This window comes from Diceros bicornis, chromosome X, assembly GCF_020826845.1.
Source record: "Diceros bicornis minor isolate mBicDic1 chromosome X, mDicBic1.mat.cur, whole genome shotgun sequence".
Lineage (NCBI taxonomy): Eukaryota > Metazoa > Chordata > Mammalia > Perissodactyla > Rhinocerotidae > Diceros > Diceros bicornis.
In genome coordinates this window covers 59,516,622-59,588,710 of record NC_080781.1, presented here as the reverse complement: position 1 = coordinate 59,588,710, position 72,089 = coordinate 59,516,622, and the positions used below count along the sequence as shown (strand labels likewise).

The following is a 72,089-nucleotide window of genomic DNA, read 5'->3' as shown; positions in this document are numbered from 1 at the left end:
AAGCCATCCACATATTGGGAAAGAAAGTCTACCTTTGCTTTTGTGATTGAAGTGCTGTTAACCTTCATGTTCTTTCCTTTTTTGTGCCCTCCAAAACTCATTTATTCCTTTAAATATTTGTTTATATTTCTTCAACACTGCAGTAATGATCTGTAAAAATTAAGGTTCAATCTGAATTCTTCCAGAAAGTTCCTATTCTAAATTTTTTTATTGGGGTCATATTAATTTATAATATTATATAAATGTACATCATTATATTTCAACTTCTGTACAGGCTGCATTGTGTTCCCCATCAAAAGTCGAGTTGCCATCTGTCACCATACATATCTGCCCCTTTACCTATTTCATTCTCCCCATGCCCCCTTCCCCTGTGGTAACCACTAATCCGTTCTCCATATCTATGTGTTTGTTTGCTTATCTTCCACATGTGAGTGAAGTACTACAGTAATTTTCTTTCTCTGTCTGACTTATTTCACTTAGCATAATACCATAATATCAAAAGGTTCATCCATGTCACAGATGGCAAGATTTCATCTTTTTTTATGGCTAAGTAGTATTCCATTGTATAGATACAACACATTTTCTTTATCCAGTCATCCACTAATGGGCACTTAGGTTGCTTCCAAATCTTGGTTATTGTGAATAATGCTGCAATGAGCATAGGGGTGCATATATCTTTTTAAATTAGTGTTTTTCAGTTCTTTGGATAAATATCCAGAGGTGGACTAGCTGGATCATACTGTAGCTCTATTTTTAATTTTTTGAGAAATCTCCATACTGTTTTCCATAGGGCTGCACCAATTTACATTCCCACCAGCAGTGTACAAAGGTACGTTTTTCTCCACATCCTCTCCAACACGTATTATTTCTTTTCTTTTTAATAATAAATTTTCTTTTTAATTTATTCTTTTCTTTTTAATAAAAATTAATAATAATTTTTCTTTTCTGACAGGTGTGAGGTAATATCTCATTGTAGTTTTGATTTGCATTTCCCTAATAATTAGTGATATTGACCATCTTCTAATGTGCCTGTTGACCATCTGCATATCTTCTTTGGAAAAATGTCTATTCATATCCTCTACCCATTTTTTAAATCACATTGTTTGTTTTTTGTTGTTGAGCTGTACGAGTTCTTTATATATTTTGGAAATTAACCCCTTGTCAGATAAATGATGTGCAAATATCTTCTCCCAATTGGTAGGTTGTCTTTTTGTTTTGTTGGTGGTTTTCTTTGCCATACAGAAGATTTTTAGTTTGATGTGGTCTCATTTGTTTATTTTTTCTTTTGTTTCGCTTGCCTGAGGAGACATAGTATTCAAAAAGATGCTACTAAGACCAATATCAAAGAGTGTACTGCCTATATTTTCTTCCAGGTGTTTTACGGTTTCAGGTCTTACATTCAAGTCTTTAATCCATTTTGAGCTAATTTTTGTGTATGATGTAAGATAATGGTCTACTTTCATTCTTTTGCATGTGGCTGTCCAGTTTTCCCAACACCATTTATTGAAGAAACTTTCTTTTCTCCATTGTGTGCTCTTGGCTCCTTTGTCAAAAATTAGCTGTCCATAGATGTGTGGTTTTATTTCTGGACTCTCAATTCTGTTCCATTGAGCTGTGTGTCTGTTTTTGTGCCAGTACCATGCTATTTTGATTACTATAGCTTTGTAGTATATTTTGAAATGATGGAGTGTGATACTTCTGGCTATAGTCTTTTTTCTCAAGATTGCTTTGGCTATTCAGGGTCTTTTGCTGTTCCATGTAAATTCTAGGATTCTTTGTTCTATTTCCATGAAAAATGTTAGGATTCTGATTGGGATTGCATTGAATCTATAGATCGCTTTAGGTAACATGGACATTTTAACTATGTCAATTCTTCCAATCCATGGGCACATAATGTATTTTCATTTTTTATGTCTTCTTCAATTTCTTTCGACACTGTCTTACAGTTTTCAGTGCACAGGTCCTTCATCTCCTTGGTTAACTTTATTCCTAGGTATTTTATTTTTTTAGTTGCCATTGTCAATGGGGTTCTATTATGGATTTTTCTCGCTGCTATTTCATTGCTAGTGGATAGTAATGCAACTTATTTTTGTATGTTGATTTTTTACCATGCAACTTTACTGTATTCGTTAATTATTTCTAATAGGTTTTGGGGCAGATTCTTTAGGGTTTTCTATGTATAGAATCATGTCCTCTGCAAATAGTGACAATTTTACTTCTTCCTTTCCATTTTGGATCCCTTTTATTTCTTTTTCTTGCCTATTTGCTCTGACTAGGACTTCCAATACTACATTGAATAAGAGTGGCGAGAGTGGGCATCCTTGTCTTGTTCCTGATCTTAGAGGAATAGCTTTCAGTTTTTTACCATTGAGTATGATGGTAGCTTGGGTTTGTCATACATGGCCTTTATTATGTTGAGATACTTTCCATCTATACTCATTTTATTGAGGTTTTTAATCATTAATGGATGTTGAATATTGTAAAATGTTTTCTCTGTATCTGTTGAGATGATCTTGTGATTTTTATTCTTAATTGTTAATGTGGTGTATCACATTGATTGATTTGCAGATGTTGAACCATCTTTATGTCCCTAGAATAAATCCCACTTGATCATGGTGTATGACCCTTTTAATGTGTTGTTATATTTGATTTTCTAATATTTTGTTGAGGATTTTTGCATCCGTGTTCATCAGTGACATTGGCCTGTAATTTTCCTTTTTTGAGTTGTCCTTGTCTGACTTTGGTATCAGGGTAATGTTGGCCTCGTAAAATGAGTTGAGAAGTGTCCATCCTCTTCAATTTTTTAGAAGAGTTCAAGAAGTATAGATACTAAATTTTCTTTTAATCTTTGGTAGAATTCACCAAAGAAGCTGTTTATTCTTGGACTTTTGTTTTTGGGGAGGTTTTTGATTACTATTTCAACTTCTTTACTTGTGATTGGTCTATTCAGATTCTATATTTCTTCTTGATTCAGTTTTGGGATGTTGTGTGAGTCTAAGAATTTATCTATTTCTTCTAGGTTATCCAATTTGTTCGTGTATAGTTTTTCATAGTATTCTCTTACAATCCTTTGTATTTCTGTGGTATCCATTATAATTTCTCCTCTTTCCTTTCTGATTTTATTTATTTGAGCCTTCTCTCTTTTTTCCTTAGAGAGTTTATCTAAGGGTATGTCAATTTTGTTTATCTTTTCAATAACCAGCTCTTAGTTTCATTGATCCTTTCTATTGTCATTTTAGTTTCTAAATCACTTATTTCCACCCTGATTTTTATTAAGTCCTTCCTTCTACAGACTTTGGGTTTTATTTGTTCTTCTTTTTCTAATTCTTTTAGATGTAGTGTTAGATTATTTATTTGACTTTTTTTGTTTCTTTTTTTGAGGTAGACTTTTATTGCTATATATTTCCCTCTTAGTACCACTTTTGCTGCATCCCATATCCATGCATCCCAACATGGTATGTTGTGTTTTCATTTTCATTTGCCTCCAGGTTTAATGGTTTTGGTCTTATCCTGAGAAGCATACTTGTTGCTTGTTTTATGACATATATATTCCAACAAAGTTGACTAGGAAATGAAATTCTTAGAAAAAAATTTAAGTAACATTGATTTCCATTAAAGAAATAAACTACAGAAGGAAATAATAGAGTAGGAAACTTACCAAAAATTGATTAATATGGTTGTATCCCTTTACATAAAGGGTAGTATTACATAACAGTAATACTAGGGCCTGCTGGAGTGGGATGGCATTTGGCATGTGTTATCTAATTCAAGGATATCCCTTTAACCTTTATTCTATTTATGAACTTTCCCAAATCATAAGAATTCCTTCCATACCTGGTGAAACCCTGAATCTACACTTTGATCACATGCTCAACAAGGGTAATATTTAGTTTGATATCCCAGGATAGTATTTCTTATGTGTGCCCATACCAAAAAAGAGGAAGAAAGAAAAAACGGTAATCCCTGGAAGTCTTACTAGTTATGTCTATCACAGTAACTCAAATGACATTCGGATTTACACAATGATTATTGTAATGCAGTGGTTCTTAACCTTGGCTGCACATTGGAATCAACTGGGGAACTTTACAAAATACTGATGTCTGATACCCACTCCTAAAGATTCCAATTTAATGTGTCTGAGGTAATATCTGGGTATTGTGACATTTAAAAGTCGTCCAGATGATTATAAAGTGTAATCAAGTTCGAGAAACACTGCTTTATATATCTGATTAATTGGACACCATTCATCAGAGTTGATAACAGTGGCTTTCTGGATCCATAAAGTTGAGAACTTACCCTAAAGTAATTTCAACCAAATCAACCCTTGAAGCTCCTCCAACCAGCAACAACAGGGATATGTGCCCCAAGACAGGCTGAGAAGTACACATTTCTTCCTAGTATCTAAAAGATATAAAATGTTTATCAAGCCTTTGGAAAAACAAAGTACTCTTGAAAATACATTTTAAAAATATTTCAGTGGTGTATAACTCTCACTTTTAGAGATTATAACAATTAAAGGGAAACAGACAGATGGAAGTATCATTAACTGCAAGGTTCTGAGATATTTCCTTGCAATGGGATTCCAAAGTGGAGATGGGCAACAGCTGTGTTTGAGTTGTTATGTGGTTCATGTATATTTCAGAAAGCAGCATCTACTATTGGACACTTTGTACCCCCTCATATGACACAGCACTGGTACAATTTCATTGAGCCAGTTTTGCCACAGGTACATAAGCCTTTGGATTTATCTGTTCATGACTCATCATCAGTAGAGCCAGTCTTATAGAGTAGCATAGTAATAAGTTAAATATCACCCCTCTTCATCTGACTGACAGTGACAAATCCAATCAAAGAAGTGCAAATGGTGGTGACCTCTGCAACTCTGGGCATTCTGGTGACTTCTTTTAACTCTGTCTTGGTTATTTCTTTTACCTGTTCTCTCTGTCCCCCAACTTCACCCTATTGTTATGTCATCCTACTTGCTCCATGTTCTATGGAAGTGGAGGGCTGATTTCACTATTAGGTCATCAAGAGCATTTCTCCAGCTCAGTCAGCAACCTTCTGAGAGTGCTTTAATTTCCCAACTTCCCAGTCATGGGGTTGACTATCATAGCTTACTAGAATAGTGATTAGGAAGAAAACATAATAAGGACTCTCAAAAAGTGCTTAAGGTCATGAGACTATGACTTGTAAAGCAAGGCTAATGGAACTGGGATTATATATTTTAGAGAAGAAAGGGCTGGAAGAAGAAGTATTAAGAGAAGGAGGGACATCTTTTCTAACAGTCATAGAAGCTATGATAAATGGCACCTAACTATTTTCTGCTAATACTTTAATGGGCTGAAGCTGCCAGAGGAAAGATATTCTGTATTGGGATTTAAAGCTGACATTAAAGGTGATCTTTCCTCTTTCCACTCCTGTAATATTTAGTATATATAACATGGCACTTATTATATGCGGCCTAGAAGTCCAGTTAGTTGTTTTGTGTCTATGTTCCACTCTGGATTCTGGATTTCCTGAAAGCAAGAATATTTTGTACTCATTTTTGTACTTCTGACATCAGCTCAGAGTCAGCCACACAGCAGACACTCAACAACTGAATGAATGAGTACATGAACATAAGAACAAAGTTTAGCATTGGGTAGTTTTAGAAACCAGAAAGTTTTTTTGAGAAATATTATAGAGTCTTATTCCTTAGAATATATGACCTATAAGCTTTAGGGGTGGGTTCGATTCCTATTTGAGCACTAGAAAGGAAGAGAATGAACTACATGATCCTAGAATGTTCATTAATTCAACAAATATTTATTGAGGTCCCAATAGCTTCCAAGCACTGTTCTAGACACTTATGACATATCCCTTGCAGGACATTTGGTCTTGTCCAAAACATCCATAAGACATTTGGTCCATACCAAAAAGTCCTTGATATTTGGTCCTATCCAAAACCATTTGACATGGACCAAATATACTTATGGATGTTTTGGACAGGACCAAATGTCTTATGGACATTTTGGGTAAAATCAAATGTCTGCCAATTGACATATCGGTAAATATAATGCACAAAATCCCTCCTTCATGGAGGTCACATTCTAGCACACAATAAAAATTAGGAAAAAGCTATATTGGTTTCCCCCACTCCTGCCAACTCTCTGCTGGAATATCTGGGATATTTAAGTCCACATTTAAGGACTTGGACAATAAGGCCCGATGAGGAGAAGGAGTTGATGAAGAATTTTGAGGACTGAGAAAAGATGGTCAACATAGAGTGCTTGGTATAAATTTAAAGATAAATTTGAGATGGCTAGGTCCATGAGGAGAAGCTTTTAATAGTGCAGCAATGAATTACACAAACTTCAACAAGAAATTTGACTATAAGGATAAAGAGGAGAGAGCAATGCAATGAGGCAACTGAAAGAGGGGAGAAAAGAGAAAGGAAGAGTACCCAGTAGCTCTAAGATTAGGGATAAGATAAGAGAAAGTATAAGCATAGGAACATAATTAAGTTTAGAACATTTATATTGGGCATGTTTATTAGGGCATGTTATTTGTGTCCATTTCAACATCCCTCTCCAGATGGGCTTTGTCAGCTTTTGCACTTCTGCTTTGCTTCCAAACCAGTGAGATAGAAGAATTTGATTTGCTCATGGGTTCTCAACATTTGTGGTTAGTGAAAGCCCATGACCCAGCAGGACACATAGCTACTCTTGGCTCAGTCCGGAAATGTCTCAAAACAGAACATATGGGGTTCCACTTCCACTTTCCAGTCCCTAAAGCAAAGAAACAGTCTGGGTGTGTGAAGGTGATAACTGTGCAAGAGACTAAAGGGATGCACCAGGGAACGTTTTCTCACTCTCCACTTGAATTAATCTGGACAGTCTTGTGCAATATAAAAGAGCACAAACTTGAAGTCACACAGAACAAGGTAAGATTTCTGGTTCCACTATATGTGACCTGGAGCAAGTTAACTTCAGAGCCTCTGTTTCATCTACAGAGTGATAATAACAATGGACAGAGTTGGGATAATGCATGTAAAAAATACTTCAGTTTCCATTAAACTGAGAACAGAGATCTACGGCTTTCCCCATCCAGGGAGCTCCTTTGAAGGTTACCAGATATCCTGCCCCCTACAAGGAAGTTTCAGACAATTTCTGCTGACCTTGCTTGCTGCTCTGGCAAAATCATCAAACCATTATCAGAATGTGGATTGTCTATTTTTTTTATCATTTTTTCTGATTTCAGAAACCATGCATGAAAATTATTAAAAAAAATAGAACAAGGGGTGACGTCAGCATCATGGCAGAGTGAGCTTTCCCATAAACTCTTCCCCTGATAAAATACAACAAAAGGGACATTCACAGACCAACAACTTACTCTCACAGAGCAAAAAGGGACATCAGAAAGAGCCACATTGCCGCACATCTGAAAGCGGATGTGCTGGGGCCCCCAGAGGAAGTGGGGAGAGGTAAGGAGAAATCGTCTCCCTCCCCATCAGATTGGTGATTCGGGTCCATGCAGCTCCCAGAGAGTGGGGAGAGATGGCCCTCTGTGGGGAAATCATAGCTCTTTGGGCTCTCTCAGCCAGTGGGAATCTCCCACACAGAGGACTCAGGACTGCTGTGGGGTGCCATCAACATTTGAGCACCACAGGAGAGTGGATAATGAGGGGCAAGTGAGAAGCCCCACCACCAGGGACCCAGTGGGCAAAAGAGAGAGACCCTTCCCCCTGCATGCTCACCACTGAAACTCAGCAGACCAGTCAGAGCAGCTGCAGCAGAATGCAGGCAGCCAGGTCAGAGCATAGGGGGCTCATATTACATAGTCCTTGACCCCTCCATGGTGGCAGCAGGTGGAAACTGCAACCAGATATTTCCAGGATGAGGAAAAACAAAGCGAATACAGCAACCACAATGCAAAAGTACATTAAATCACCAGACCAGAAGGAAAATGAAAAGCACCCTGAAATCACCACGGAAGGCACAGAAATCCATAACCTAAACAACAGAGAATTCAAAATAGCTATCATAAAAGTGATCAATGAAATACAAGAAAACACAGATAAACAATTCAATGAGATAAGGAGTTTCTTCACAAAAGAGATTGAAATCATAAAGAAAAACCAATCAGTACTGATGGAGATGAAGAACACAATGGAGAAGATAAAAGGGAATCTGGAATATTTAAAGAACAGAGCTGACAATATGGAGGAAAGAATTAGCATTATAGAGGATAGGAATACAGATATGCTCCAGATGGAGGAGGAGAGAGAACTAAGACCAAAAAGAAATGAAGAATGTATACAAGAAATATCCAACTCAATTAGGAAATGTAACATAAGAATTATAGGTATTCGTGAGGGAGAAGAGAGGGAAAGAGGAACAGAGAGCCTATTCAAGGAAATAATAGCTGAGAAATTCCCAAACCTGGGGAAGGAGCAGGAAACACCAGTAAATGAAGCCAATAGGTTACCTAAATATGTCAACAGTCAAAGGCCCACTCCACAGCATATAGTAGTAAAGCTGGCAAAAGTCAATGACAAAGAAACAATATTAAGGGCAGCTAGACAAAAAAAAAAAAAAATAACGTAGAAAGGATCTTCCATCAGGCTGTCAGCAGATTTCTCAACAGAAACTTTACAGGCTAGGAGACACTGGAATGATGTATTCAAAATACTGAAAGACAAAAACTTTCAGCCAAGAATACTCTATCCATCGAAAATAACCTTCAAATATGATGGAGAAATAGTAACTTTCCCAGATAAACAAAAGCTAAGGGAGTTCATGGCCACAAGACTCCCACTATAAGAAATGCTCAAGAAGACCCTCAGGTCTGAAAAAAGAAGAGAAAGGGAATACAAAGCTTAGAGCAAGGAGAAAGTTAGGTAGACAAAATCAGAAAAATAGTAGATCTTTACCAGAACAGGTTAGCAACCACTTAAATACCAAAATCAAAGTTCAAAGGAAAGAAAACACCAAAAATAAATATAACCTCATCACTTTAAACACACACTCACAATACAAGATGGAATAAGTTGTGACAAGAATAACAGACATGAGGAAGAGGAAAGAGATCAAATTACTTAGTATAAGGAAATAAGAGGCCATTAGTTAATGGACTATCTCATACACAAGATTTTTATTTATTTATTTATTTGTTTTAAATTTTTTGTTTATTGTTGTAACATTGGTTTATAGCATTGTATAAATTTCAGCTGTTTACACAAGATTTTTTATACAAACCTCAAGGTAACCACTAAACAAATAGTCAGAACAAAATCACACATGATAAATAGAAAACTAAAAGAGTCATAAGACGGAACAACCAAACTGAATTGGCAGTCTGAATCATATGGTACAAGAAACAAAGGAAATACAAAACAACTGGAAAATAAGTGATAAAACAGCAACATTAAGCCCTCATATATAAATAATTACTCTAAATATAAATGGATTAAACTCTCCAATCAAAAGACACCGAGTGTCACATGGATTAGAAAACAAGACCAAGCAATATGTTGTCTCCAGGAAACACATCTCAGCCCTAAAGACAAGCACAGGCTCAGAGTGAAAGGATGGAAGACAATACTCCAAGCTACTGGCAAACAAAAGAAAGCAGGTATCGCCATACTCATATCAGAAAAGTAAACTTCGAGATAAAACAGGTTAAGAGAGACAAATATTGGCAATATATCATAATAAAAGAGACACTCCACCAAGAAGACATACCAATTATAAATATATATGCACCCAACATAGGAGCACCAAAGTGCATAAAGATACTATTAACAAACCAAAAGGAGATATTAACAGCAGCAAAATAATAGTAGGGAATCTTAATACCCCACTTCAATCAATGGATAGATCATCCAGACAAAACGTCAATAAAGTCACAGTGGACTTAAATGAAAAACTGGATGAGATGGACGTATACAGACATATACAGAGCACTCCTTCCAAAAACAGCTGACTACACATTCTTCTCAAGTGCCCATGGAACATTCTCAAGTATAGACCATATGTTGGGAAACAAAGCGAGCCTCAATAAATTTAAGAAGATTGAAATCATAACAAGCATCTTTTCAGACCATAATGCTATGAAACTGAAAATCACTACAAGAAAAAACTGGGAAAGTGACAAAGATGTGGAGATTAAGCAACATGCTACTGGACAACCAATGGATCATTGATGAAATTAAAGGATAAAAAAAATCTGGAAATAAACGAAAATGATATTACACCATACCAACTCATATGGGATGCAGCAAAAGCAGTCCTGAGAGGGAAATTCATAGCCATATAGGCCCACCTTAACAAACAAGAAAAAGCCAAAATAAGCAACCTTAAATTATAACTAACAGAACTAGAAAAAGAAGAACAAACAAAGCCCAAAGACAGCAGAAGGAGAGAAATAATAATAATTAGAGCAGAAATAAATGAATTTGAGACCAAAAAAACAGTAAAAAGGATTAATGAAACAAAGAGTTAGTTCTTGGAGAAGATAAACAAAATTGACAAACCCTTAGCCAGACTTACTAACAAAAAAAGAGGAAAGGCTCAAATAAATAAAATTAGAAATGAAAGAGGAGAAATTAGAACAGATACCCTGGAAATACAAAGGATTATAAGAGAATACTGTGAGAAAATATATGAAAACAAATTGGACAATCTGGAAGAAATGTATAAATTCTTAGACTCATACAACCTCCCAAAACTGAACCAAGAAAAAATAGAGAACCTGAATAGACCAATAACAAGTAAAGAGATTAAAACAGTAAACAAAAACCTCCCAAAAAATAGAAGTCCAGGACCAGATGGCTTCTCGGGTGAATTTTACCAAACATTCAAAGAAGATTTAATACCTATCCTCCTCAAACTATTCCCCAAATTATAAGAAGATGGAACACTTCCTAACTCATTCTACAAGGCCAACATCACCCTGATACCAAAGCCAGACAAAGACTGGAACAGACAAAGAAGGAAAATTATAGACCAATATCGCTGATGAACGTAGATGCAAAAATCCTCAGCAAAATATTGGCAAACTGAATACAGCCATACACTAAAAATATCATACACCATGAGCAAATGGGATTTATACTAAGAACACAGAGATGGTTCAACATCCACAAATCAATCAACATGATAAACCACATCAAGAAACTGAAGAATAAAAACCACATGGTCATCTCAAAGGATGCAGAGAAGGCATTTGACAAGATCCAACATCCATTTATGATAAAAACTCTCAACAAAATGGATATAGAAGGAAAGTACCTCAACATAATAAAAGCTATTGATGACAAGCCCACAGCCAACATCATACTCAACAGAGAAAGTGTGAAAGCCATTCCTCTGAGAACAGGAATGAGACAAGGCTGCCCACTATTGCCACTCTAATTCAACATAGTACTGGAAGTTCTGGCCAGAGCAATTAGGCAAGAAAAAGGAATAAAAGGAATCCAAATAGACAACAAAGAAGTCAAACTCTCACTATTCGCAGACAACATGATTTTATATATTAAAAACTCTAAAGAATCCATTGGAAAACTATTAGAAATAATCAACAACTACAACAAAGTCACAGGGTACAAAGTCAACCTACAAAAATCAGTTACATTTCTGTATGCTAATAATGAACTAACAGAAAGAAAGCTCAAAAAGATGACACCATTTACAATTGCATCTAAAAGAATAAAATATCTAGGTATAAATCTTACCAGAGAGGTGAAAGACCTATGCAATGAAAACTACAAGACATTATGGAAAGAAACCTATGATGAGATAAAGACATGGAAAGACATCCCATGCACATGGATTGGAAGAATAAACATAGTTAAAATGTCTATATTATCTAAAGCTATATACAGATTCAATTCAATCCCAATCAGAATCCCAATGACATTCTTCACGGAAACAGAACAAAGAATCCTAAAATTCATATGGGGCAAGAAAAGACCCTGAATATCTAAAGCTATCCTAAGCAAAAAGAACAAAGCTGGAGGCATCACAATCCCTGACCTCAAAACATACTATAAAGCAATAGTAATCAAAACAGCATCGTACTGGTACAAAATCAGATACACAGATCAATGGAACAGAATTGAAAGCCCAGAAATAAAACACATATACAGACAGCTAATTTTTGACAAAGGAGCTAAGAACATACAATGGAGAAAGGAAAGTCTCTTCAATAAATGGTGTTGGGAAAACTGGACAGCCACATGCAAAAGAATGAAAGTGGACCATCTGCTATCGGCATTCACAAAAATTAACTCAAAATGGATCTAAGACCTGAAGGTGACACCTGAAACTATAAAATTCATAGAAGAAAATATAAGCAATACACTATTTGACATTCGTCATAAAGGAATTTTTCTAATGCCATGCCTACTCAGACTAGGGAAACTAAAGAAAAATTATGCAAGTGGGTCTTCATCAGATTAAAGAGCTTCTCCAAGACAAATGAAACCAGGATCAAAATGAATAGACAACCCACCAGGAGAAAATATTTGCAAAATGTATATCTAACAAGAGGTTAATCTCCATAATATATAAAGAAGTCACACAGCTGAACAACAAGAAAACAAACAACCCGATCAAAAAATGAGCAAAGGAAGTGAACAGATACTTCTCCAAAGAAGATATACAGATGGCCAATAGGCACATGAAAAGATGTTCAACATCACTAATCATCAGGGAAATGCAAATCAAAACAAGATTAGATATCACCTCACACCCGTTAGAATGGCTATAATCACCAAGACAAAAAAACAACAAATGTTGGAGAGGATGTGAAGAAATGAGAACCCTCGTGCACAGCTGGTAGGAATGCAAACTGGTGCAGCCTCTATAGCAAACGGTATGGAGATTCCTCAAAATATTATAAATAGAAATACCCTATGATCCAGCTATCCCACCACTGGGAATCTCTCCAATGAATCTGAAATCAACAATCCAAGGAGGCTTATGCACCCCTATGTTCATTGCAGAATTATTCACTATAGCCAAGAAGTGGAAGCAACCCGAGTCCCTCTACTGATGATTGGATCAAGAAGATGTGGTATATATTTATAATGGAATACTACTCAGCCCTAAAAAAGATAAAATCGTCCCATTTGCAACAAGATGGATGGACCTGGAGGGTATTAAAGCAAATAAGCCAGAAAGAGAAAGACAATCCACCGTATTATCTCACTCATACGTAGAATATAAACCAACACATGGACAGAGAAAACTGTATTGTGGTTACCAGGGGCAAAGAGGGTTTGGAGTGGGCACAAGGGGTGAAGGGAGATATGTATATGGTGATTGACAAACAAAAATGTACAACCAAAATTTCACAATGTTATAAACTATTAAGACCAATAAAAAAATAGAACAATACGAAGCAGAATAACAGATATTTATTGAACACTTACATGCATTTTCGTCTTTAAGACAGCCTTATGAAATACGTACAATTTTTAGCTCTCTGTTACATATGAGAAAACTGAGCTTAGAGAGATGAAGTAACTTATATAAGGTCCCATGCCTTAGTAAGTAGCAGATATAGCATTAAAACGCAATCCTCTTCCTTTGTAGAAAGTGAAAGTCCCCCATAAATCCCTCATGATTTATTTTGTCGTTTGCCCTGCACAGTATTGTCCTATGCATATATTAACCTACATTTTTAAAAAAAATAGACTCATATTATACATTCTCTTTTAAAATTTGCTTTCTTCAATTAAGAATATTTTGTAGGCATCTTTCTGTATCTGTACATATAGATTTACCCCATTCTTTTTAATAACTTCATAGTATTCCTTATTATATTGATAAAGTATAATTTATTTAAATAATTCTAAATTATAGTTCATATCGATCAACATATTTGCTTCCATATTGACAGACATTTAAGTTGTTTCTATCTTTTCCCTGTTATAATCAATGATGTAATAGACACCTTCTTTTGTATTTCATTGTACACTCGTCTAAATATTTCTGTAGAATAATATCCTAAAACATCAATAGCTCAGTAAATTTTTTTACTCTGAAGGTAATTTTGGCAAATTACCTTCCAAAGTGGTGGCACCAGTCTACCCTCTGGTCATCTCCATGAGAGAGTGCTTCTTTCACCATACCTCCTCCAACAATGGGCAGTATGAACTGTTTTCATCTTTTATCTGTTGTAAGTGAGGTTTAGTGTTTCCCATCTGTTTACTAGCCAAATATATTACTTCTTGTGAAAGTTGTCTCCTAATTATTGCTCATTTTTTCATTGGTTCATTTAAATTATTTTTATTTATTTGTAGATCCTATACTATACAATGGGTATTTTATGATATTTTCAAATGCTTTAGTTTTGTCTGATTATTAAAATAATACATTTTAATTATAAAAAAATTGGAAAATGATGAAAAGTAACAAGGACAAAAGAAAATTTATTTTAATCCCGCCAATTAAAAACAAGTATTAACATGTGATGTGTATTTTCCACATATATAATTAAAGAAACAAATGATTAAAGAAAATATATGATCATTGGGAAAATACAGAAAACTTGAAAAATATTAAACACTATGCAAGTCTATCATATTTTTAACCTAACTGAAATTATGACATGTACAGTTTCATATTCTGCTTTATAGCTTAACATTGTATTGTAAACTTGTCCCCAGGCCATTAAAAATTCTTCCAAAACTGTAATGAGCTTTTTAACAGCTTTATCGTTAAATAATTAGCAGAGTACAAAGTTCACCTATTTAAAGTGTACAATTCAAGATTTTTAGTATATTTACAGAGTAGTGTGACCATCATCATAATCAATTTTAGAATATTTTCATAAACCCCCAAAAAACCTTGTACCCACTAGCAGTCACTCCTCATTCTCTCCCCTCAACCTCACATCTCCCAGCCCTAGGCAACAACTGATCTATATTCTGACTATAAATTTGCCTGTTTTTAATGAACTTTTAATGCTGGCTTATTTGTTCCTACCTACCACTATGAGCACAGATACCTTCTGGAAATCCTCCAGATGGTATGTGCTCAGGGAGTATAAACTTATGCTTAATACAGTAGAAATTTTATTACATGGTATGCAATTACATAGCTTTGAGTATGCCATAAGTCAAATCCTGTCCTGAGCCAAAACAGCTGCTCACATCTGAGGGCTCAAGTCTGGCATATTAGTCAAAGCTGGAGGTGATGAAAAGGAAGTCATCCACCCACACAAAAGTGGTCCTGATTTACCCTGAAGTTCACCTTGAAGTAACTCCCTCGTTTGCCCCCAATTCTTTCTATAAAAGACCTACCAAGTCTTCAAAGTCCATTTCAAATGCTATCACTTCCTCCTTAAAGCCTTTCCTGACTCTTTGGGGGTTTACTCCTTCATTTTCCTATGGTTTTATATATTTTAACTCCTAGTTATGGCACCTTCCACATACCAGGCCCTTGGCTGGGCCCAGAATCACAGAGATGAAACCCATAGTACAAGACACAGTATTTGGATAGTGGCATCCAGAATGTCGACTCTGGCTACAGACTGCATAGGTTCGATACCCAGCTCTGCTTCAAATTAGCTATGAAGCCTCATGAAAGTTATCTACATTCCCTGAGCCTTACCCTTGGCATCTGTAAAATGTGAATAAAATTACCTTCCTCATAGCCTTCTTATAAGGGTTAAATAAAGGGGACAATCCCCGTAAGGAACCATACACAAGCCTGGCATAAGTCAGTAATTAAACCTTTTGGTGAAATGAATTGGAATTAAATTGAAAGTCCATTCAGGAGAAGGGTAGGGGGAAAATTTTCAGGCCCACTCTGCCAAGGATCTTCCTAGGCTTTGGCATATCAGTGTCTCTTGCTCAACTCTCCAAGCCGTGGGTAGAGAGGGTGGGAGTAGGAAACTCATGAAATTTGGACAGTGTGCGTGTGTGTGTGTGTATGTATATATATATCACTTCCACCCACTCACAGTAACCACAACTGTTTCACTTACTTTTTGTTTTTTCCTGTCATCTTAAGAACCAGAGCTCAAGAAACTTTGTTTTTTATTGTTCAGTCAAAACAAGAGCTGGTACACTTATTTCATTTTTTGTTTGTTTCCTATTCTGTGTACATGCATGTAACCAATGGCTCCAGTCTTGATTTTCAAGTACATTCTTGGTTGTTCCAGTAGACTGATCATTTCTATTGGCTTAACATTTTAGAGAGAGAAACTGGGGACCAGTAAGGACAAAGCAGTTCTACTCTGCCCAGTCTAGAAGGTACCTCTTCCAAATACATTTCTGAGGGTAATTGAGCAGAACCTACAGAATTCGGAGATATAGCAGCATCAATGGCAGTGTGATGTACAGAATAGGAGTCCCATTGCTTCTATTCCCATGTGGCTGGTCCCAAACTATCTTCTGCTAAAAATAGCCTCTCCCATTCAGCATTTCTTGAGTTCTATTTGTGGCCTTATCACTGTCCTGGCCATCCACATCTACCACATGAGCAGCGTCTCTGCTTTCCACTTAGCCATGATTCACTATGACATGAAGCCAAGTCTTAGTCACTCTTTTACTCTTTCTACTCTGATTTCACTGCCACCATCCTACATTTATTCATTTGTTGCAAAAGCATCCAAACTGGTTTCCCAGCTTCTACCCTTGCTCCTCTATAGTCTACCATGGAGAAGCCAGGGACATCCTTTTATTTATTTTGTTGTTGTTGTTGTTGTTTATTGAAATATAACATACATACAGAAAAGTACACAAATCATACATGTACCAATCATTGAATTTCACAGAATTAACACATCCATGCAACAGCACTCAGATCAAGAGACAGACCATTACCAGCACCCTGAAAGGAGCCCCCATGCTCCCTTAAAGTAACTCCACCCCCTTCCAATGGAAACTATTATCCCTCACTTCTAACACCATAAATTAATTTTGCCTGTTTTTGTAATTTATATAAATGGAATCATACTCTATCTACTCTTTTGTCTCCAGCTTCTTTTGCTCAATGTTATGTTTGTGATATTCAACCATATTGTTCTAACAGTTGTAGTTGGTTCACAAATCAGATCATGTTAATCCCATGTTCAGATACCTTCAATCATTCCTTATCTCAGAGTAAAAACTAAAATATTTTAAATGATCTATAAGACTCTACCTCATAATATACTCTCCCCCAACCATCCCCTTTCCCATCACATCCTCTACCAATTCTCCCCTTCACTCACTCTGCTCCAACTATACCTACTTAAATATGCCAGGCATGATCCCTCCTCAGGACCTTTCCACTTGCAGCCCTCCATTCCTGGAATTATTTTTCCACAGATATCTGCCAAGCCTGCTCCCTCACTTTATTCAAGTTTCTGTTCAAATGTTACTTCCTCAGAGAGTACATGTCACCTTATTACTCTCTGTATTAGTTTTACATCACTGCCATAACAAATTACCACAAACTTAGTGGCTTAAAACAACACAAATCTACAATCTCACAGTTCTAGAGGTCAAAAGTCTGCCATAGATCTTACTGAGCTAAAATCAAGATGTCAGAAAGGGCTACATTCCTTTCTGGAGTCTCTAGAGGATAATCCATATCCTTGCATGTCTCAGCTTCTAGAGGCCACCCACATTCCTTGGTTCATGGCTCCCTTCCTCCATCTTCACAGCCAGCAATGTTGTACCTCTCTGTGCTTTTTTTCCATAGTTCCATTTTCTTCTAACTCTGAGTCTTCTGCCTCCCTCTTCCACTTTTAAGGACCCTTGTGATTACATTGACACCACCTGGATAATCCAAAATAATCTCTATGTTAAGGTCAGTTCATTAGCAACCTTAACTCCATCTATACATTTAATTCTCCTTTGTGATGTAAACTAACATATTCATAGATTCTGGGAATTAGCATGCAGACATTTTTTGGGGTACAGTATTATTTCTACCACGCTCTCCATCCCATAGTGCTACCTTATTTTAACTTCATGGTACTCATCACCACCTGACATATTATATACAATATACATATTTTCTAGTTAAACATGCATGTAATCAAAAAAATCAAATAGTTCTATGATGCTTGTTAAAACATTTCTCTTTCCTCAGAGACAATCATTTTCAACTGATTTTTTGAAGGTTTTGACTCAATAACTTTTATTTTATCATATAACATGCTTATATTATAACATGCTTATATCACTAATCCTTCTTCTATCTTCTACAGAAGATGAGAATCTAGCTCTCATTTGCCCCCCACCTCCATTCATCCCAATCCTGCAGATACACACTCATGCATATTTCTCATATTCACATTCTCCCAATAAATTCATAGATAATTTTGATGGTAAGAGAAAGATTCATTGTTTATGTTGCTGAGGCTTCATGACTGAGCTATATAATATATAATTTTACTTTCCTTTTCCATATTTATTTGTTTGATTCTTCATTTAATATCTATCTCTTTCCACTAGAAAGTAAGCTCCTTGTCTGTTTAGTTCACTACTATATCCCCAGTACCTGGAACAGTGTCAGAAACATTGAAGGTACATAATATGCATTTGTTTAGTACCTACTATGTGCCTAGTCTCATGCTTGAGCTCTTTTATCAGAACCTTGTAAAGCCAAACCTAGCAGGGCCTTTAATGATGAATTAAGACTGTGATTTTCAAATCATTCAAGTCATAGACCCCTTTCAGGCAAATGACATGTTAGAATCCCAATAGATCTAGCAGACAAAGTCAGAGTTGTTCTGGTTAATTTGGGTTTGGAGAGTTGAAACCAGTAGTATGTGGGTAAATATTTAAATATTTAAAATATTTAAATATTTTCTCTGAAAGAAAAAAGAAGTCCTGGCTTATGGCATTTGCTGATTTTCATGGTGTAAATATTCCCACCATGGCTAATTCCAAACTACTAATATGATGTCACAAAACACGGATTTTGGAAGAAATGTACACAATCAGCTCTCAGGATTCAAGTTGGCTCCAGCGTCCCATTGGTTGGAACAGTCACCTAAACCTCACTCTCCCCATCCCCTCCTGATTTCCCCCTACGATGACACCCTTACAGGACACCTAGGGATCCCAAGAATATAGCTTAAAGGTCCATGGGTGAACATGACATCTTTAGGGTACAGATGCTAAAACTGAGGCCCAGACAAGGGGATGAACCCAGGCCTCCTAATGCCCTCCCCAATGCTTTTTCAATTGCATTGTGCTGCCGATAGCTTAATTAGTCTCCCCTTCCGCTGCCTCCAATTTTCCCACCATACTCCATTGGTATTCCATCAATGGATTTGGCCTTAAAATAATTCTTTCAGCAGCAGCAAGTCCCAGCTCCATTCTAAAACTTTCTATGGTTCCCATAGAAGGCTATAAGGTCAAGTTTAGGCATCTAAGCTTGGTTTTCAAGACCCTCCACAATCTGGCCAAGCTTTTCCTCTCCCTACCTTTCTATGTATACCCCAAGCTAAAGTCTAACTGATTTTCTTCCTCTTCACTAGAATTCTTCTTGCCCTTGCTACCTCTAGGCTTTGGTTCTCTCTCTCTCTCTATCTCTCTCTCTCTCTACCTCTTACCTGGAATTCCTTCCCCATTCTCTTTGCCTAGCCAATGCTAACAAAATCTTAGGTCCCAGCCCACTCTCCAGCTCCTCTGGGAAACCTTCTTAGACCACTGAAGTCCATGTGGTTTGTTACCACCTATGTACTCCCATTGTACAAATGAATTTCTGTCATTTCCCTGCCAATTAGTATGTGAGGCCTGTTATTGTTAGTTTACTTTTAAAAAAATCGGACTATCTTTCTATGTATCTTTGGGTTAATGTTTATATGTGTGTTTGTGTGTTTATACGTGTTTATATGCTTATATGCATGTATTGTGTGCTTATGTTCTTCTTGGGTGTATCAATCTGTGTTTCAATGCTTGTTTTTGTGTGTCCATGTACATGTGTGTGTATATTTGTGTGTCTATGTGACTGTATTGTGTGTCTATGTGCTGTGTACTGTGTATCTATACATGTATATTTTGTGTGTCAATGTGTTAATATTTTATGCCTATCACTATGTTATACACATATGTATATCTATAAGTGTGTTTATATGTGTCTAGATGTATCTATGCATCTATGTTTATATGTGGTATTTGTGTATTTGTGAGTGTGTTCTTGAGTAGGACCTCTATAGATTTCCTCTTTGCATCACCACTTCCCTCCAGCCCAGCCAAGCCCAAGGTACGCATGCATACAGGAGGGTCTCAAATAATGTTTACATACTGATGAATTGCTCTAATCTTCCCTTTAAACCTTTTTCTAGGAAGGTGGGCTATGGAGGTGGAAAGAGGTAAAGTGTTACAGCAACCTCTGGATATTTGGCCCCAAAGATACGGGTCATTTACTCTACTGTTCAACTAAAATCTATGAGCTCTTATGACATATACCATCATCTCAGGAAGCATTGGGTTTGAAGATAAGGAAAAGGTGAACTCCCTGGATTAAGTCAATTATGCATCTCTCTCTCCTCTCCTCTTCAATGATCTCATCTTCTTGGCTTAGCTCAAGTATAGCCCTAGGGAATGGAGGAGAAAAGCTCAGGCTTTGGAAATAGATCAACTTGAATTGGAAATCTCTCTTGTGACATTTACCATCTGTGTGACTGTGGATAGGTCCTTTGGTGTCTCTAGACTTGAGCTTCCTCAAGCAGAGAAAGGGATTCATAATCTCTTCCTTGCAAGCTAAGGCCTAGGGCTAATGTGCCCAGTCCAGAACAGGAGTTCTACAAATGTTAGTTTTTGCATCACTTCCTCTGTAAAGTCTTTACGCATTATTCACCCAGATGTTGTCTGAACCACAAGGTTTAAAGCTCAATTGATAATTAACCTTGTATCAGTCAGTACATGTGTGTGTGCCCATTGGTGTGTCCATATGTGTGTATCTTAACTATCTATACTAAAATCTCACTAAGCAAGGATCGTATCTAACACTTCTTCTCTCTCCCTTACAACATCCAGAAAAGGTCTGTTAATACTTTATAAGTGGTCATTAAAGGTATGAAGGAAGCAGAATAGTGTGGTGCTTAAGAGTACCAATTATGAAGACACACAGATATGGGTTTGGATCCTATCTAGGCAGCCTCTATACAGGTGAGCAATTTCACTTTCTGGGCCTCAGTCTCATTTGTAAAATGGTGACTTATTTAATTCATTCATTTAAAAAAATATTTATTATATTATATGAACGAATTTATTCATTCATTTAAAATATTTATCTATTATATGTCAGGTACTGTTCTAGGCACTGGAGATATAGCAATGAGCATGAAATACAAAATTTCCTGCCTTCATGAAGCATACATTCTAGAGTGGGAGACAGACAACAAACAAGTAAACCAGTAAGTCAATGTGCCAAGTAATGGTGAGTTCCACAAAGAAAAAGAAAAGCAGGGTAAGGGAGTAAAGAGTAACAGAGGAGACACAGAGCAAGTACAATAATACCTATGTGAGGGGTTCTAAGTATCAAATGAAATAATCCATGTAAAGTGCTTAGTACAGTGCCTGGAAGAGTAAGGATTAAGAAATAGTAGCTATCATTGCTATAGTTGTTATTGTATATATAGTGTAGTTTGATTTTTAAAAAATCTGAAAAGACATAAACATCAAGTCTAACAGTGCTCATGTCACAATTTGGGAAGCTGAGGTTTAGAGAGATTTAGCTTGCCCAAAGTCTCAGAATGAAGTAGACGCAGAGCCAGTCCTATCACTGGGCTTCCTGACTTCCCCATCAATGCTCTTCTTGCTCAACAGGGTTACTGAGCCCACTGTACAACTAGAAGTCTTCCCCAGAGAAATGTTGTGCATGTTCCCTAGAACATTTCTTTATGTTCAGATCCAGGAGGTCCTAACGAGAGGCAAGATGCAGTTCAAAAAATATGCAGTCACCAGGCCAGACAGAAATTGACATCAGTTTAATGTGGCATGGGCTTCCAGCTCTTTATCATGAAAGTGTATAAAGGAAGGTGTGTGTGTATGTGTGTGTGTGTGTATGAGTGTGTGTATGTGTATAGTGGTAGTGGTTGTAGGGTACTGTTTAGAAAATATAAAATGAGGGCTCACCAAGTTCAGGGTGCCCTGAGTGAGGACCCAATGGGAAAGAATGACTAGATGTTCCAGTGGGGTGGACTGAATGAAGTAACCAAAAAGCAAGAGACAACCAGACAAGAGGGCTTGAATCTGAGAAACAGAAGGGCTTGACAGAATTCCATGTGATAATGCCAGGGCCTGAAATGCTGGAATCTCCTCTTAGCCCTTGCACAGCCCCAAATCATCTGTATGTAACCACCCCTTGACAAGCATGTGGAGGAGATAATGTCTCTCTTTGGCATCCAACCCCCCCCTCTGCAAAGCTCACACCTCCCTTGGCCAAGGACTCTCTTATCCTTCCAGTTAAAAAGAAAGACAAGCCTAAATGTTACTTACACTTCGTTATGAATTTGTTGGATGTATTTTCTCTTTTGGAAGTGTTTATATTTTCAAAGTTTTATAGACTATGGGCAGTGTCAAACTTAGAAGTAGACTGCTGGTGGATTTATAGTCACTCTCGGGCCAGTGAAGAGAAGGAATTATGCTTTCTAGGAGGTTTAATGTCACTCTCTTGTATGTTAGGGGTATGTACCAAGTCATTGAAAAGTTCAGCCTAATAGAGCATACCACTGTCAGGTTAATGGGCAAGTACATTGAATGCTAAACTTAACTTTCCCTTAAAAGAAATAAATAATAAATTCCTAATGAGCGCTAATAGGAACCCTTACCAAAGAGGTGAAGCTATTGGAGAAAGTGAGTCAAAGAGCTTTCCCAATATAAACTATGGGAGTATATTCCCACATAACAGCCTGATCCATGAGCTTGCCAATTATTAAAGCATTGGTGTGTAGAAAGTTCTTTCATACACTTCATCTCTTGTACTCTGAATCTCACAGGTACCTACCCCCAACACACTGTTCATTTGCATAGGCTGAGCAGGCGAGGGTGTTAAAAGTATGACTGCTGAATATTACGTAGGCCAACAAAGTTGATCTCTCTTCCCTGTGCCCACCAGGAAGGAAAATGTCCCCATACTGGAGGGAGTAGATTCATCTCAAAGTTCACCCCCCAACCTCTGAGTCTTGTGGAGGAAACCCAAAATAAACACAACCTGGGAGATCAAAGACCAAAGAGCCCTATTGGCTCCAGGGAAAATCAAGTCAATGCCCTAGCAGGGGGAAGAATTGTTTCATTCACCCTGGAACCTCCAACCCCAGGCAGGGAGGGAGGGTGGTGCTCACATGACTTGTGCTGAAATAGGGAAGGAAGGGGAATGTGAGGTGGGACAGGGAGTCCAAATGAGAGATATAGGGAAGGAAGGGAAGTAAGCAGGCACAGACGCTGGTAGCCATCAGGAGTTCAAGCCTCTTTAACAGAAGGAGACTGGAAGAAAGGACAGAAGTGGCTCTGGCATTGATGGGGCTCTTACTGAACTTTCTACTCCTGGGCCACCTAACGGTGGTAACCTATGGTAAGGTAGCAAATGGGGGTCTGGCTGACACCGGTGGAACAGGCAAAAGACTGGGGGATTGGGATTGAATGCCTATTGAGGAAAGCCTACTTCTTCGGAGTAGGTGAGTGTTCTCAGCCAATACTGTAGACTCTCTTAGCTTTGGGCAGAATGGAGGGAGGTATTTGAAGGCTGCTGAAGAAGCCAGGAGTAAGTTTAGGTAGAAATTGAAAAGGATCCCCTCTTGGAAAACATACACGTGATTTTCTACTACTTTTATTTCTAAAGGACATTAAGAAGGTACCCAATATTACCCAAGTCCCTCCTCCATCTGCTGTCTTTCACTTGAAATTCTACCATTATGCCTTAACCCCTCTGCTTCCAGGTTTTGATCTCTGTTCAGATATATAGCCCCCAAAGAAGGAATGTTGTCTAAGAGCTAGATGGGACCTTAGAAGTAACCTAGACACATCCTTCACTGTTCTGAACAAGTGCTTAGAATATCTGTTCTCATATTTCCTGTGACTGAGAGTTTACTACTTCCTCAGACCATCTAGTTTATCCAGGGGTCGTTCCAACTGTTAGAAAGTTCTTGCTTGAGTTAAACCAAATTCACTTGCCTATAGCTTCCATCCAAAGGCCCCAGCTTTGTTTCTTGGAGACACACAGAACATATCTGCTCCTTCTATGCTGCAACAGCCCTTTAGAGTTCTAACGACAGAGACCACGTAGCCTTGACTCATCTTTTCTCCGAATTAAACAACCCCGGCTCCTTCATCTGGTCTTCACAAGGCTTGGTTTCTTATCACCTCCTGGGGTAACTCACTTCCCTTTGGAAATGACCCAGTTTGTCTGGGCTTTCTGTGGGAGCCTAATGCTGAACACATATCCCAAAAGAGGTCTGATTATCCCATAGTAGCATTATTTCCTTGGGTCTTTCTTCCTCCTCATTTATACCCTTGAGAATTGAGATAGCCTTTTAGAAAACTAATTCTGAGTAACAGCTAAGTGAGACCCAAGATAAGGCAAAGAGGTTCTTGCTGTATCCCTGTTTGTTCCATATCCTTAGAGGAAGAGGCTGGATGAGTGTTAGCTTGGTATCTCTTGTGTGGTCAAAAAGAACCCACCTTTCCACAGCTGACTCAGATTAAGCTACCCTATCCTGGGACTCTGTGATCCATCAAATTCTAAAACCTCAAAGCTAAAAGAGATACTGAATTAAGTCACCTGGGAGGGAAAAGAATTTGCCCCAGGACACAGAGAATTAGTGGCAGAGTTAATATTCCTGAGAAATAGTGTTTTTTCTACAACCAAAAAATTTTCATTCTCTAACACTTTTAAGAGTGTGCTTCTCTACCTTCTCCATATCTGTTAGTTTGAGGTGGTATTTGTAGAAGCAGGACTGGGACTCAGGGGAACATTTTGTAAATGTTAAATTTGAATCATATGTGTGCGTGTGAGTGCTCACATGTGTATTGTTCCCTCTCCAGCCTATAAGGTCCTCTAGACCTGGAAGCAGGTCTTCCATTTGTGTAGAGGTTCTTACACTATAGACTTAAGGCTCAAGACATACTGAATGGCCAATAACGCCTTCCCTCTCCCTGGATCTCAGTGTCCCAAGCCCATCTGTACAGTGAGGAGATCTGCTTGTCTGACCTCAAAGTGCTCTGCCAGCTGGACAGCTCTGCAGGACTGTGGTTTCACTTCTAAAAAGCCTCTAGGGGCCAGAATCAGCTGTTAGGTTGAAGACACATGTTGAAATAAACATAATAAAGATGAGTCCTAACATTTGCATTTTATAAACATTTTATAAACATCTATTATCTAAGCTAATCCTCTATTCCAGAGGCAGCCCAAGAAAGGTAGAGAGGTCAGACATTGGAGTGTGGGCTCATGGGAAGCCCTCACACTCTGTGTAGTGGTGGGAGGAGAAAGATTCAAATAGGGACCCAGAATGGGTTCTATAAAAGGGCCCACACCCAGAAAACTCAGCCTTTCCTTTCTTTAGGACCATCACATAGACCTCAGACCTTTGTTTTTCTAAGTACAGGTCCCAGAACCAGATTGGGCCCCAGGACTGTCCCCCCTTTCTCAGTTCAAATCCTTTATCAACAAAGTCACTTGAGTCAAGGCCCAGCTCCGGTCTTTCTCCTGAGGAAGGACAATATTTAAAGGAAATTCAATCCTTCCCTGAAGGAAGAGAGCAAGGCTCTGAAATTCTGGGAAAGGCTTTTCAGAAAGTAGCCAGAAGATGGGGGAATTCTTTTTCAGGCAGTCAGAGGGATATTATTCGACCTTAGGATAACATCCCTTAAACCATGTCAAGTAGGCCCAGGTAAGGGTTTGCTGGTTTCAGTTTCAGTGGCTGGTGATTTAATAAGTTAAGAAGGTAAGAAAGCAGTATCTTATCTGAAAGCTTATATTCTAAACCTCCAGGCCCAGCTTTGCCCCTGCTATCTGTGTGACTTTGGATAAGCATCTTTCTCTCTCTCAGTCTCAGCTTGCGCATATGTACCATGAGGGAATGCGACTAAGTGGTTTTTAAAAGCTCTTGAAGCTATGCCACTCTAGAAGTCTGCAAATTCTATCCTTCCTGGTACCTCAAGCCCTGTTGTACCAAGTACCTTACAATTCGGTGGTTTTCATGGATCCATAATGGGCAGAGCATCCCCCCAGTAGGTGGGGCTTTCCTGAAATGGGTTTTCCTTACCCAGTCTTCCAGAAAATTCAAGAGTATTGTTTAATTTAGCCAACATTTCACGTTGGCTGACAAGTCAGCCCTGTTGCTGGAGGTACAGGCTACTGTGTCCTCTCTGGCTGCCCTACAACCCAGGGATGACCTATTACCTGCCCATAACTTGGTAAGTTCCATAAGGCTGGGCAGGATAGTTCCTTACTTTCTCATATGCTAACATTTCCTTCATGTCATTATTAAAGCTGATAATAGTCCAATTTAATGAATCTGCCCACCCTGGGGAAGACATATTGAGGATTTCTATAGGATAAGAAGAATCAATATAAATATGGGAAGTTTCTCTTGAGGCATGGGACAGGACTGGCATTTATCCAGCACCTACTGAATGCCAACCTCTATTCTAGGTGCTTTCACACTTATGAGCTCATTTGATCTTCGCTATAACACTCTATGGAAGGTTTATTATTACATACATTTTGTTGATAATGACCTAAAGCTCAGACAGGTTTAGCAATTTACTCAAGGTCATACAGAGAGATATATAATAAGGCAGATTTTGGATTTAGATTTGTATTATTCTTCTTACTACATCATGGAGTCATTTACTACTCTCTTGATCTTACTCAATTCTCTTACTCAGTGTTCCTCCAGGCTCTCTGAGCACCACAGTGATAGTTGGAAGGTATAAGTCAATGCTATTGAAGTTACCTTCACTTTGGACTCAGAGTACATGAGGAATAGTACAATGTCCTCTTTTTGTGATGCCCTGTGTCTATCATACAATTTCTCTTTATGTTACTAATGAAGAAGGAGGAGGAAGAGGAGAGAACAAGGAGAAGGAGGAGGAAGAGGAGCAAGATGGAAGGATGGGTAGAAGGAATAAAGGAGGAAGGAATGAGAAGGAAGAAAAAAAAGTAAAAAGGGAAGAAAATGCCATTCTTGGAAGTCTAGTTACTAACTCTGTCACATCCCCCTATTCTGGGATGGAGGAGTCAAGCCTGACCTACTTCCAGAAGTGACTTTTGAGATTGGAAAATTGGGATTGGCTATTCATGTTCTGGACAGACCAGAGTGGGCTATGTGAGAGTCCCCAGCAAGTTCTCAAGGAGGGTAATGTGAGCCAGACCTGGTAGCTCCTCAAAGGTAAGAGGTAAGATATACATATGCATAGACAAAGGCATTATCAGCTGCTCCAGATGTCCTCACAGCAGAATGCTGCTTTGTTGCCCAAGAGGGGAGTATGAGAATGCTTTTCAAAGGAGAGGAGGGAGATTTGGGAGGGCTGAAGGAAGATTAGTGGGAAAGAGCACATTAAACTGAAAGTCTCAGATGGTTTTCATGGGGCTAAGGCTGGTATGTTTGTTCTTGCAAGTGACCAAAAATATGTATGGGCATGTGTGTCCATGATGATGATAAGCTTTATCTGCATGCATATGGAGGCATGAACTATCAACAGCGCAGTGAAACCTATCACCTGGTGAAAGTTTACCTCCAGTAAGATCATGCAATTATTTAACTTCTGTTTCCATTACAGTCTATTAGTATTGAACCATCTAGGATTGGGAGGTACTTTAAAGGGTAATGCTGTCCAAGACCTACACAAAGGTCAGAACTTCTCCTAGACAGCTTAGTCCATCAATAGTCAGCTCTGATTAATTATAAAGTTCATTTTTAGGGCAAACCAAAATCTCCCCCTATTATGCTCCTGTTTGTGGGTCTGAGTTCTGCTCCCTGCCCTATCTGAAATTCTCCAGAGTATGTGGTGGATTTAGCAACATGAACTCACGTTGATTTATTCTTTTCTACTCAAGGCTTTATCTTGGCCAAAATATGGTGGTAATGTTCTAAGAGTCCCTGGTGAGGGCATAGGCTAGAGGCTTGACGTTAGTCTCCCCATTGATAGAAAAAGCCCTGGTACTTGGCACTACATTCTGGGAGCTAGAAAGCATTCCCCCACCCCATCTTCCATCTGTTTGACTGAAGCCTTGGAATCCTGGTATACATAAAAGGCTTTTATTCAGTAATAGCTCACACTGTGAAACTACCTCTCCTAGGAGAGACATAAAGACATTGTCTAAATAAACAATCCCTCACTCCTGGCCCCAGTTAGATAATACACAAAACCCTCAAAATATGAACTGATTGATGGAAATTTCTGATGGAAGTTGATGACGCTCTCAACACCCCCAACTTTTTCCCCCTGGGTTTCCCATCCCAGCATGCCAAGGAGCAATCTCCTTTTGGTCCTGCCACCATCCCTAGCAGCCAGCTCTAGGATTTTACTCAGACTCTTTTCCTCTCCAGACATTTTCTTCTCCATTCTTCCTCAGGATGGAATTTTCCAATGTACCTTTGCTGAGAACTAAGAGAAACCAAAATAAAAAAATAAACAATGAAAGGAGAGAAATCAGAAAAAAAAAAAAAAAGAACAGTCAGGCTTAGAAAGCGCAGGTTTCAAACTTAAGAATAACTAATAATTTTGTTAAACAGGAATGCATCTCACACAAGGTTCCACCCTCAGAATTGCTCTTTATTTGCCTCCTTCCTCCCTTCCAGAGAAGAGCTTAGGGTTGGGGACTCAATCACTGAGCCCTTCTGAGGGAGCAACAGGGAATAAGCAAGGCAGATGGCCCTTTCTTTCTTAGCCCTGCAGCCCCTACATTTCTCTAGGTACATAATAACATAAATAAAATAGCCCAGACCCAACTGCTCAGCATTTGCTCCCACACCCCTTTTGGAAAATGTTGAAAGAAGTTATTTTCATGAACTTACAGAACATCAGAGTTTGCAGAACACTTAGAGACCATTCCATCTAAACTCTACATTATAGATGAAGAAAACGGGTCCTCTGTAGTGGAAGGTGACTTACCCAGGGTCACCTTGCAGCAAAGTGACAGGAAAAGGACTTGAAATTCAAAAGAACTAAACAATGTTGATGGCTTTCCTTCTGAGGTCTGGTTCTGATTGATGGGAAGGCTGGTAGAGAACAAAAAGCTATAGGGAACCTGAAAGTATGATGGAAGGAAAGTTGAGCAGTGTTTCTCAGAAGCCTCTTGAGGCCTTCCACTGCAACCCTAGCTCCCAAGTGGATGTGCCATCTATGTCTGCTTTCTTCCTCTGGTCCTCCTCTTTAGGCCATCCCATCCTGGAAGCAGCTGAGAGTGTCACAGGGCCTTGGAAAGGGGATGTGAATATTCCCTGCACCTATGGTCCTCTGCAAGGTTACACTCAAGTCTTGGTAAAGTGGTTGGTACAACGTGGTTCAGACCCAGTCACCATCTTCCTACGTGACTCCTCTGGAGACCATATCCAGCAAGCAAAGTACCGGGGCCGCCTGCATGTGAACCACGAGGTTCCAGGAGATGTGTCCCTTCAACTGAATATCCTGGAGATGGATGACCAGAGCCACTACATGTGTGAAGTCACTTGGCATACCCTTGCTGGCAACGAAGTAGTGAGAGATAAGATCATTGAGCTCCGCATCCAGAAACGTGAGTCACTGTAGGGGTAGGAAAGCGCTGATGGGCAAAGACCCAATAGAAGACTGTAATCCTAGAAAACCCTGAGAAACCCAGAGATCTTTCTTCACCTGTACATAGTCTCTTTTCAATTATATAGGGTAATCAGAGGAAGTGGCCAGACAGAGGATCCTCAGAGTCATCACTCTCATGACAGAATTTAAGAAGTGTTGGGAAGGGTTCCTGGCCTTCAAATCTCTATTCCTTCAAGTGCCACGGAAATTCTAGCATATATAGTCTGGTTACCCTCCTCGGGCTCTGGGTCTTAAAACTCATAAAAATAAGTATATATGATCAGGATATTGGAGAGTCAATAGCTGACAGAGAAGCTCTGGGGAAAGGGGTGCAGGGTTACCCAAGATAAGCTTTGCTGGCTTGACAATTTTACAAAGATCTGGCCCTGGTGATCGAAAACTGCAGATAATCCAAAAGCTCTAATGAGTTTTGTATTCAATAAAACTCTAATAAAACTATATTATTTTTTTAAAGTCAGTTGATTTTTAACTCCAGATCATTCAAAACCCCAGATAGTACAAAACAGTACCTAATCTTCCAAAGGACGCTATTTTTATTTACATTGTCCTATTCCCTTCCTCCATCCTGAGTCAGGAGTCCCTTTTAGTTCCTTTTGCAGATATATACATAACCCTATACCCAAAAGGGATGACTTAGCTTTGTGTTCTAATATTCTTGTAACTTTCCAGAGCCTCCTCTCTTGTCTTTGCAGTCTCTGTTTCCAAGCCCACAGTGACGACTGGCAGTGGCTACGGCTTCACAGTGCCCCAGGGAATGAGGATTAGCCTTCAATGCCAGGCTCGGGGTTCTCCTCCTATCAGTTATGCTTGGTACAAGGAACAAATTCAGGACCAGGAACCCATCAAAGTAGCAGCCTTGAGTACCTTACTCTTCAAGCCTGCAGAGGTGGCCAACTCGGGCTCCTATTTCTGTACTGCCAAGGGGCGGGTAGGCTCTGAGCAGCGCAGCGACATTGTGAAGCTTGTGGTCAAAGGTGAGCAACTCTCTCTCCTGGTGAGCTTCTCAACAGACCACTTTGTTCCAGAGATACCTCAGTGTAGAGCCCTTATTCAAGAGAAGGGGGGGTGGGTCCTGGGTTGTACGATCACAAAGAACAAAAATTCTGGACTGGGGACAATGCCGGTCATGTTGTAGATTAAGTAGATAAAGATAGTAAAGGGAAAAGTGACATTTACTGGGTACCTTGTATTTGCCAGATACAATGCACAAGAGCTTGACACATATTTTCTGATTGAATCCCACAATTATCTCATGAGATAGCTATTATTACCCTAATTTGACAAAAGAGGAAATAGAGAGTGAGAAAGAAGAATCTACTTGCCCAGGGTCTCACAGCTAGGAAGTTTAAGTCGGGATTTGCACTCAGATTTCATGCTTTTTCCACTATGACTGATTGTTTGTCATGGCTAAATATATACTAGCTCTGGGCACTCTTTGAAATCATTTTTGTTTTTGTTTTGTTTTGTTTGGTGGGGTTTTTTTGTCGTTATTTTGTTATTTGATTGTGTTTTGTTTTGCTTTATGAAATAAAGCCCAGATCTCTGCATAATTTCTTTAAACTTCCCTCCCTTCTTCCTTAAGCCAAATGCAAATTCTGGTTGAGATCTTGATGAAGATTGACTCTGGTTAATCAAGGTTTGACTATTTCTTACAGCATTCTCCTGGGAACACTAAAAACCATGTACATAAAGACTGCAGGCTGGGGTTTAAATGAACAGCCCAGCAATATGTCCAAATAAGTCTTGTTGCCTTCTAAGACATCTCCTTGGAGGGGAAGACACTTATTCTGACAGGGCTGCCATTGTCCAAACACGTTGGGAACTGCTTTTAGGGAATTATCCTCAGAGGCACCTGAAAATTACTATCCTCTGAGGATAGTTCTATATAAGGAAAGTGAGCAAACTGGATCTCACCACTTGGGTTAGGAAACTGATGTTGGTTTGAGACTCCTGTGTTTGCCTGGAGAGATTTGTTTCCCAAAGTTGAATTGTAGTGAGGATGTGTGTGCTGTAGGTTTTGGTGTGTTAGTTTTTGGGGAACACAGGCAGACTCACTCTGAGGGAATTATGTGGACACTGGCCCAACTCGCTGAGAGTTGTCAATCTGGTCAAGCAGAGAGAGCAAGAAATAGCTAGAAAGTCTGAGAATGTGTACTTCATAAAGAGACAAGTTGAACATTTTCACATTTCTATGAGTTAGTTCCTAGCCCTTCTGGGCAGGACCTTGCTCATAACCAATCAATCTATCCGTTATCACAGTCCAACCTCACAGGCAACAAAGCTTTTAGGCAGTGCTCACCATTGCCCCCTAAGGACAGGTAAGGAAACAGGCTCAGAGAAGTTACTTTCAGCCTTCCACCCTTTCCTGCTCTCTGAGCCAAGCTATTACATCTTGGCTTCCTCTGCCTGCCTCCTTCTCCACCTCAACTTTGTTCCATAAGTCGGGTCCCCTGTTTCATCTCTGCACTATATAGCTCTTAGCCCCTCCTCCCTCTGCCTTACCCTCTGTGCTGTTCCTCACTTCTGGGATGGCCCTGTATGCCATGACTTTGCCCATGGTCTTGGACTGCTGAGCTCTGCTCACAAAAACAGCACAGAGATGCATTGATCCCACTTCAGTTTCATGTTGTGTGACATCCACTGGTTGTCACCATGCTGTTTTCCAATCAATTTGCTTATCTTTGTCCCATTCCTTATAGCAGCTGTTTAGAACACTTTCCACCTTATTTCAGGCTCCCAGCCCTGCTTCCAGAAGATGAGGTCACATCCTCGTTCTCTGAGATGATCCAGACCCCCCTCAGATATGAATTCTATCAACTACTTTCTCTGCCTTGACATTTCCCTACCCATTCCCTCTTGGCTCAGAGTAAGATGTACCTTTCTTCTCTCCACAGCAAACCTTCCACCTAAGCTCTTAACCTCAGCTACTCCACCTCCCTGCTCCACCCATTATCCTATACCTAAGCCTAATATATATGTATGTATGTAAGCTCATTATCCACATATATGTAAATAACACATATATGTCATTTTTAAAAATATTTCTCCGCATCTGCCACCTCATATATCGCCCATGGCCACTACCATTCTTCTAAAGAAGGTAGTTTCCACTGGCTGTCCCTCCCAATTCACCACAACATAACTTATAAACTAGAGTCATCACTGACCTCCACATCACCAAAGCCCAAGACCTCTCCATTCACACCCATCGTCCTCAACATCTCTGTAGCAGTTGACCCTGTTGAACATTCCTTCCTCCTCAAAGCTCTTTCAACCACTAGTATCAACACCACTATTATTTCTTTGTTCTCCTAAGACCTATCTGACTCATCCTTCTCAGACCCCTTGGCTAGGTCTTCCTTCATTCATCCTTTGATTGTAAATGTTCTCAAAGACTTAGTTCTTATTGCTCTCTTCCTGTATCTCTATAGCATTTTTATCAGGGGACTTTATTCACTTCTGTGGCTTCAAATATCACCTCTAGGCTGACTACTCTCAAGTCAATAATTTTATCCCTAATTTCTCTCTTGAGTGTTATATCTCAATGTCTAGTTACCTCTGGACAGCTTCACTTCTAATCTTGCTTGTCTAAAACTGAACTTACCTTTACTCACCAATCTTGTTCCTCAAACCTGTTAGAAGATTCAGCAATATTTTTGACTCCTCCCTCTGCCTCACCTCTTAATCATCAAGATCACCAAGTGCTGCGAATTCAACTACTGAATCAACTCTCTTTTTATGCTCCTCCTTTTTTCCTCATACCGTCATAGTTTCATCATCTGTTTTCCTGAACAATTTCCATAGCCTTTGAAATGATCTCCCCATGTCCATCCATCCTTACCAAACCATAAACTTATTCAACATTTATTGAATATCTATTTTATATCACTAGATATAAAATCCATGACTGGTTTTCCATAGTCTAGGAAAGTGCCTAGCACATAGGAGGACCTTAGTGAATATTTGTTCATGAATAATGAATATTTGACAAAATATGCCATTCCCTCACCTTCAAAAACCCCATCGCACTGTTGTCAGAAATATTTTTTCCAGACTTAGACTGGGAAATGTTTACTTCCTTCCTCAAAAATGTTCTGTTACTCCCCATGTACCCTTCTACCAAAGAACAAAGCCTAAACTCCCTTAGTCTGTCCCCAGCCTAGCTATCCAGCCTTATCATCGAACATGCCTCTCCACATCTGAAACATAAAATGCTGTTCCCTCTGCCCGAAATATTCTTTCTCCTTCTTAACCTAATGAAATTCTATCAGACTTTCACTGACACCTTTTTAAATTAAAATATACTTCACATACTATAATATTCAACATTTTAAAGTATAAAATTTAGTGGTTCAGATGGCTGTGCAACCATAACTATTATCTAATTCCAGAATATTTTCATCACCTCAAAAGGAAACCCTGTACCCATTAAGCAATCACTCTCAATTTCCCATTCCCCCAGCCCCTAGAAATCACTAATCTGCTTTCTGTCTCTATAAGTTTACCTATTCTGGGTATTTCATATAAATTGAACCATACAATATGTGACTTTTTGTGTCTGGTTTCCTTCACTTAGCATGTTTTCAAAGTTCATCCATGCTGCAGCATGTATCAGTACTTCATCATTTTATTGCCAAATAATATTCCATTGCATGGATATAACACATGTTATTAACCATTCATCAGTTGATGCACATTTGGGTTATTTCTACTTTTTGGCTATTATGAATAATGCTGCTATGAGAAATCATGTAAAGGTTTTCGTGTGGACATATATTTTCAATTCTCTTAGATATACGACTATGAGTGGAATTGCTGGGTCATATAGTCACTCGGGGTTTAACTTTTTGAGTAACTGGCAAACTCTTTCCCAATGTGGCTGCACTATTTTTCATTCCCACAAGCAATGTAAGAGTGTTGCAGTTTCTCCACATCCTCACCAACTTGTTATTTTCTATTTTATTTTTTAAATTATAGCACACACAGTTGGTTTGAAGTGGTATCTAATTGTGGTTACAATTTGCATGTCCCTAAGGACTAATGATGTTGAGTATCCTTTCATGTGCTTGTTGTCCATTTGTATGCCCTCTTTGGAGAACTGCTTATTCAAATACTTTGCACATTTTTAAATTTGGTTGTTTGCCTTTTTATTGTTGAGTTCTAAGTGTTCTTTATGTATTCTAAATACTAGACTCTTTTCAGATACATTATTTGCAAATATTTTCTCCCATTATATAAGTTGCCTTTCACTTTCTTGATAGTGTCTTTTGATGCACAAAAGTTTTTACTTTTGATGAAGTCCAACTTATCTATTTTTTCTTTTGATGCTTTTGCTTTTGGTGTCTTGTCTAAGAATCCTTTACCAAACTCAAGGTCATGAAGATTTACTCCTATGTTTTCTTTTAAGGGTCTTATAGTTTTAGCTCTTATGTTTAGGTCTTTGATCCATTTTGAGTTAATTTTTGTGTATGGCATGAATATTGCATTTTTGCATTATTCCAATTTTATTCATTTGCTATCCGGTTGTCACAGCATCATTAGTTGAAGAAACTATGCTTTCCTATTGAATGATCTTGGCAGTCTTGTCAAATAATCAATGACCAAAGATATACAGATTGATTTCTGAGCTCTCGATGGTATTATATTGATCAAAGTCTCTACATTTATACCAGTACCACACTGCTTTGATTTCAATAGCTTTGTAGTAAGTTTTGAAATTGGTGTGAGTCCACTATTTTTTTTTCTTTTTCAAGATTGTCTTGGCTATCCAGGATCATTTGCAATTCCATAGGGACCTATATTTATCTATTTAGGATTAGCTTTTCCATTTCTGCAAATGGGTCATTGAGATTTTTATAGTGATTGAATTGATTCTGTGGATTGCTTTGGACAGTATTACCATCTTAACAATATTAAGTCTTTCAACCAGTGAACATGAGAGGTCTTTCCAGCTATTTAGGTATTCTTTCAACAATTTCTTGTAGTTTTCACTGTACAAGTCTTACACTTCTTTAGCTAAATTTGTTTCTAAGTATTTTATTATTTTTGGTGATAGTATAGATTTCTGTGTCTTCGGGGTTGATTTCTGGGTGCTTGTCATTTTGTTTCTGGTCTGGTGATTTCATATATTTTTGCATTGTGGTTCCTGTGTTGGTTTTGTTTTTCCTCATCCTGGAAGTCTCTGGTTGTAATTTCCACCTGCCACCACTGTCTGGTGGTAAAGGGCTGTGTAGTCTAAGCCCCCTGCGCTCTGCCCCGGTTTTTCTGCTGCGATCCGCAGTTTTGTTTTTTTTTTTTTTTCCCCGCTGCCATCCACGGGTCCAGTCCAGTTTGATCAGGTCTGCCTCGGATCGCTAGGTCTGGTCTGGTCGAGCTGCAGACTCCTGGTTGCGGGGAGGGGGGAGCTCTCTCTTTTGCCCTCTGGGTCCCTGACGTGGGAGGATTCTCGTTTGCCCCTCTTTATCCACTCTCTGGGGTGCTCAGATGTTGATGGTAGCCCTGTGGCTCCTCTGAGTCCTCTGTGCGGGAGTTTCCCACTGGCTGAGAGAGTCCAAAGAGCCACGGTTTCCCCGCCGAGGGCCGCCCCTCCCCCCTCTCTGGGAGCCGCGCGGACCGGGATTGCTGATCTGATGGGGAGGGAGCGGAGTTCTCCTTACCTCTCCCCACTTCCTCCGGGGGCCCAGCACGTTCCACTCTCAGATGTGCGGCAGTGTGGATCCCTCCGCTCTAGGTTTTCACTGTCTGGGATTCCGTTGTTGGTCTGTGGCTGTTGCTTTTGTTGTATCTTGTGGGGGAAGAATTCACGGGAAAGCTCACTCCGCCATGATGCTGACGTCACTGGTGATAATATAATACAATTGTTTCTGTAATTTCATTTTTGGATTGTTCATTGCTAGTGTACAGAAATACAACTGATATTTATGTATTGATCTTATATCCTATAACCTTGCTAAATTCATTTATTAGCTCTAATCATTGTTTTGTGGATTCTTTAGGATTTTATATATATGATTATATCATCTGAAAATAGAAATAATTTTATTTCTTCCTTTCCAATGTGGATGCCTTTTATTTCTTTTTCTGGCATAATTAACTTGACTAATATCTACAGTACAATGGTGAATAGGCCTGGCAAGAGTAGACATCATTGTCTTGTTTCTGATCTTACAGGAAACAGATTCAGTCTTTCACCATTAAGTATGACATTAGCTGTGGGTTTTTTGTAGGTGCAATTTATCAGGTTGAGAAAGTTCCCTCTATTCCTGGTTTGTTGAGTGTTTTTATAATGAAAGGGTGTTGGATTGTGTTGAGTGCATTTTCTGTGTCTATTGAGATGATCGTGTGCTTTTTTTCTCGTTTATTCTATTAATGGAGTGTATTACATTGACTCATTTTCATATGTTGAACCAATCTTGCATTCCTGGGATAAACCCTACTTGGTCATGGTGCATAACCTTTTTAATGTGCTTCTGGATTTGGTATGCTAGTATTGTGTTAAGGATTTTTGTGTCCATATTCATAAGGGATATCAGTTCTTAATTTTCTTTCCTTTTGATATCTTTATCTGCTTTTGTATAAGGGTAATACTGGTCTCTTATACTGAGTTGGGAAGTGTTACCTCACCTATTTTTTGAAAGAATTAGTAAAGAATTGGCGTTAATTATTTTTAACCCTTTGGTAGAATTTACCAGTGAAGCCAACTGAGCCTAGCCTTTACTTTGTGGTAATTTGTTTGTTTAACAATCCAATATTATTACTTGTTAAAGGTCTGCGTATACAGGTTTTCTATTTCTTCTTCAGTTAGTTTCAGTAGTTTGTGAATTTCTAGGAACTTGTATTTTACATCTTAGCTAATTCATTGTCTTACAGTTGTTCATAGTATTCCCTTATAATTCTTTGTTATTTCTACAAGGTTAGCAGGAATTTCTCCTCTTTGATTGAAGATTTTAGTAATTTGAGTCTTCTTTTTTTTTCTGAATTGGTCTAGCTAAAGGATCGTCAATTATGTTGATCTTTTCTAATAACTAAATTATGGTTTTGTTGATTTTCTCTTTTGATTTCTATTTTCTATTTCATTTATCTCTGCTAAACCTTTATTTCCTTCCTTCTGCTTGTTTTCAGTTTAGTTTGCTCTTCTCTTTCTAGTTTTCTTTTTAAGGTAAAAGATTGGGTTATTGATTGAGATCTTCCTTATTTTTTGAAGTAGGTATTTACAGCTGTCATTTTCCCTTGAGCTCTGCTTTCACTGTATCCAGTAAGATTTGGTATGCTGTGTTTTCATTGTTATTCATCTCAAAGTATTCTTAGTTTCCTAATGATTTCTTATTTAACCCATTGGTTATGTAGGTGTTGTTGTTTAATTTCCATGTATTTGTGAATTTCCCTAAATTCCTTCTGTTATTTAGTTCTAATTTCATTTCATTGTGGTTGGAGAACATAATTTGCATTATTTAAATTGTTTCAAATTTGTGGAGACTTATTTTAGGACCTAACATATGGTCCATTCTTGATAATCTTCATTATGCACTTGAGAAGGATGTGTATTCTATTGTTGTGTGGAATGTTCTGTATATGTCTGCTATGTCCATTTTGCTAACAGCGTTGTTAAAGTCTTCAGTTTCCTTGCTGATTTTTTGTCTGGTTGTTCTACCAATAATTGAAAGTGCAGTATTGAATTCTCAAACTATTCTTATTGAATTATCTTTTTCTTCTTAAAATTCTGTCATTTTTTATTTCATGTATTTTGGAGCTCTGTTGTTAGGAGCATATATGTTTATAATTGTAGTGTCTTCTTGATTTATTGACCCTTTATAATTACAAAAGGTCCTTCTTTGGCTCTAGTAACAATTTTATCTTTAAGTCTATTTTGTTGGATATTAGTATAGCTACTCCAGTTCTATTTTTGTTACTGTATGCATGGTATATCTTTTTCTATCCTTTTACTTTCAAACCATTTGTGTCTTTGAATCCTAAGTATACATAGCATGTAGTTGGATTATGTTTTAATATCCATTCTGCCAATCTCTGCCTTTAAATTTGATAATTTAATCTATTTACATTTAATGTAATTGCTGATACGGTAGGATTTATATCTGCCAATTTGCTATTGTTTTTCTATATATTTTGCCTTTATTATTATTCTGTTGCTTCACTACTGCTGTCTTTGGTGTTAAACAGATATTTTCTGATGTACCATGTAATTCTTTTGTTGTTTATTTTACTATATATTTTTAGTTATTTTCTTGGTGGTTGCCCTGGGGATTACCATTGATTCTTAACTTACTACAATCTAGTAATTGTTCATACCAACTTAATTTCAATAGCATATAAAAACTTTGTTTCTATATATCTCCATTCCCCCTCGTTTATGCTCTTATTGTAACAAATTGCATCTTTACACATTATAATCACATCAACATAGATTTATAATTATTGTTTTATGTGGTTGTCTTTTAAATCAGATAGAAGAAAGGGAGTTACAAACAAAAACTACTTTTACATTCTCTATATTTACCTATGTAGTTATAATTTCTGATGCTTTATTTCTTCACATCGATTCAAGTTGCTATCTAGTGTCTTTTCATTTCAGCCTGAAGAATTCCCTGTAAGATTTCTCATAGAGCTGATCTGCTGGTGACAAACTCTCCTAGTTATTGTTTATCTCAGAATGCCTTACTTTCTCCTTCATTTTTGAAGGGCAGTTTGCTAAATATAGAATTCCTTACTGGTAGGATTTTGTTTCAGTACTTTGAATATGTCGTCTCACTGTCTTATGACCTCCATTGTTTCCAGTGAGAAATCGGCTATTAATCTTATTAAGAATTCCTTGTACATGATGACTTGCTTCTCTCTTGCTGCTTTCCATATTCTCTCTTTGACTTTGATTATATGGCTATATGTGAATATTTTTTAATTTTTCTTACTTGGAGTTCACTGAGCTTCTCATACTTGCAGATTAACTATTTTCATCAAGTTGGAGTGTTTTTTGACATTATTTCTTCAAATATTCTGTCTGTCCTTTTCTATCCTCTGCTTCTAGGACTCCCATTATGTGTATGTTGGTACAGTTGATGGTGTCTCACAGGTCTCTGAGGTGCTGCTCATTTTTCTTCCTTCATTTCCCTTTCTGTTCCTCTAATTTGCTAATTTCAATTATCATATATTCAAGTTTACTGATTCTTTCTTCTGCTTGCTTAAATCTTCTCTAGTGAATTTTTCTTCCCACTAGTGATTTTTTTCTTTACAGTTATTGTACTTTTCAACTCCAGTATTTCTAGTTGGTTCCTGTTTTATAATTTCTGTTTCTTTATTGATATTCTCTATTTGATTTCAATTGCTCTCATTCTTTTAGTTCTTTAGACATGTTCTCCTTTAGTTTTTTGAACATATTTAAAATAATGGATTTAAAATCTTTCTCTAGTAAGTCCAATATCTGTGCTTCCTCAGGCACAATTTCTATTCAGCACAACTTTTTTACATGTTTATAGGCTATACTTTCTAATTACTTTGCATATCATGTATTTTTGTTGAAAACTGGCCTTTAAAATAATATAATGTGGCAACTCTGGAAATCTGATTCTCCTTCTCTCTCTCCAGGGCTTGTTGTTGGCACTGCTTTTTGTACTAGTTGCTGTTTGTTTGTTTAATGACTTTTCTGATTCTGTATAGTCTTCTATATTCTTTGTCATGGATGGCCACTTAAGTCTCTACTTTGTTAACTTAGCAGTCAGCTCATGATTGAATAGAGATTTTCTTAAATACTGAGAAACAATAAATCTCCCAGTCTTTACTAAAGGGTTCTGTTGCATGTTGAAATATGTCTTCAACACTCACCAGGCAGTTTATAACTGTGCCATAGCCTTCACTTCATGCTTATGTAAAGCCTCAAGGCCAGCCAGAGGTAAGAGCTTATGACTTTCTCATGTATTTCCTGAGCATGCACACAACCTTATACATGTCTGTGGCCTTCTAGATTCCTAGAAATGTGTCAGAGCTTTTCAAAGTCTCTATGGACATCTCATTCTTCAATTTTTCCTTTTAAGTTTTTTGGTTAGTCTCTTGTTTCCCTCTCCTGTTATCCATTGCCTCAGGCAGTTGTGTGACAAATACTCTCCCCTCCCCAGGGAGAGTTTTAGCACTGCTTCACTAATAAAGACAAGCCTTTTGAGTCAGGTCTTTCAGAGAATCTCCACACAGGTCAAATAATGACAACTGTTTGAGAATTAAATCTGTTCTGCTTACTCCAGCACCTGGAATGGGGTTTATTTTCAAGGCTACTACTGGCCTGGGGAAGGGTGATGGGGCTAGGAAAAGTTAAAATGCCACAAAATTGCTGATCTTAACAAGACTGGGGTGTTTTTCTTCCGTAAATGCTCCCTGGGTTGATGCAAATCTTTGACTAATTTCCAAAATTCTGTATAAAAATGTTGATTATGAAAAATTTTGCCAGTTATTTCATTGCTTTTGTGAAGAGTTCAATATTTGGAGGTCATTGCTCTACCATTTCCACTGACATCACCCGCAGCCACCTTTTTTTATGATACTTCCAAAATCCCTCTCAAGAGAATGAATAGCTAAATTTCAGTTATAAGTTAATAAAGACAAAATATGCTTTTCCCATCTGAGTTTAAAGACCCTCTGAACTCTAGTTATACATTCATTGGGGGTCTATGAACCCTGGGCTAAGTATCCTGGGTTAGAATGATGTGACAGAAGAACAGATAACACACAACTTTCCAGTATCGTGAGAGAATTGTTGAAACAGGTCCCGGTTTGGACCTGACCGGCCTCCACTTAATTCTAAATTTCCCTAGCACATTCAACATTTCACTCAAGTGTGCCAGGGCCCTTGACTAGACTTCCTTTTCCTTGTAGACTCCTCAAAGCCACTCAATGCCAATACTGAGGCACCTACAACTATGCAATCCTCCTTGGAAGGTGAGTTTTACTAGGGTTCTGCTCGAGTAGGAGAGGTCTGAAATGGTGTCATGGAAGCCAAGGGAGGAGGCCCAATGCCATTAGATGAGTAATAAAAGGTCACTAGTTTCCTCAGAAAGAACACAGCAATAAAGAAATGGAAATAAAAGAAAGATATCAAGCATTTAAGGGTCATGAGGAAGTGGAATAATGAATATATATAATCTTCTTTGTGAAAAATTCTGAGGCAAAAGGAAGGAAAGAGTTAGAATATTCCCATGGCAAAAGTTGGAAAAAAGAAAACTGTGACCTCTGTTCTGTTCCTAGTCTGACCAGCTGTGGAACTTTATGCATATTACTTCCCCTCTATCGGCCCTCTTTCCTCCACCAATAGTAAGAAACTATACCTCACCTCATAGTACTAGTGGTCAATGACAGGGCCAGGAATTCTGGAAATCTCAGCTCAGATGTCCAAAGAAGGACCCCAAACTATGTAGCACCTGGCAGCTCCTGGCTAGAAGAGAAGTCTCTGATCCTAATACCCTATTGTCATTGCAACATCCACAGAGAACCCACCCTGGGGCTTGACCACTGAAGTGGATGGCTACCTCGAGAAGACCAGTGCTGGGTCAGGTAAGGGTAATGCCAGAACTTCTATCCTTCCTCCTTGGCTCTGAACTTTGCAACTGAAACTTCCCACTATACACACTGTTCTATGGCATTCAACTCTGCAAATCATTACCCGCTATGTGTCAGTCAATAGTCAAAGGCCTCAGAGATGGGTGGAGTGTGTGGGATGGAGAAGAAAAGATAGAGATCCAAGGATGAGCAAAGTCAGAGTGGGGTTAAGGGGAATGATATACCTGATCTTAGCTGGTTCTCATAGTAATATACTTCCCACACATTCTAAGCAAGAAGAGGAAAGAGACACGACCTCAACCAGGTCTTCTAGGGACATGGGCATTGGACCAGGTAAGGGTAATGACAGGGCGTCATTACTTGAGCTTTACGCCAGGGCTCACCAAGCAGCTTGCGCCTGATTTCTGATTCCTCCAAAGTTTCAAAGGTATCTAAGTCATAGTCTCAGAGACCCAAACCCCCCAAAAAAGGTCTTTTATGTTTCACCTGGAGCTTACAGTCAGCTGGTATGCACTGGTATCACTGCATTGATTGAAATGATGAAATATTATTCTACTAGTTGATAATTATTTACTTCCTTTAACTGCTGAGCTCCCTGTTATCACCTGGACTGCCCTGGTCCATCTCTCAGAACTCTCCAGACCGCTCCATGGTTCTGCAACAAAAGTGTTAGTGCCTAGTATAGCAGGGGACCTCTTAGACTCCAGGTCTACAGTAGGCAACTGTTTTGATTGGATGGTGCTAAACAGTTTGATGACTATCACTCCTGGTCTCAAATTCTGGCTGGGTATCATTGATAGTGGACTTCTTAATGCCCCTGTACTGCTCCCTTCCTGGTTGCAAAACATCTTGGCTGTCTCCTGGCATAGTCCAAACCTGTTCTGTGTGCCACCTTTGCATTGTCACCTTTGACTTGAAGGCTTCCATAATTCCATGCCTCTTCCAGGGCAACATTCAATAGGAGAAGGGAGGTTAAAAGATACCTCTTGGAAAGTTGGTTTAGTTTGGTAAGAGGAGAAAATAACCTTGGGAGAAATGGAAATTCTCAGATATTGTGTTTGTGCCCTACATTCTCTGTCAAAATTTTCACTACTTGACTCTCTCCAAGGGGGAATCTTCCTTTGGTCTCTTTCATTTTATAGCTTGGGTTCTCTCTGCTCCAACCAGAGCTCTGAGGACTACAAATACCAGATTTCTAGGACAAAATATTTTGAGATGAGGTAAAACAAAGCCAGTTGCAGCAGCTAATCCTAAGTATACTGAAATTCCTTTCACTACTCCTTCCCATTCCCTGATATCTCTCCCTAGATTCAGAATATTGTAGTTGCAATACATTAAGCATTATCCAATCTTTTCATTGAATTTACGGAAAAACTAAGTCAAAAACTTAATCAAGAATTTGGCTAAGGTCACTGTATTTATTTTTTTATGAGTCCTATAAAAATTACCTCAAGAGGCTGGCCCAGTGGCGTAGTGATTAAGTTCACACGTTCCACTTCGGCTGCCTGGAGTTTACCAGTTCTGATCCCGAGCACGGACCTACTCACCACTCATCAAGCCGTTTTGAGGTGGCATCCCATATAGAAGAGCTACAACTCTACAACTATGGTACACAACTATGTACTGAGGTTTTGGGGAGAAAAAGAAAAAGAGGAAGATTGGCAACAGATGTTAGCGCAGGGCCAATCTTCCTCAAAAAAAAAATTACCTCAAACGTACTGACTTAAAGTAACACAAACATGTTATCCTACACTTCTAAAGATCAGAAGCCTGACACACTGGGCTAAAATCAAGGTATCAACTGGGTTGTGTTCTTTCTGGAGTTTTTGGGAGAAAATGAGTTTTTTGTCCTTTCTAGCTTCAAGAGGCTACCCACATTCCTTGGCTCTTGGTTCTCTTCCACCATTTTCAAATCTAGTGATGTAGCATCCTCAAATCTCTCTCTGACTCTGACCTCCTCTTCTGTATCCCTCTTCCACACTTAAAGGACCCTTGTGATTACAATGAGCCCATCCAGATAATTCAAGATAATCTCCCCATCTCAATGTCAGCTAATTAGCAAATTTAAATCTTTCTGCAACCTTAATTCCTCTTTACAATATAAACTAACATACTCTCGGTTTCTGGGGATTTGGATGTGAACATCTTTGGAGGACCATTATTCTGCATACCATAGTCATACAGCAAGTAAATAACAGATCCAGGACTGGAAGCCCAGTCCAGTGGTTTGTTTCAGCTTATAGGCAGGATTGGGGTAGGTAACCCAGGGGACTCAGTGGAAATATGTTTTGAGGAAAATGAAACCTGGGTATTGGGCCAGAGAGTGTGAAGGAAAGAATCCTTGTGGCTAGAAGTAATTGACCAAAATTTCAATAAGGTAGCATTTTTTGTGAAGCTGGGAAGTCAGGGTACTACTTTCTCCTCTCTAAGAGAAGATGAAAATCTGTTGTCTTGGCCCCGTGGAAAGCATGTAGGACTAATTCAAATGCCCAGGCCAATCAGCCACTGGATCTGGAAGAACTTGTTTACACATAGAGTTTCTAGCCTCTCTCAAGTCTTTCTCATGGGCCTGGGGTTTTGTTTGTCTCTCTGGGTAGCTAAGAAAGTTAGGAGAAGTTGGGAAATAGAAAAGAAAGAGGTATGGGCTGGTCTGGGATGATCTTTGGAGTTTCTGTTTCTGGACTCATTTTCAATCAGATACCACTTGGTCTTGTTTTGCCTTCTAGGAAAGGGCCTGCCTATCTTTGCCATCATTCTCATCATCTCCCTGTGCTGTGTGGTGGTCTTCACCATGGCTTATATCGTGCACTGCAGGAAGACATCCCAACAGGGTGAGTGATGAGTAGGACTGGTGGCTCCTGTTCATTCATTCATTCTGGCAGTATAGTTGAGCATAAACTCTGTATCAGGCACTGTGTTAGGCACTTCAAAGAGCTCCCAGCCTAGTTTGAGGGTGAGAGTAGGAGTGCAGGGAGACAGACGTACAAGCCAACAATGACAATACAACTTATAGAAGTTAATTCACAAATCTTTGGTATCCAGCCTAGTACAGCCATCTCTGTAATGGGTTGCCTAATGAGGATGCAAGAGAAGGAGAAGACACAATCCTTGGCCTCAAGTTACTTATAATTTATTTAGGGTATTCAAGGTAGAAGCATGGAGTTTATCAATAACAATGCAGAGCACTAGAGGCCATGGACTCAAAGCCTGGAGAAGACAATCAAGGCTTAGGGGATCCGGAGGAGAAGAGAGTCAGTTAGGGCTGGAGTAATTAGCAAGGGCTTTCAGAAGGAGAAGGGACTTAGACCAGGCCTTGGAGTATGAAAATAATTTGGAAGGGGGCAGTATTCCAGGAAGGAGAATCTACATGAGTAACCATATAAAAGCTTAAAAGATGACTGTGAGTAGGGTCATCTATAAAGAAAATTCATGTCGCTGGGCAATGGAGAAATACAAGGGAAAAGGAAAGTTCATTCCTGATTATAGAAGGTCTTGAATAACAAGCTAAGGAATGTGGACTTTTTCCTCTAGGCCTTACAAAGGCACTAAAAATCCCCAAAAATTTTTAATCAGAGGAGTAACATGATGAAGGTGTGGTTGTCAGGGCCATTTAACAACTGTGAGCCAACAGAGGAGGAAAAAAATTTTGGATATTGATTTCTAAGTAAAACCTAGCTACCCCTCAATGCCTGCTGAACTCACCATTTTACCTAGCACTAGTGTGTTTCTTCCTCTGTAGTAGCTCCTACTCCCAAATACCTTGGTTTCCACCATGAGTTTCTTCAACCAAAGAGAAGGGGATCTTGATATCTCCTTCTCCCAGGCCTCAAGTATAAGCTCTGGTCTAGACCAGGTAGCATGGCTACTACCCATGAGGCTGAACGTGGATGTGGAGATATCTCAAGTGGCCACAAATCACAGGAGTACTAAAAGGAAAGCATTCATCATAATCTCAATGAGACTGGGTATAAACTGCAACCACATTATATTATTTCACACTCAAAAACCTTCCAGGGTTCCTCATGGCCCAGGGAATAGAGATCAAAATACAGCATTCCATTCAAGGTCCTCTGTGATATAGCTCTAGCCTATCTTCTCAATCTCCACAACTTCATTATACCTATTTTCATTTCCAGTCACTGAAGTCAAACAGACAAATAGGCTGTATACCTCATACCTTTATGCATTTTCCCTTCTTGGATTGCCTTCCCAGAACTCCTGTTTTCCACCTCTTTATAAGGGAGATAGCCTCGAGGCATTATTTAAATTTAACGTGTAGTTACTGAGTGCTTACTATGCGCCAGGCACTAAACATATAAAAAAGAAAAAGACACAACTCCTGCAGTACAGGAGCTACTAGGCCAATGAGGGAGGTAAGACATGGAAATAGAGGGCTCTATCACAAGGTAAAAGGCCTGCAGCATGCTGTGTTTGCTTTATTGTACTTTAATGCATTCATTCCCAGCTACATCCCTGAAAAATTATAAGCCTTTAGAGGGCAGTACCAAGAGACATCCATCTTTGTACCAGGCTATAGAGTCTTTAAGCCTGCATGAAATGTAGGTACTTCTCCTACACAGACACTAGGGGTCAATGGTGATCTCTTCCAGGACCTTTCCTGGGTGCAGGGTGGGGATGAGTGCATTTGAGAATGGCTTAAGTCATAGTCCCTGACATCAGACCAATTCAGCCCCTTCTGCCTGGGCTCTAGCCTGGCTGTCAAGTTTCTTACAAGGACTCCCTGGGAATCTTTGGCAAGATTCCTGGGTCCCTTCTCCCACCACACCAAGCAACTGCGCCAGCTCAATGTCCTGAGTCAGAGTATGCCAAAGAGGACAGTGACCAAGTGTGCTTCCTCTTCCTTTCCTGAGAAATTTGCATCCCTATGTTTCAACTCATCTTCCCAAACCTCCTAGTTGTTAGAAAGCTGATACATATTGAAATCCCCCTCTCTGTTTCCCTTTCCCTCACCTTTCTACTGGTATCCAGGGTCCATGCTTGGCCATTGTCCACTCCCCATGGAGACTTCTGACCCAATTCCTCCTTCTTTTCTAGAGCATGTCTATGAAGTGGCCAGGTAAGATAGCATCTCTTCTTCCATCTTCTGACCCTTCCCTTCCCTCAATTATGTTGGTCACTGGCATGCAGGAAAGGGGGTTTGGCACAGACCCAATCCTAAGCCTAGAGGTCTTCAGGGTCAGGGCACAGCTTTCTTCCCTCTCTGAGGCACCTCCTGAGGTTTTGTCCTGGCCTACGGAACACATAGAATAATTCAGGTCCACTAGCACTCTGATCCCAGAATCCCTGGGTGACAAGAGCCTGAGGGTCAGATGGTAAGAATTGGGGCAGAATGATGGGAAACCAGGGTTCTAGACTCAAGTCCTTTCTCATGGGTGGTGGGCTCTTGGGCCACAGGGTGCATGCCAGGGATGCCAATGACTCTGGTGAAACCATGAGGGTGGCCATCTTTGCAAGTGGCTGCTCCACTGAAGAGCCAGCTTCCTGGACTCTGGACAACGACTACTCTGAGGACCCCTGCCTGGGCCAGGAGTACCAGATCATCGCCCAGATCAACAGTGACTACGCTCGTTTGCTGCATACAGTTCCCCCAGATTATGGGCTTCTGGCTACCGATAGCAAGAGTGTCTGCTAAAAATGCCTACTAGGCCAGGGTCTGCTGACATAATTGCCTATTCAGCCCTTGCCTTCTGCATGGCCCCCTTCCTTGCTACCTCTCTTCCTGGATAACACAACATGTCTTGCTTGCCAACATTGGGGTCCCTAGAAGTGACTGGTTTTTCCTGAAAAGTTACCATATGTACCTAAAGCAAGTCTGCTGCTGGGTTAGGCCCTGGGCCCTTCTAGCATCCCTGCCTGTGGCTTCCGCTGCTTCTCTCCAAACACCAGAGGGAAGTGCCCATAACACGAGGACGTGATCATCATGCCTCCAGAAACCACTCAACTTTGGACTCTTTCCACCAGAAGACCAGAGGGAGGATCAGCTCTGCCAGCTCAGGGGACCAGCTGTGTCCAGGATCACTTCCCTTTCTCCAGGACCAGATAGCTTTTGAGATTGTCATATAGCAAGCCAGGGTTCAGTTCTGCTCCTGCATTGTGAGTCTAGTGCTCTGGTACTCTTTTGGTACTCAATAAATATCTAATCATGATAGCAATCTTGGTCATTTTGGTCTTCTCTCAAGGACCTACCAAGGGTAATTAAAGTGAGACTAATTGAGATGGTTGGGTCCCTGGGAGTATGAATCGTGTCTTTGCTTTTTTAGTCTTTCTTCATCCCACCCGTGCCACTCTTACCTCACTTCAGAGGTGGGCCCAGTTGGAACACAATGAATCTTTGGTAAAACAGAACTTAACTGCCTTCCATTCCCTTCCCAATCATCTTGCTAGCTCTGCCTGGATGACTCTTCCCAAGTCAATTAGAAACCTGAAAAAAGAGGAACATTTCTTCTGTGTCAGGAGACTGTGAATGCAGACATAATGGGTTCCCTTCTTTCCAAAGTATGCATGCACCACCCTCAAAGGTTTCCATCTCCTGGAATCCTGAAATCTTTGTAATCCTGAAATCTATCTCCTAGCCCCTTCTTACAGTGTGGGGTGGAATTCAGAGCAAAGAAGTCCTTCTCCTCAAGCAGGAATAAGGAATAGGAGTATGAGCATGTGTGTTCGTGTTTGTCTGTCTGTGTATGTGCACACACACATATATCTTTAAATCAATCCCCGCTATGAGGACCTGTTCTGGGCCAGGTCAACACTGCTTCCTTTCCCTCATGTAATTCATGTCAAATCAACTTCTTTACCACTCAAGGAAACTGACATGTTACCACTTTTAGTTCCAATGCAGCCCTAAGGTCAGTTCAGGTTTCACTAGGGTCTGCTCCCCTTTGGGATGATTATAGAAGTCAAAATAGCACACAAAAGTGAATAGGGAAGAGTCCTTTGCTTCACCACCAGCAACCTGCCAAGTCCATGGTCAAAACCTCAGCATTTCCCCATCCCCAGATGCCACCTTCACATAGGTGGTGAAAGGAGCAACTTCTTCCCCATCATGCTTACAAGCCTCTGAAACAGGGCCCTCACCCAGTGGAAACCTCAGCTTCCTTCATGAAACACCTCTGTGTCCAGACCCCACAGCCTTTGAAAACAACCATTATTTCTTCCTACTACCCTTAGAGAAAGGAATTATTGGGGTTGGGAATAGAATCCTAGTTGTATTTCTATTGGTAAAAGGAGCTCCAAATCCAGGGACACCCCTCTCCATAGAAGTTGTGGAACCCCAGGGATATCTCAGAGTCTCTTCTCTTGGAGAGCTTAGAGATTATTGATTATAACTCTCCCATGTTACAGATGAGGAAATTAAGCCCATAGAGGAATAGTGACTTGTCTAAAGTCACACACATCAAGTAAGTGGTAGACCAGACACCAGAAGACAGCTCTGTGAACTCCTAGAAGCATATACTCATTGCAGCCAGAAATTTCTGGAGATCATCTTTGCCCCAAAACTGATAATTTTTTCCATACAAGACAATCCAGTAAGAGAGTCCTAGGTATGGTGCTAGCCTAAAGCTGCAATATAGGCTAAACAAAAATAGGATGATAACATAGGACCTGTCTTAGGCAGGTGGCTGGTAGCGGGAAAGTAGAGGAGTAAAAAGAGGAGATCTCCAGAAGAGAAGGAAAGTATGATGTTCCTCCAGGGAAGTTTCCCAAATTTTGTTCCATGGAACATTAAACCCAGGAGATGGCACACAGAAAAAAATTTCCAAGATCAGATAGGCGTGAGAAATGCTTTATTCTATAGCTCCCTCATAGAGATTTCCAATGCAACATTAGAATACTAAAGACTCTGATAAATCCTGCAATAAAATGCTTGTATGACTTTATCTTACCAAGTAATTCCAAAACTTATTTGGCCTCTGAGCCTACCTTTTTTCCCTCCTCTTCTTTGCCCTTGACCCTATTTCTCAGGAAGAAAAACCCTCCTTGTTGGCTATTAGCTTAAACACTCTATAACATTGTAGTGACCACGGTTTAATTTTTTTCTCACAAAATTCATAGGTAGCATTTGACCCAAAGGCCCAAAGTTAATGGACTAGTGGCAAGTCAATCAATCAATAAACATTTATTGAGTATTTTCTGTAACCAGAGTACTGTGCTAGGGACTGGGGTAGAGGTGGAGTGGGGAGACAGCAATCAAGGAAACATAGTCTTGTCTTTTAGAAGCTCACAATCTAGTGGGGAATTAAAAAATATCCCCTGGAAAAGTTCACTAACAATTCAAGAGGTGCCATTAGGCAGTAGGAGATAAAAAGATATATACAAGGACCCAAGCAAGGAGTGCTTTGAGAATGAAGAAAGAAAGAGTGTAGATTGACTTTTAAAAGTCCCTGGAGAGACTGGGCTTTGGCTGAGCCAGGAAGTATGGGAAAGCATTGGAAAGGCAGAGAGAAATGGAGACGGTGTACCCAGAAGGATAAAGGGTATGAGGAAAAGGAGAGAGATAGATAAAGTGAAACTGTGTTTAGAAGCCAAGACGGAGTGTCAGGAAAGTGGGTTTCTAAGCCCTTCCATAACGCTTGTGCGAGAATCCTGGTGTCCTTGCTGAGAGACTCTGGAAAAGAAACATGAAGGAAGAAAATAATGAATCAAGGAACACTTCCATCCCTGAGCCCCTTATATCTTTTCAAGACTAGTGTGCCCCACTTGGGTTCACACAATATGTATAGACACAGCCCAGGGCTGTAGCTCCCAGAGCTGCCTCACTTTCCCCTGGCACGCTCACATACAATGCTTCAGTTCCCTCAAAGTGACTGAAAATAACTTGAGAGTTTAGTTGGTGTTTGGCGAGTGTTCTTGTATCTAGCTGGCAGTCTATCTGTTGTATCCCAACTGCCCTGGCCTGGAGCTGCTAGGCATGTGCCGCACTTGGGGTATTTGACAAACTGACACTCTACCACATGGAGTGTCCAACTCAGCTTGTCAAATACACGGAGCGTGGCACTGCAGGAGGCTGGACCAGGGGCTTCAGTGGAGAGGCGAGATCTTCCTGGGAGATGCAGCCCTGGAGGGAAAGAGAGAGAAAGAAGTCACACCCTGAGCCCCAGGGAAACTGCAGAGGCTGTAGAGACTAACTGAAGCACCAGAACAGAGAAGTGAGCAAAATAAGCACAAGGCTCCTAACCACAAGAGGGATACTGAGGGTGTGTAGGGAAGGCCCAGTTGAGACTGCAGGTGAGGCCCCAGTGCTCAGCTAGAGGATTCTTAGACTTGATTCCTATAGCTATGGCATTTCTAGGGGTCCCGAGCTTCAGTGGGCTCTTTCACACAGCAGAGAGAAAGCAATTTGGTCATTGTCCTGCCTCCTTGACATCAGGAAAGACCAGGCCCCACAGTCAGTGTCATTGCTCCCCTTTCCCAACCCTCCCAGGCTATTCTCACAGTGTTGTAGTTATGAACACAGGCTTTCAGGTTAAACATGGGCTTGAATCCTGGCTCTGCCATTAAGTAGCTGGGAAACCTTGGATAAGTCATTTCATCTCTATGAGCTCTAGTTGTCCATATCCACAAAATGGGTATAATTATAGAACCTACCTAATAAATTATTGGGAGAATGACAAGAGATAATGTATGTAAAGCCCTTAGTTCAGTATTTGATATATAACGAATGCTCAAAAAAAATGGTGGTTGTGCTACCAGAAGGAAAGCAAGGGCAATTGACAATTGATTAAACAGGGTCAGGACAGATGAAACAGGAATTTCTTATGGCCTCAGCCTTGCTTAACACGGTACCTTTGTCCCACCAGGACTCAAGAATGGTGGCTATAAAAGGACTATCATCTAGTCTCACCCACTCATGTTATAAATGAGGAAACAAAGGCTCATATTGGGGAATAGAGTTGCTAAAGGTCATACAAGTTGTCTACAGTTCAGGGATGTGCCCTGTATCACCCCATTGTGCCCTCTAGCTTTCCATATTGGTCCTTTTACCTCCCTGCTCTGTATATCTCTCTGGCAAGAGGGAGACACATCAACAAGGAAGGCAAAAAACAGGCAGTGGACTTGGCAGTGAGGCATTGAGATCCTTCGACCTACAGCCATCAGGGAAATAAGGAAGCTGCCAGGAGCATGGTCAAGCCCGGAACTACTGGGAGAATTTCCTTGGCAACACCCAGATCCTGTTGCTAAAAATTCCAGGTTGTCTGCGTCAAATCCCTCCCCTTCCCAGCTGTGGCAGTTGATCTATGAGAAAGTAGATGGCCTATATTAAATACTGGCATGAAAAGTGGCAAATATTCCCAGGTTATCAGGAATGGAAAATTGTCCCATGGGGTCAGAAGGCCCTGTCTCAGCTTAGGCAGAGGGACTTGTCTTTCAGCAAAAACTCAGAGTTTTTTTTATTTTTTATTTTAACTCTTTTAGTTGAATGTGTGTTGGTGAGGGGGTCTCAGGCCCCTCCAATTTGAGATCTGAAAGTGACTTAAAATCTAAAGCTCTAAACAGTCTTTTCCAGCCCTTCATTCCCCTCTCTACCTACCTAATCCATCCCAAGCCATCCAGAAGTGTGGCTCTTTCAGCCAAAGCAACAATCATGGTCACCAGATATGGTATAGTGGACAGAATCAGACAAACTTGCATTCTAATGCTGCCTTAGGCACTAACTAAGCAAATATAGGGTTGGACAAGTCTTTCTTTGGGCTTCAGTTGCTTTTCTGGAAATGGGGACAAGAAGACTTACCTGGAAGAGTTGTTAGGAAAGTGTTTGTTGAGCTTTTCAGAGCCTCCCATATACCTGGGCTCAGTCCCTGGAGCTGTAGGTAGAGGCTAGCCAAGGAAGCTGATTAATAGAATTTGAGTTCAGGGTGGCAGGGGAGAGAGAACTGGATGAGTACCTTTCTTCTATCATCACCCTCACTGGCTACCAGCTCCAGTGAGAAGACCTGGATAAACTGGAGGTGTCCACAGCTTCCTAAATGCCCTTTGTGACGTCATCAAAAAGGAGGAGATGTATGAGGGTGCTAAAGATTCCTTCTTAGTATACTGGAAGTTGAAGAGCCTTATAGACCTGTTGCCCCAGTATAAACAGAAGGAGTCAGTGGCTGAGCTGAAACTAAGTTGATTTTATTTTCACTCTTAATGTTCTAGTTCATGCCTCTCCAATAGAGTGTATATAAGAAAAGCAGATTCAGTTGAGAAAGACTGGCCAGAACCTTAGGAAGAAGAGGCGGATATCTACATGGAGTGATATTGAGGGACTCTGAAAGCTCTTCTCTTGGTCTGTTATATTACATAAAATATTATCATTTGTCCACTGTTTTAACACACAAAGTAGCAGGACTTGCCCTGCAACTGACCCAGTTGGGCTTCCTCATACTGGAGGCAGTCTGGATTTTTTTCAGGCATGGTTCAGCCCCCTGTTCAGCACCCCCCCCCCCAGATATTTACTCAGCATCGCTCTCACGTCCTTTCTCAACAGAGGGCTGACAACCTTCAGAAAAAGGGATAAAAAACTAAAAGAGTCTCTAGAGACTATCCATCTAATCCTCCCCCTCCTTTTCTTTGAAGAAGAGCCAAAAAAGTGAGTTCTAGAATGGAGAAAGGACTTGCTCAAAGATACACAGTGTGTAAATGGAAAAACCAGGACTGCTACTCAAATTTCCTGACTTCTGTTTCCAGGGAACATTCCACTTCCGTGTGGCTGTCTCCTAAATAGCCTATTTGGGGAGGAAATGTCACTCACCCTCCCTTCTGACCATTAGAAGCTCCAGGATAGAAGACCAATGGGAGTCTTCTTCTCTCCCACCCTTGACCCAGGATCCATGAGGAAGGTTCAAAGAGAATGGGATGGGCAGGTCCAAGCCACCTCTGGTAGCTGTAGGCACTGCCCCAGCTTGGAAATCCAAGCAGAGAGAGTAAATGGATACTATACCTGTTCTGGAGTGGTGCCTTGGTCTCAGAGGAGGCACAGGTTCCCTGGTGATAAGCCAACCTGCAGGGGCCAGAGGGAACTGGGCTTTGTGCTGTGAGCAGGAAGGTCGTGTGTTTTGAAGGGACCTTGGTGTGTTCAAGAGGAAATAGAAATGAGGAAGATAAGGCTGAGGTTAGCCAACGGAAATCTGGGCGCAAAGTGACAAAATAGTGCTGTTGTGAAAGGGTTCACTACTGCAGTAACAGTCCCCAATGCCATTCCTCCTGCCCATTCCCAGCCAACCTCTAACAGATACTGTCTACCCAAGCTGCAGAGAGTCGGAGCAGAAAGTCCCTGGCTGCCTTAGGCTCTCTGTATGGGCCAAGGAGGTTTCCTCAGAGTTACTGAGGGAATCATGGAATGTCAGAGCTGAGACATTATCAAATGAAAATCCTCATTGTTAAAAGTGAGAAACTGACCTTCTGAGAGAAGAATGGATATGCCTGATATAAAAAAGCAAATCAGTGGCATAGCTGGAATTTGAATCCATTTCTATCACCTCCAAATCACATATTCTCTCACTCTGTCAGAATGCCTCCTGATCCTGAAATACCCATTTTAAATTCCCTGGCACAGCTTCTCCCATGGCACAGCTACATAGTTTGCAGGGCCCAGTGCAAAACAAAAATGATGAGCCCCTTGTAAAAAAAAGAAACTAAGAATTTCAAGATGGTAACAGTAGCAGTATGGGGTCACACTAAGCCAAGTGTGAAGTCACTAAGCCAAGTGTGGGGTCTTTTTAAGCATGGGGCCCTGTGAAACTTTACAGGTCACGTGTCTATGAAGTTGACTCTGTTAACCACAGGTCACATTCCAGTATCCAGAGGGCTTACAGAAGGAAAGAAAGAAGGAAATTCACATCTATTAAATTACTTACTATGTGCTTTACATGTGTTATCACGTTTAATCCACAACCCTCTGTATGGTATTATCATTATTCCTAAGTTTAGGTGAGGAAACTGAAGCACATAGAAGTAAAGTGAGTTGCCTAAGAATACAAAACTAGGAAACAATGGAGAAGGCAGGATTTTGCCCTCAAGTCTTTCTGACTTCAAATGTTAGGTTTTTCCTACTCTCCCACATTGGCTACAAGGAGAGGAGAGGAAAGTAGTTGACCTTGAGAAGGATAAGATGGTGCCAGACCTTTAAGTTTATCTGTGGCCTTCAGGTTTCATGAGGGACATGAACGGTATGAGAAGAAAGTGAGTGGCTTCCTAACACCTTGTGTTTGCAATCCTTGGGCAGTCCCCATTCATAGCCAGGAGGACATTGGATTCTCATTATGCAGTGCTGTACATCATGAATCCTGATGATGTAGCAGATGGCCGAGGCAATTCCTGTGATGCTTTCAGGGTATACTTGGGATCGCTTTCAATGACTTCAGTGCTCAAGTACCAGTCCTTAGTCTACATAGCAAAAGTAGGAGCCTGGGTGGTACTCAAACCTCAGTGAATAATCTATACAAGCTACATAGTCTTATAAATTCATTTTCCAGAGAAAAGACCCTGGAAGCCAGGAGTCCTGTGTCTTAATCCCATATCTGTCAACTCTGTTTCCCTCCTTAGCCTTAGTTTCCCATTAAACCAACAGAAGTTGGACTAGATGATTTTGGTGGCCTTTTTAACTAAAACATTCCCTAGTTCCTTTATAACCCCTTACATCCCTGCCCCTACCTCACTTTGGGTTTCCCTGTGGTTGCAGGGCCTAGAGGCTCTAGGGACAGCCTGGGATAGGGATTCCTGTGCACTCACACCACTTTGCAGAAAACTTCCTTCTACCAGAATAATTTATTGGCTTAGTCCTCAAGACCAGTTTCCCCAGATCTGGCTTCTAGAAAGATTCAGTTCCTTTTTCTTTTTGGTTTCTGACTAAATCTTGGGGTGGAGGCAGGGTTGTCCTGTGGGTACTTTCCTAGGGAGGAACCTCCTCATCCCTACTCACACCATAGGGATTAAGTTCAACTACCCATTCCTTCTTTTTTCACATATCAGTTAAGGTACTCTACTGGCTTTTTAACAGGAGCCTTCTGGAGATAATATCTTCCCTTAAAGTATTAAGTAGTTGTGGCCACTTGGAGCCCCACAGTAGGTCCGTGAAAGAGAACATTAGGAGTCAGGAGGACCTGCAAATAATGCCACCTATGCAGAAGGCCTGAATTAGAACAAGGGCATTGGGCTTCTTGGAGTTCCTCTTTACCTCACAAATAAAAAGGATGCTGGGAAGGGCCAAGTTTGCAGCACAGCACAAAGGGGACTTTTCCTTTAGGTCTATTATCCAACCAAATGACACACAGTGCTCCTATTTTGAATGGTCTTTGACTTGGCTATGCTTATAAAGGGCGATGAGGGAGAAGAGAGTTGAGTGTTGGGGGAGAAGGCAGGTAGTGCTGGGGTCCCACACTGCAGACACATTCATTTATTCACTCAGTGCTGGAATGGAAAGAATAATGAATTTTGAGTCAGAGTGCCTGTGTCTTAAACCCTAGGCTATAACTCCTGTGTTGTAGATCCAGCTCTGTAGCTCATTAACTATATGCCTTATAAAATCATGCACAGCCTGTCTGAACCTCAGCCACCATATCATATTGAGAGATTCTTGGGCTGGAGGGAAGAAGGACACAGGTACGTACCCAAGGAACTATGTTTTTCTATACTATGAGACAAGTGATTTGACAAAGGTACTAAGTGCTATCAGAAGAGTAGATAAGATAGGCATGATCTTTCCATGGCAGGAGGCCAGGAGGTTGTAGTGATTAGCAATGCTCTTAGAAAAGTAAGATTTTAGTTAGATCTTAAAGGATGGAGAGAAAAAATAATGGTGCTTACTGTCTCTGGAAAGCCTCCTCTGACTATCTCCCTCCCAGCAAAATTAGTTCCTTCCTGCTTTGCCAGCCTCTAATCTCAAAAAACTGTCCACGCTGCACTTATGTGTCTGTCTTTCACAGGAGACCAAGAACTGCCCAAAGTAAGAACTGTGTCTGATTCCCCCCTTTGTTCACAGGGCCAGGTATGAAGTAGTTGCTCTAGAACTGTGAGTTGAATAAATGAATGCATCAGTGCATAAGCAAATGAAGGAGACCTCATAGCCCAAGGTCCCCACATTCCTTAGTTTACCTCACCTGCATGAAAAAACTGAGAAGGCCCCTCTTAAACTTCATCTCCTTGCTCACTTACCCCTACCTCCTTTCAGAAGCCTGTCAAGAAAAGGCCCCAAAGACAGTTGCAAAACTGAGGCCACTTCCTGTGCAAGAGGCCAGTGTCCACACACTCCACCTCAACCCTGGTGATTGCTGTGCATATGATTGCACTCGAGCTTCCTCTGAAAGGAAACCCAAAGGCTGATGCAATGTATAGGGCACCCCCAGGCCAGGACTGAAGAATTTCATGTACATCTGGGCCTGGGGACAGAAAGTCACTGTGAGATTCCCCACAAACCCAGTGATATTGACAAGATAGATGGCAGCAATTAACCTACCAACTACAGCTCAACTTTATTCAACAAGGGTGTGTTGAGCACTTACTGGCTGCAAAGCTCTATGCTTGGCACGAAGGGGAAAAATAAATATACAATAGGGCAATAATATGCATCTAATAGACATATAATGTGAGCCATGAATTTTCTAACAGCCACATTAAAAATTTAAACTATAAATAGGTGAAAGTAATTTTGATAATATATTTTATTTAACCCAATGCACCCAAAATGTTATTTTAACCTGTAAGCAATGTAAAAATTTATTAATGAGATATTTTACATTCTTTGAAATATGGTGTATATTTTACACTTATAGTACATCACAATTTGGACTAGCCATGTTTCCAGTGTTCAGTTGCTACATGTAGCCAGTAACTACCACATTGGACAGCACAGGTATAAGATGTGGTACCTGCCTTCAAGGAATTCATAACCTAGTCCAGGAGCCAGATTGATACATAAGCATGTACAAGGAACGAATACCATATTGGAGGTGCACGTATGGAAAAGAGCACTGCACCAGAAGTCAGGAGACTTGGTCTAGAGACTTTTCTCTGCCATTGCTTCATTCTTACCTTAAGCAAATCCTTCTTCCTCTATGGGCATCCATATTTCCATCTGTACAATGAGGCTGGACTAGATTCATTCACTCAACAAAAATATGTTGATTGTTTTCTAAGTATCAGGCACGGTGCGAGGTACTCAAGATATAGAGATAAATAAGACACATAAGATGGCCGCCTTCTTGGCACTTGCAGTGTGGTAGAAAATAGCTATTAAACAAATATTTATAGGTAAATGTGACAAGAAAGGGGGAAGCACAGAGAGCTAGGAGAACACATAGCAAGGGAACCTAACCCACCAAACTTCGATAGGTCAAGAAAAACTCTTGAAGAAGTAAGTTTTTCTTTTTTTTTGTGAGTGGTTGAACTTTCTTCTTTATTGCTGTCAATACTGTGTATGATTTTTTTAATTGATGTCTTAATAGTTTATAACATTGTGACATTTTGGTTGTACATTTTTGTTTGTCAATCACCATATACACCCTTCACCCCTTGTGCCCACCCCCCACTCCCTTTGTCCCTGGTAACCACAATACAGTTTTCTCTGACCATGTGTTGGTTTATATTCCACATATGAGTGAGATCATATGGTGGTTTGTCTTTCTCTTTCTGGCTTATTTCACTTAACATAATACCCTCCAGGTCCATCCATCTTGTTGCAAATGGAACGATTTTGTCTTTTTTATGGCTGAGTATTATTCCATTGTATATATATACCACATCTTGATCCAATCATCAGTCGAGGGACACTTGGGTTGCTTCCACTTCTTGGCTGAACATAAGGGTGCATAAGCCTCTTTGGATTGCTGATTTCAGGTTCATTGGATAGATTCCCAGTAGTGGGATAGCTGGATCATAGGGTATTTCTATTTTTAATTTTTTGAGGAATCTCCATACCGTTTTCTGTAGAGGCTTCACCAGTTTACATTCCCACCAGCTGTGTACGAGGGTTCCTGTTTCTCAATGTCCTCTCCAACATTTGTTGTTTTTTGTCTTGGTGATTATAGCCATTCTAATGGGTGTGAGATGATATCTTAGTCTTGTTTTGATTTGCATTTCCCTGATGATTAGTGATGTTGAACATCTTTTCATATGCTTATTGGCCATCTGTATATCTTCTTTGGAGAAGTATTTGTTCATCTCCTCTGCCCATTTTTTGATCAGTTTTTTGTTTTTTTGTTGTTCAGTTTTGTTCTTCAATGTGAGCTCCTTATATATTATGGAGATTAACCCCTTGTCAGATATATGTTTTTCAAATATTTTCTCCCAGCTGGTGGGTTGTCTATTCATTTTGATCCTGGTTTCATTTGTCTTGTAGAAGCTCTTTAATCTGATGAAATCCCACTCGCTTATTTTTTCTTTAGTTTCCCTAGTCTGAGTAGGCATGGCATCCAAAAGTATTCCTTTATGACCAATGTCAAATAGTGTGTTGCCTCTATATTCTTTGAAGAAATAACTTTTTTTTGTGTGTGAGGAAGATCAGCCCTGAGCTAACATCCGTGCTAATCCTCCTCTTTTTGCTGAGGAAGACCGGCTCTGAGCTAACATCTATTGCTAATCCTCCTCCTTTTTTTTCCCCCCAAAAGCCCCAGTAGATAGTTGAATGTCATAGTTGCACATCCATCTAGTTGCTGTATGTGGGACGTGGCCTCAGCATGGCCGGAGAAGCAGTGCGTCGGTGCACTGCCGGGATCCGAACCCAGGCCTCCAGTAGCAGAACGCATGCACTTAACCGCTCAGCCACAGGACCAGCCCTGAAGAAATAACTTTTGATGTGAGACTGAAGAATGAGAAGGGTGAGACAAGTGAATAATTGATGAAAAGCCATTCTAAGCAGAAGAAACAGCATGTGCAAAGGCTATGAGGTGAGAAAGAGTGTGGCATATTCCAGGAAGATAAGGAGGTCAACGTGGCCTGGAATAGAGTGAGCAAAGAAAATACTAGCTCAAAGCAAGGTAGGAGAGGTAAGCAGGGGGCCAAACTGAAGAAGGCCTATACGCTATGTTGAAGGTTTGAAACTTATCCAATGAGACATGAGAAGCCAGAGAAGGTACAGGTGATGCAGTGCCCTTCCGCCTCCAAGCCAAGGAATTTTGGAGTCTAGGCCATGGAAAGAAAAGTCAATTCCAATTGGTTGGACTAGAGACTTCACAGAAGAGGCAGTATTTAAAAAGACCCTTGAAGGATAATAAGAATAATAGTCAGAGGAGGGCATTCCAGGTAGAGGAAAGATCATGAGTAAAAGTGCAGAGGTAGCAAAGAACATGGTGATCTTGTATGAGTAGAGGAACTAATGATACAACAGGGTAAATATAAGCCTAAGACTGTCTTTGAATATCTATAGATGTACTAAAATAACAGCAGCCCAAAGGCCTATCCAACACACCAAATGCATTCTGGGAGAAACCAGGCCAGGACCTTGTACCTACCAAGAGATTCATTTTGTACTGCAATAATAATAACGAACGCATATTGTGAACTTACTAAGTGCCAGGCACTGTCTCAAGCACTTTATATGTATTAGTTCACGTAATATCCTCACAACGACCTTATGAGGGAGATATTATAATTATCCCCATTTAACAGATGAGGAGCTGAGATTCAGGGAGGTCATATCATTTGCCTAAATTTTAACAGCTAGTACATGGCAGAGGCTGGATTCAAATGCCACACAACAATTCATGAAGGGTAGGGATTTTGAAGTAATCTACAAAAATATATAATATAGCTCTGGCTAAGAAGTATCAAATTCAAGTCAGTTATTATCTCAGTCTACAAAGGCAGTTTTATCCAGAAAAACCTCAATTAATTTACAATTTATGATCATTAGACAGGCTGAGCTGAAGCTGACTTTTGTTTAGCTTCTTAAAAACAAAAAATAAATGAAGTAAATAAAATAGGAGTTCCTAGGAGTTATTTAAAGACTTAGAAATGCAAACTGGTTCTACTCTTCACTCCCTATACCTTACTCCCAGTCAGAATCCTTCAGAAGCTTTCATCTATGACAGAAATAAATGAAGTGACCCTAACCAACCATTCTTATCTATTTCCTACAGTGGTCCACCTAAGGGTAAAAACTCTTAGACAATAGTTTTAAATGGATGGGGAAGGAAAGAAGGAGGAGCCAACTTGAGATAGTCCAACGCATATATTTGGAAAAAACAAAACTGGATTTCTTTAAAATATATATTCTGTATTTCAGAATGGGGCAGGTGCCCCTGGTATCATTGATTTGGCACATACAGACCATTTTCATCTTCTTAGTGTTTCTTCTGACTAAAGGAAAGACAAGAATGGTGCATTTTGAGGGACAAAAAGAATTTAAGCCAAACCCTTGTGCTTATACCACAGCTAAACATCTTCTAGAGCTAGGATGCTAGAACTTGGTTTAGCACTAATTTAAGAAGCAGTCAATTCCTACATACTTCTTTCTAGAGTTAGTCTCCATGACACTTATTATTAAGTTATTGTCCTATATTTGCATATCAGTTTCCACAAGCTCATCTAAAGAGTGTCAACCATAACAATTTGTATGGCAATAGGTAGTTCAGAATCTCCAATGTATAACCTGAACTTTTCTAACCCAAATGCAGATGCTATGATGTAGATAGTCAAATGTGTCTTACTGTTAAAGAGTGTTACAACTAGATTAAGTCATAAATAAAACTATCAAAGATGGTCAAAGTGGCTCTTGACTGGTGACAGGCATTGCAAATTCTCACGTGAGGCCTTGTGCTATAGTAACAAGAGCATTGAGCTTGAAGTTCAAATACCTGGGTTTGAATTCCAGTTTACCACTTTCCCACTGTGGGGCCTTAGGTAAATTACTAATATTTCTGACTATCCATTCCTCAATCTCAAAATTGAGCTAATAAATATGTACCTCATGGGATTTCAGGAAAGTGGTATACCTGAAAGCTCCTGTCAAGGCCATATAGTACAAAGGAAAAAGCAAAAAAGCTACATATTGTCACAAGAAGGGACACTGCTCCTCTATTCTCAGTTATAGGCAGAATGAGAAGTAGAAAATGGAAGGAAACAAAGTTTTGTTGAGTGCTTATTATGTACCACATATTCTCACATCTATTATATAGCTTAATCATCTCAACAACCCTGTACAATAAGAATTATTCCTATTTCACAACTGAGGACAATGAAGCTCAAGGAAATTAAGCAGTTTCTCTCAAAGTCACATATTTAATAAGTGACAGAGCTGAGATTCAGACTTTTGTTAGCTGTGACCCTAAGATGGCATGAGAGGGCCAGCCCCGGTGGCCTAGTGGTTAACTTTGGCATGTTCTGCTTCAGCAGCCTGGATTTGGTTCCCAGGCATGGACCTACACCATTCATCCATCAGTGGCTGTGCTGTAGTAGCAGCTCATGTACAAAATAGAGGAAGATTGGCAACAGATGTTAGTACAGGGCATACCTTCCTCAGCAAAAAAAAAAAAAGAAAGTATGAGAGGGGCAACTCAAGAAATCACCATTTCCTTTGGCCCCCTAAAACCCTGCAGCCTAGCCACTCCCTGTAGCCTTGGAGGAAAAGGGGTTCTTCCACTAGATTGCAAGCTCCATGAGGGCAAGAACCATGTGTTAAATGCATTTTTCTATTAAGTTGCTGATTTCTTTTTCTTAATTGATTTTGGGAGTTCTTTATATATTAGAGATTTTCCCTTTATAAGTAATAATAATTGCAAATATTTCCACTAGTTTATCATTTGCCTATTGACTTTGCTTCTAGCATTTTATATTTTTGTTTACTTTCTGTGTCTTCTGCGAAGCCTTATGAGGGCAGTGATTTTATCTTATTTACAACTATATCCCTAGTGCTTAGAACTGTGCCTTGCTTATAGCAGGTGCTCAATGAATATTTGTTGATAAAAAAATAATTCTTCCTGCTGTGTAGGCCTGAAAACGAGGTAACATCTAAATACTGAATGCTTTGGTCTTCCCTTGAAACTGGTGCCTAATTACCTGGAACCTGCAAGTAATCAGGATCGAAGATTCATTGAAGAAAGCCCTAGACAGAGTACGAGGAGAACTGAGTTTCAGGCCCAGCTATGCCATGGCTTGTAGTATGACCTTGAGAAATTCCCTTCTTTGTTCTTCTATATAAATGTGGTGGACTAGATGGTCTTTAAGAGTCCTCTTCTCTCATTCATGGATTTCTCAAATGGTCTGGATAATAGAGATACCAAAGATAATGTGACTGACCAGGACCTTGTCTTCCTAGAACTTATGTTTTAATGAGGGAAAGAGGCACTCACCAAAAAATCTCACAATAAAAATGTAAGTGTTGTGTAAGATAAATATGGGGTGTTATGAAAGAAAATAATAGCAAATCTAATCTGTCTAGAATTGAGATCTGAATGATGATCCAGACTAAGTAAAGTTCTCTGGGTTTTGGAGTCTTTAATATATATATTAAATATTAATATTAATTACATCATGTTTATTTATATTATACATTATTTTTATTATAATACATATTTATTGTTATGTATAATTTATAATTTTATTAAAAATATTATATTACACACACACATATATATATTCATGTGTGAAAAAAACTTCTGAACTATAAAATGATAACACAAATGTGAAGGATGACATTTTTCATGTGGCTGGGGATTTCTCTGGACCTATTTTGGGACTCCATGGGTGGCCCTCACTCCAGGGCCCTTTGAGACTGGACTTGAGCCTGAGTCTCTGTGGGACTTATAGGGTGATCTGTTGCTACTTTCAGCAGTGTGAAGTAGATACCATCTCTCTCTGACAAGCAAAGATATGTTTCAGAGCCTGAGAGTGTCTCTAACTACATATTAGGTCCACATCTCTGACCCACTGATGCTATCAAACATCCTGGAAGCCGCCTGGCTTGTCCCAGTGCTTGACAATGGAGGCAGGAGGAGGGGCACTTTGCAGGCCTCTCTGGTCAGCTTGACTCTATCCAGGAGATGGTCAGTTTTTGGACATTGTGGCATGGATTCCCAGCATCCACAGATTTTCTCATATTCTCATTATCTATTAAGAATAAACATGAGGAAGAAGTGGGGGCATCTGGAGACTCTAGCACACTGTGCTGATAGGACTAAGGAAACAGAGGAAGTGGGGGAAGGGAGTCAAGAGTGGACTAATGGCTACTATGTCCCAGGCACTGTGCTGGATGCCTTATGCACATTCTCTCATGTAATCTTCACAACCATTCTAGGAGGTAGGAGTTGTTCTTCCGTTTTCACAGATGAAAAAAATGAAGTTCAGAGTGCTCAAATGACTTACTTCAAGTCACTCAGTAAGCAACTGAGCTAGAGTTCAAACCAATTTTCCTACTTTTATCTATTCCACATGCCGCTCACAAGAGTCATTTTAGTACCTTCTACTGCCTCCAGGCTGGACCATACCAATTTTTATTCCAAATCAGAGCAAGAATTATTTGTAAAACTTGAGGGATTGTAAATATAGAGATTCTCTCACTTCTCTTGCTGTGAGCTATGCTCCACTGGCAGGAAGTTGATCCTTTCATCTCATCTGAACCATGCTTGTTGTGGTTTAAGTCAACTTCCTCTCCCCTTATTCTACTTCTCCTTCAAACATTCTTCCCTGAGTTGCAAGACATAGCCTCCAGCTTCTTGTGCCTCTTTTGAACCTCCCATTTTGAACCCTGAGCCAAGCAAAGGAGTTTCAGAACTGAGAATAGGGCCACTCCCACCTCACTTGCTTCCACTACTCCACTGGCTCTGCTCTCACAAAGCTCATCAACCCAATGTCTTCTTCTCAGATGTCATCCTGTTTGGTCCCTCATATGTTGATCTCTCAGCCTATAAATATAATCAACTAACTTAAAAATTATCTCTTTCCAATGTCCACTCCATCATTCTTCAGTTCAGTCAATACAACCTTCTTGAAAAGTTAGTTTCTAAAGATTGCCTCACTGTTTAACCTCCTAATCCACCATAACTTAGCTTTTTATTTGATCTTTATCCCCATTTCTGCACTGACTCTGCTATCTTGTGTCACCAAATTACCACGAATTCCTAATCAACAAATCCAAAAGCCTCTCTACTAGCCCTCATCCTCCTCAATGTCTCTACAGATGACTCTGTCAGCCATTTCTTTTTTCTTAAAGCCCTGTCATCAACTGGTTTAGAAGATATCCTCCCTCTTCAGACTGAATTCTATCATCAAAAGCCACACAAGCATGGTTCAGATGAGATGTAAAAATCAACTTCCTGCCAGAGGATCATAGTTCATGACAGGGACTGTCTTCTTCATTTCTTTCCTTAATACCTAAAAAAGCACCTGATCTAGAGTGGCGTTCAGTGAGAATTGTTAAATTTGTTTACCTATACTCCTCTGATTCCTCCATCTTCCTGATCACTCTCCTTGCTTTTCTTCATGGGCTCCTCTTTCTCTTCCTGCTCCTTATAACATGTTAGTGTTTCTCAGAGCTCTGTATTTTTTTCTGTATATATATGTGTGTCTGCATGCTTTCTCACTCTGTGTCTCTCCCCACCTCCAGTTCAGTAGATTCAACTGAATATTGAACATATACTCCTGACTGTCTAAGTCTTCATGTCCCTGACCCTACACTTCAAACATGCTGATCATCCTGAAGGGAATCCAAGATAGAAAGACCAGTCACTTTGACCACCATTATATATTTTTATTAATAACCTGATTATAAAACTTATTACCTTTTAACATAATATTTTATGTCCCTGCTTTTCCTTAGTTATAGCCTGGGGTTCCCTCAAGGACAAGGGTCTCTGTCTAAATTAATTTCTGTATCTCCAGTTTTTGGCACAGAGTAAGTTACCGTTTAGGAAATGTTAGCTGAATTAATGAAGAATAATGAGGTCAGCTCTCAGAGTGCCTGTATTAAGGGAGAGGACAATCTTGTTCCTAATGATTAAGATGAAAATTAAAAAAAATATGAACATGATGTTCATTTTCAGTCAATAATGTTTTTCCTCTTTAAAGTTTGGTATTTATTCTTTTCTCTCAGGATTGCTTTGGCTATATTGGGTCTTCTGTTGTTCCATATAAATTTTAGGATTCTTTGTTCTATTCCATGAAAAATGTCACTGGGGTTCTGATTGGGATTGCATTGAATCTGTAGATTGTTTTAGGTAATATGGACATTTTAACTATGTTAATTCTTCCAATAGATGAGCTTAGAATACCATCCCACTTCTTTAAGACTTCTTCAATTTCTGTCAATAATGTTTTATAGTTTTCAGTGTACAGATCTTTCACTTCTTTTGTTAAGTTCATTCCCAGGTATTTTATTCTTTTTGTTGCAATTGTAAATGAGATTATGTTCTTAATTTCGCTTTCTGCTACTACGTTATTAGTGTATAGAAACACAATTGATTTTTGTATGTTGATTTTGTATCCTGCAACTTTACCATATGAATTTGTTATTTCTAAGAATTTTTGGTGTATTATTTAGGATTTTCTATATATAGAATCATTTCATCTGCAAATAGTGACAGTTTTACTTCTTTCTTTCCACTTTGGATAACTTTTATTTCTTTTTCTTGCCTAATTGCTCTGGATAGGGAGGTATCACAGTGCCTGAATTCAAAATATACTACAAATATATAGTAATCAAAAGAGCATGATACTGGCAGAAAAACAGACACACAGATCAATGGGATGGAATTGAAAGCCCAGAAATTAACCCACGCATCTATGGACAGCTAATTTTTGACAAAGGAGCCATGAACATACAATGGAGAAAGGAAACTCTCTTCAGTAAATAGTGTTGGGAATACTGGGCAGCCACATGCAAAAGAATGACTCTAGATCATTATCTTACACCATACACAAAAATTAACTCAAAATGGAGCCAGCCCTGATTGCCTAGTGGTTAAAGTTTGAGGCATTCTACTTCGGCAGTCTGGGTTCAGTTCCAGGGCTCATAATCACAGCACTAGTCTGTCAGTAGCCATGCTGTGGTGGTGGCTCACATAGAAGAACTGGAAGGAATTACAACTAGAAAACAGAACTATGTACTGGGGCTTTGGAGGAAAAAGAATTGGAAGATTAGCAACAGATGTTAGCTCAGGGAAAGTCTTTCCCAGCAAAAGAAATAAAATAAAATAACTCAAAATAGATTAAAAACTTGAATGTAAGACATGAAACCATAAAATTCTTAGAAGAAAACATAGGCAGTATGCTCTTTGATATCGGTCTTAGTAGTATCTTTTTGAATATCATGTCTCCTCAGGCAAGGAGAACAAAAAAATAAATAAACATATGGGACTACATCAAATTAAAAAGCTTCTGCATGCCAAAGGAAACCATCAACAAAAGAAAAAGACAACACACCAACATGGAGGAAATATTTGCAAATCCTATATCCAATAAGAGGTTAGTATCCAAAATACATAAAGAACTCACACAAACTCAACAATAAAAAAATGAACAACTTGATCAAAAACTGGGTAGAGGATATGAACAGACATTTTTCCGAAGAGGATATCCAGATGGCCAATAGGCACATGAAAAGATGTTCAACATCACTAATTATTAGGGAAATGCAAATCAAAACTACAATGAGATCACCTCACACTTGTCAGAATGGCTATTATTAAAAACAAACAAACAAAACAAAAAAACAAGAAATAACAAGTGTTGGAGAGGATGTGGAAAAAAAGGAACCCTCATACACTGCTGGTGGAAATGTAAACTGGTGCAGCCCCTGTAGAAAACAGTATGGATATTTCTCAAAAAATTAAAAATAGAGAAATCTAGCCATTTGTGATAGCATGGATGGACATTGAGGGTATTATGTTAAGTGAAAGAAGTCAGAGGGAGTAGGTCAAATACCATATGATCTCACTCATGAGTAGAAGATGAAAACAACAACAAACAAACACCTAGAGACAGAGATTGGATTGGTGGTTACCAGAGGGGGAAGGGGGAGGGTGGAGGGCAAAAGGGATGATTAAGCACATGTGTGTGGTGATGTATTGTAATTAGTATTTGGGTAATGAACATGATGTAATCTAAGCAGAAAGAGAAGTATAATGATGTACACCTGAAATTTATACAATGTTATAAACCAATGTTACTGCAATAAAAAATAATAGAACTACCATATGATCCAGCTAGTCCACTTCTGGGTATTTACCCAAAGAACATGAGAACACTAATTCAAAAAGATATGTGCACCCCTATGTTCACTGCAGCATTATGCACAACAGCAACAGTCAAGACTTGGAAGCAACCTAAGTGCCTATCAGTGGGTGAATGGATAAAGAAGATGTGGTATATACATATATAATGTAATACTACTCAGCCATAAAAAAGACAAAATCATGCCATTTGAAACAACATGGATGGACCTTTTGGGTATTATGCTAAGCAAAATAAATCTGAAGGAGAAAGACAATTACTGTATGACTTCCTTCATATGTGGAAGATAAACAAAAAAATATATACATATGGAGAACAGATTGATGGTTACTAGAGGGGAAGAAGGTTGGGGAAGGGTGGAAGGTGTAAAGGGGCACATTTGGATGGTGATGGATGGCAACTAGACTTTTGGTGGTGAACACGATGTAGTCTATACAGAAGCTAAAATATAATGATATACAGCTGATGTTTATATAATGCTATGAACTAATGTGACCTCAATTAAATAAATAAATAATATAAAAATAAAAATTTTGGTATTCATTCCCAGGATGATTTTTGTGTATGTGTGTGAGGAAGATCAGCCCTGAGCTAACATCCACGCCAATCCTCCTCTTTCTGTTGAGGAGGACCGGCCCTGAGCTAACAACTATTGCCAATCCTGCTCCGTTTTTTCCCTTTTTCTCCCCCCAAACCCCAGTAGATAGCTGTATGTCATAGTTGCACATCCTTCTAGTTGCTGTATGCGGGATGCCACCTCAGAATTGCCGGACAAGCAGTGCGTTGATGCGCACCCGGGATCCGAACCCAGGCCGGCAGTAGCGGAGCATGCACACTTAACCTCTAAGCCATGGAGCCGGCCCCCAGGGTGATCTTTTAAAAACACAGCTCTGATGGTGTCACTCCACTGTTTAAAAAGGATTAGTGGCTCCCCATTGCCTGAAGCTAAAAGTTCAAAATCCCTCAGCCAGGTGGTCAGGATCTTTCACAACCTTCTTACAACCTATGTCTTCATCCTTCTCCACCCATCCTATATTCCAACTACAATGTGTTCAATTCTCTAGTCTGCTCCTGACCTTTCCACATGTCTCTTTGTGGACCTGGAAAGTTTCCTGGCCCTCTCACATTTATCCTGCCAGGAAACCTTGTGCTTGTTCTTCAGGCCCAGTTCAATTATCACCTCTTCTGGGAAAATTCTCCTGTCCCCTACACAAAGTCTCCTGTACTTGCATGTACCTCAGTTATAGCCTGATCACATTGAATTTAGATTATCTGTTTACATGGCTAGAAAGTGAACTCTACCAGGCAGGGGCCTTGAATTACTTGTTTTTGGATTCTCAGAGTAAGCTCCAGGATGAAGCCAACTTTCTGTAAGTTCTTGTTAAAATGCCTACTGAAAGAGCCTTTCCATGCATGTTCAGTTCTCAACTCCAATCCTACCCCATTCCAAATCTCTTCAGATGTTAGGGGTGTCTCTTTTCTTAGCTCTATACCTAGTACATAGTAGGTTCTATGAAAAACCTAGAATCAGGATCTGGCTGGAGGTGAAGATAGGATGACACAACTACTAGGTTGTCTCCCAAACCTCTACTTCTTCCCATGGACGTACTGGGACAAAATTTGAAAGGAAACAAACATGGTTTCAATCAGGATTACATTCCTGTCACTTTAGGTAATAAAGAGGAAGAAATGAAAATCGGAGGATAAAAGCTGTGGGGTGCTGGATGGAGGAAATCTGTCATCTAAAGTCAAAAGACAAAGCTGTACAAAAACTTCAGTCCCTTGGGTAGTTACTAGAAAAGTAACTAAGTTCAATTGATTTAATGACTATTTTGCTGAGAGTTCACAGAACTCCTGATTCTAAATAGGAGCTATGAGAGAGATTACAGAATGCAGACATAGAGAAGAGCCTAGGTAGGACAAGGCTATGACCTAGGCCTAGATTCCGGCTTTGCCACTGATCCACTTGGGCAAGTTTCTTCCCCTCTCTGGACTTCAGTGTCCTCACCTGTAAGACAAAGAGATTGGCTCCTGGACATTACAAAGTGAGATAGAAATGCCTTCTAAGGATGTGGGCTTACTTCTCAAGCAGAGATCTCTCACCATAGGGCACAGAGTTCAGTTTTACTTGACCTCCAAACTCCATTTTTGAGAAAACATCTGAAGTTGACCCGACTATATTCCATGAATTGACTCATGCAAGTCACACTCACAGGAAGCAGATGTAATACAGAGGGTTTTTTTGTTTTGTTTTGTTTTGCTTTTTGTTTTTTAATTTCAGAACAAATATAACCCCCAAACAGCTGAGAATGCTCATGTTGGCTGAACAACAATTTCTCTCTTGTTTGGAAAAATCTATTCTGGAAGCCAAATTAACCAGAAAGTTGCTTGGTGAGAACACAAACAGGACAAAAACGATTAGATATGCTTAATGAATTCTCCCTTCCCCAAACCTCCTCAACTAAGATGGGGTGAAAAGGATGGTCAGAGTCACCTATTTCTTTTCTCTGTCTCTTAGACACTACCATGGATACAATGACAACTTTCTGCTCACGGCACCGTTTTTCTCCAATGTTCATGCAGAAATCCCACCCACCCTTCTGTGTTATTTCTGCAGATGAGTTAATCCTGTTGATGAGGCTTCTACAGCTTCCTTAACATTCATTCAGACCTCTTGAGCTTCCATTTTAATTAGATATCTGGTTTCTGTGAGGCCCTGTTCTTTCCTACTTTGATTAGTGAGAGCTCCTGTACCCTTAAGGACTTCTCCAGGTGGCTAATATAGTATATGCTGATTTTACTGGATGAAATCTCGAGGGAACCTTTTGCTTGGGTTGAGGGAGAGGAGGATGAGGGTCTCACTTTTCTTCTGCTATTATGTACAAAGATCTCTGCCTTCTCCCTTGGTAGAAATAAGAGTGAGCTTGAGGGAATCTGGAAGATCCACGAGATTTGCAGATACACTTTATTTCTGTTGAGGTTATTGACTTGAGGAGTTTGGTAGCTAAAGTGCTGCGTTCTTATCAAGGTCAAATACTATTTCATGGGAAAAACCTTAGGCCCCAGAGAAGTTGTTTTCATGGTGAGGCAGGATTGGTGAGCCTACTAGTCCAAGAAAGGAGGTTATCCTCTCCTTCTTTCCCCTGTTCTCCTTTCCTCTCCTTTCTTTCTTCTTCTACTCATCCCTCTCTTATCTTCTCTTCCTTCTTTCCTCCTCTTTTTCATCTTTTTCTATTTTCTCCTTCAACCTGGGGTAGATATTAGTAACAGTGTTGGGATAAACCTGAGCCTAAGCCTGGGGTTATAAGTGGGTGTAGCCACTATGAGCACTTTGAGTTGCAAAGGAAAAAAAAAGCTGAAAATGAAGAAGAAGAGGAGGAGGAGGAGGAGAAAGAAAAAGAAGGAGAAGGAGGATGAAGAGGAGGAGGAGGAGGAGAAGGAGGAGGAGGAGGAGAAGAAGAAGGAGGAGGAGGAGAAGAAGAAAAGGAGAAGAGGAGGAAGAGGTGGTGGAAACAGTAGCAAAGACGGCTATTGGAAGCAAATCAAATGGATTTGAAGCAACAGGCCCCCTCCCAGGAAAGCACGTAGATTTTGGACTTTACATCTAACCCCCTTCCAAGGCCTCTGCCCCAACCAG

At 39.7% G+C, this 72,089-nt stretch overlaps 1 protein-coding gene and 1 long non-coding RNA gene across 3 annotated transcripts; one reads left to right on the top strand and one right to left on the bottom strand.

Annotated features, from left to right (window-relative positions):
* Positions 1-23,455: 23,455 nt before the first annotated feature.
* On the top strand, positions 23,456-48,045 carry VSIG4 (V-set and immunoglobulin domain containing 4). 2 transcript variants are annotated; one of them, XM_058536029.1, is made up of 8 exons: positions 23,456-23,510; positions 29,319-29,675; positions 30,430-30,711; positions 41,612-41,659; positions 42,191-42,286; positions 45,019-45,123; positions 47,348-47,369; positions 47,708-48,045. In XM_058536029.1, exons 1-8 carry the CDS (start codon positions 23,456-23,458, stop codon positions 47,943-47,945), a joined length of 1,203 nt encoding a protein of 400 aa, XP_058392012.1. In that variant the 3' UTR covers positions 47,946-48,045. The 2 variants fall into 2 exon arrangements, with proteins under 2 accessions (XP_058392012.1, XP_058392013.1); XM_058536030.1 differs by lacking the exon at positions 30,430-30,711.
* A 2,369-nt stretch (positions 48,046-50,414) lies between these two features.
* LOC131401074 (uncharacterized) lies at positions 50,415-54,338 on the bottom strand. Its single transcript, XR_009217530.1, has 2 exons — positions 54,234-54,338; positions 50,415-51,368 (listed from the first exon to the last, which is right to left on the bottom strand). It is a non-coding gene; the product is annotated as an uncharacterized LOC131401074 (long non-coding RNA).
* Between the last annotated feature and the right edge of the window lie 17,751 nt (positions 54,339-72,089).

Coding starts and splice junctions, on each gene's coding strand:
- VSIG4 (XM_058536029.1), top strand. CDS start 23,456: ATGGGGCTCTTACTGAACTTTCTACTCCTGGGCCACCTAACGGTGGTA. Junction 30,712..41,611: donor TGTGAAGCTTGTGGTCAAAG/GTGAGCAACTCT, acceptor TTTTCCTTGTAG/ACTCCTCAAAGCCACTCAAT. Junction 41,660..42,190: donor TGAGGCACCTACAACTATGC/AATCCTCCTTGG, acceptor GTCTCTGATCCT/AATACCCTATTGTCATTGCA.